The following is a 72,089-nucleotide window of genomic DNA, read 5'->3' on the forward strand; positions in this document are numbered from 1 at the left end:
AATGGAGTAAACGGCCTTGACTAAGCCCTCAACGTATTCAAAGCTGCTAACTGACCTTATAGCATTCAAACTTTACCCCTTATTAAATTTAATCCTCAAAATACTTAATCCTTAATCACCCATTCATAACATGTGCTTAAAATTCTATTGGTTCTTATCTAAACCTTATAGTATAATAAATATTATCCTTAATATCAGTCATATAATCAAACCTTAGGTTAAAATTAATATTCTTAAACTTTAGGTTAAACTTAGAAAATCTATAAGTACTACTATGAGTGTCCAAATAATTCCCGGTCTGAACCAAAAATCCACAGTTACAAAGATAATGCTATAAATACTATAATACTACTATCTAACTAGCTAAGTAAAGTTCTTGGACTCTACACTTTTCCTCATGGTGGTCAGACCCATTATTTCCACGTTTCTTTCCACCATCCTTAGGAGGGTCAGTTGATCCGCCCGGATTGTTTATGCCATTCTCCTCTTTCTCGATTGCATCATCCAATTTCATATACTTGTTTGCTTGGTCAAGAAATTGTTGAAGTGTTTAAATTGGATTTCTATGTGTGATATCCCACAAAGGGATCTGATAAGTTATCCCAGCAGATATTGCAACCATCTTCCCCTCGTCTCCTACAACAGTTGCTCTATTGAATTCTCTCATGAATCTCTGTATATAATTATTTAGAGACTCATCTTTTCCTTGTTTGATATCTGCCAAGTGGTTGGCATAAACTGGTGGAGTCTGGGCAGTGTTGAATTGTCTACAAAACTCCTTCCTGAATGCTTCCCAAGAGGTAATGGAGTTCGGCTTAAACTTCCAATACCATTCCTGGGCAGTATCCGACAATGTAGTCGGGAAAACTCTACACCGATAATCGTCACTTACTCTGAGCAATTCCATCTGGTCCTCAAATTTCCCAACAAGTCTGATGGGATCTGCCTTTTCTGTATATACTGGCAGAACTGACGCTTTATATTTTGTCGGTGGCTGGGCTGCTCTAATCCGAGCACAAAATGGGCTGCCACTCCGGTGGTCTATCGCATCTATCCAGGAAGGTCGTTTTGACAAACCTTGCACTGCAGCTGTTAGCACGTCAAGCTGGGCTTGGATGGCTGGTGTAACTGATGAGGTTCCAAGGTCTTGACCGCCTGGTCGGGCATTACCATCTGGTGCACTGTCGTCAAGTATTTCTACTTGACTAGCAGGGCGGTTCAGATTTTGCCCTTCGACCGGGACGGTCCTCCTCTTGTTGGTGATAACGTCCCTCAGATCCTTCCAGGAAGGATGCTCTCCTGCCCGATTGAACACCGTACTTTTCGATTTTTTAGAGGGCTTACTACGCGGGACTTACGCTCTCCCACTACGCTGCTGGCCGGGGTGCAGTGGAGGCCTTTCGGTACGCCCCGGGCAGTCTTTTCCTCCTTGTTGGTCGTTGCCCTCCTTTTCCTTTGACTGTTTGGTGTGATGACTATCAGCCTCATCACGACCATGCCCATCTTTGAATTGTGAAGTCCTCTTATCTCGAGGAGTCCTAGTCTGATCTTGCCTGGGTGGAGTCCTTTTACTGCCCGATCGGTGACTTCCTGATCTCGAAGTTTCTGATCGTTGGCTCCTAGAGGGAGTTCTAGAGTTCTCCCTCTGCGTTGATGCAGTTCTAGAGAGGACCCCATCATCTTCCCGACCAGGGGGGTTACTCCTGCTTCTGTCCGGTCCACGAGAATTGGCTCTGTCAGTGGTCCTCCGATCAACATTATTATTTCTTGCTCCCTGGGAGGCTGCTCGTGCCGCGGCTTGAGCATTGGCTTGGGCCAATTGGGTAGCCATTTCTAGAGAAAGTGCTGCTTCATGATGTCTCCGGTCGACTTCCTCCTGTCACTGTCTGAGCTCTTCGCTTCTGGCCTCCATATCGCGCCTTTGCTGCTCTAACGCAACACTCTGCCTGGCCATCTCTTCAACGAAAGACTCCTGCCGAGCATTGAATTGCACCATCTCCTCTTGGAAAGCACCTATTGCTTCCTGGAGTTGTTCAACTTCTGGAGTGGTCTCCTCAAGAAAGACCATGGGCTCAGTCTCTAGGTTCTGCGGTCCAGGACCTTCTGAACTAGCAAGCTCTTTTGTCGTGCCTGACTTTTTGGATGCCACACTGGTATTCTTGGGTGCCATCTTGATATGATAGTCGTGTGTTTCTTCTCTTCAAGCTCTCAATGAAAGCACCAAAATGTTGACCACGATTTTGGCCAACGACGAGTAGACGTCAAAACTATAATGAACCTTCAAGAGAAAAATACAACACAGATAGTTTTATAGTGGTTCAGCCCCAATGTGTTGGTAATAGCCTAATCCACTTGGAGTTGTGATATATTTAGCCTACACATAAGATCAGATGAACTTGAGCCAACTGAGTTTCTTAAGTGCAAGTAGAAAAATATAGAGTTTCTCTCTTTAGAGAATACAAGCTTTATCTCTCTAACCTCTCAGAAAATGTCCCAAGAATGCCCCAAGTAACAGTCCCCAAAATCTCAAAACGAGAGAGTTTTCTCAGTCTAAAAAGATCCAATCCCCCCTTAAATGATGCCATGAGCCCTTTATTTATAGGCTCATGGATCGTACATTAAATATCTCCCTTTGACCGGATCCTTAGTTCTTCCAACGGACTTTAATAAAATATAAATGAACTTAAATTACAATAATATAGCTATTATTCCGGGATATCTGAGAGATTCTCGCGGCAGTTGAGAATGATTCGGGTTGAAGTTGTTACTGAGGAAATAAGCAAGCACCTCTCGTAGGCAAAGCACTCCTCTAGCACACCTCTGGTCTAGCAAAACACTCTACTGGTCGGGAAAAACAAATGACTGGTCGACCATGCACTCCACCGGTCAGCCAAACACTCGGACAAGCACTTGACTGGTCGGACAAGCACCTAACTGGTTGGTCATGACACTTGACTGGTCAGACAAGCACCTGACTGGTTGGTCATGACACTTGACTGGTCAGTCAAAAATCTTCACCGATCTACTGAATCACTCCTAAGCCAGATCACCCAGCCATTCCTTGCCATTTGTCACTTCTATTGCCACGTCATTGTTTTCAAATTTTGGGGATAACACCAAGCAAAGGAGCAGGTTGGTGCATTGCTGGAGGCCACTTTTGACGAGGTCATTTACATGTCCTGGCTCCAGGACAAGAACACGAATCTCCTCGTCTATCTGGATCCGGCTACAAAAAGAGCTAAATTTGAGGCCAAGGAGAAAGCTAATGCGGGGCTCTTAGCTAGGGATGAAGAAGGCGAGAATATTCCAGATGTCCCAATTCAGGAGGAAGCCTAGGCCTGGGCCTTTGTATTTTAGTTAGGGCTTCCTTCCTGTTTTTTGTAATTGTATTATTTTATGGATGCGGATGCGCCCAAGAAATTTTTTATCATTTGTATTTATATATTGATTTTAATTTCTGTACTATGATTTCCATTTTACATTCGTCTATTTTTCCTCGAAATTCACTAAGTGTTTTATCACTCTGCATGAATCTGGGTCGAATGTTGGGTCCTGGTTCCAATGGCCGGGACCACTAAGGAAATGTTGTAGAATGTATTTAGCCTGTCCTAAGACCCATGTTCGGGTCTTGACGGCTTGGACCATTTTGGACTTGCCAATATATCTTAACTGATTTACCCTGACTTTATAGTTCAAACTCCAATGGCCTGGACCATTAGAGATTTCTTTTAGATGTGACTTAATTCATTAACTCGTTCTAAACCTGATGTTCAGGTTCCAACGCCCTGGACCGTTAAGGAGTTAATAATTGTGATCTGATTTATTTGTCCTGACTCTGGTGGTCAGGTTCCAACGATATGGACCATTGGAGATTAGTTGATTAGCTTATTTCGAACCTAAGGTTCATGTTCCAATGGTCGGGGTCATTTATAAGACTAATTTTATACAACTTAAACCTAAGACTCACATTCCAATGGTTCTGGCCCATTATAAATATGGATTTTCTTATTTGAGACCACGTTAGGGCAACCAATTTTTAGGAGTTGTGTTTTGAACCCCCATACCATATAGGTCCGGGTTAGGACTGGGCTTTGAGCCTTGTGTCCTATTGGGTTTTGAACCCCCCGAACCATGAACGTCTGGGTTAGGAATGGGCTTTGAGCCTTGCGTCCTATTGCGTTTTGAACCCCCCAAACCATGTACGTCTGGGTTAGGACTGGGCTTTGAGCCTTGCATCCTATTAGGTTTTGAACCCCTCAGACCATGTACATCCGGGTTAAGACTGGGATTTGAGATTTGCATCCTATTAAGTTTTGAACCCCCCTGGACCATGTACGTCTGGATTAGGACTGGGCTTTGAGCCTTGCGTCCTATTGGGTTTTGAACCCCCTGGACCATGTACGCCCGAGTTAGGACTGGGCTTTGAGCCTTGCGTCCTATTGGGTTTTGAACCCCCTAGACCATGTACGTCCGTGTTAGGACTGGGCTTTGAGCCTTGCGTCCTATTGGGTTTTGAACCCCCCGGACCATGTACGTCTGGGTTGGGACTGGGCTTTGAGCCTTGCACCCTATTTGGTTAGGAGTTGGGTTTTGCACCCCCAGTCTATACGAGTCCAGATTCAAGATTAAGCTCTGAGCTTTGCATCCTGTTTTGTCTTTATTAATGGACTTACTTGAATAGATGGCCGTACCCCCAAAGTGATCGAAGAATGTAGTCTTAGGTCACTTGTTTGTGTAAAAAGTTAAGATGGACGTGAACTTTTTCTTTCCTTGCAGCATTTCTTATGATGTTTTGTATACACCATTTTCATTAAACAAGAAATCACCATGGGGCGTACATTGTAAATAAAGAATAATTAGAAAGGGAAATAGAATCAGATCCTCCCGACTACTGATAGTACTGACAGAGTTGTTCTGCGTTCCAGGTCCTTGGGACCTCCATTTCATCTAGTCGCCTTAAGCGATACGTTCCCAGACAAATTTTGTTTTGGACTTCATAGGGTCCTTCTCAGTTTGGTCCCAGAACCCCCACTCCTAGACTTTGAGTCGCTGGGAAGACTCTTCTAAGGACTAGATCGCCGGTTTCGAATCTTCGGCTCTTAATTTTAGAGTTAAAATGTCTGGCGATCTTTCCCTTGTACTTCTTCAGCTGCTCCTGTGGTTCTTCCTGGATCTCTTCAATGAGATCTAAGGATTCTTGGAGTAAGGCGTGGTTCTGGATGGGATCATATGTGTCCTGTCTGTGAGACGGGACAACCAATGACCGCTTCACATCCATACACCATTGGATATGGAGTATGTCTGGTTGATGTTCTTTCTGTGGTCAAGGAGGAAGGTGAATTGGATCCCCGTTTTCCTCTTCATGAGGCTCCTCATAGACCATGAAGATTGGTCGGGCGGAGACGTGATAGTACTTTCGGGCGTTCTTCTGATCTCCCCGTACACTCCCCACTCCTCCATTATAGCATGGGAATTTCATGTAGAGGTGGCAGATGGAGGTGATGGTGCCGAAGTCGACTAAAACGGGACGCCCAAAAATCACGTTGTACGCAGTGGGACAGTTTATGATAACTCTACAAAATAGAGTTATTTGACCACTTTTTATGTGCTAATTGTTGCTTAATTCTTGAGTTTTTAATTGATTTATTAAGTTTTTTAAGTAATTTTGAATTTATGGGGTTTATTTTGATTTTATAGATTTTTGTGTACTTTTATAGTTATATTATTGTAAAATGTTATAGTTTAATTATTTAAAATTAACATTGTTAAGTTAGGAGTAAAAAGATGCAATTTTGAGCTTAAATGTTTAAGTAAATTAAGTTTTAATTAATATTTTCATGGAACTTTTGTTGTATATTTTATTATTGAAAATATTTAGTTTTAATTTCATTTATGTTTATTTTGTAGAGAATTTGTTGCATTTTTACTCTTGAAAAGAAAGAAAAATGAAGGAAAATGTGGTATTTTCAAGGAAAATAAGGGGGAAAATAGCATTTTTCCAAGGCCCAGCCGCCTGCCTTGCTGAAGCCCAACTCCAGCCGTGGCCCATCTCCTTCCAGCTGCTCCACTCGGCCCAGAAGCTCCCTCCAGCCAACCGTTTGCCTTCAACAAGCACCAACATCACTCAGACAGTTGTCAACCACCTGGCACCTCACAAGACCACCACCAGCTGCCCTCACGCCTGCCTCCAAGTCCAACCAAAGCCTTCCTTCAGCAGCTACCCAACACGCCCCAGGCCCAATCCGGCCCACTCCCCAAGCTAGCTGAAAACAGCCACCAACTAGCTGCTTTATTCCATTTTTTTTAGCCCAACAAAAGCAAAATGTACCCTTGTCCCCTTATGTCTAAAAATACCACTTTTTACCCAAATCTTTCTACACATTTTACTCAAAAAGCATCATTACACCCTACAATTTATCCATATTATAATTAATTAAATTAATTTAATTAATTTAAATTGATTATTTTAATACCCTTTTTTTTGCTATAAATAAGGGAGTTTATGGCATATTTTGGGGGAGGTTACCACTACACAAAGTTTCTACATTTCAAATCCTCTCTATTCTCTTCATCTTCTTCTTATTTTTGGTTAATTTTCTATGTGTTTTTAGAGGAAAAATTTGGGGGTTTCTCCTCCAAATTTTCCTATTTATGTTTGTAATTTCTATTCTAGTTATGAGTTTCTAATCCTTTTAAGATTATTAAGGTGATGATGAAACAATATGTAACTAGATAGTATTTCTTTTGTATGTTGATTTCCCATTTTGTGCAACATAGTTTATGGAATTTTCTTCTTCAAATATCTTCTTTCATCTTAAATATATTGTATTTTGGATTGTTAGCACATATTTATACTTTGTTCTTCATTAGTGCAAAACACATAATATTCTTTGTGTAAGATGTGTCATTAAATTGTACACATCCATGCTTAGAACAAAAATATTATGTTTTGCCTTATAAATAATGTTCATTGATTTATTTGTTATTTCATTAGATTGATTTACACTAAATGCTTTGAAATTATAATTTTGAAAAGTGAAGAAAAATCTTATCTTTTTAGAAGTAATTTGTGCTTAAAATTATAAATCTATTTGGAAAATGATAGTTTGATTTATTTTAACTATCACTAAAACTTGGGAATCAATGTACTTATAAATATTATTGAACTTATATTTTGTGGATTCTATTATCTTAATAATCTTTCATTTACTATCTTGATTTCTACTTTTAATTTATTTTTATTTATTATCTTTAATTTCTTTATTATTGTCTTTTATTTTATTTTTATTGTTGTAAATTTTTATCAATCTTTGGAGCTAGGTTAGAATTTATTAATTTTGGTTTAAAATAGTTTACTTTTCAATTTTAGACAACTCCTTTGGGTTCGACATCCTTGCTTACACGATCACTATTCTTTATGAACGATTCGTGCGCTTACGATTTATAAATATTTAAAACATACCCGTTTTGGGTCCATCAGTCCACCACTATGAAAGTACAATATTTGAACGAGCCCTGAGCCTTGTTCCCCAACGTCACGGGTAGTTGAATCTTACCCATTGGGAGCAATGAATCCCCATTGAAGCCATAGATCTGTGTCAGGCAGGAAGCCAGATCTGCCTCTGTCAGGCCAATCGCTGTGAAGGCCGATTTGGAAAGTACATGGACGGAGCTCCTGTTATCCACCAATACTCAGGATACCCTTTTGTTGGCTATTTGGGAATCAATGACCAAGGAGTCATGATGCGAGAAATGAACGTTTCGGGCATCCTTTTCCGTGAATGCGATGGGCAGGTTCATCAATTTCAGGCGTTGAGTTGGGGTTTGGACCAAGGCGCATACCTCGTGGTAATGATCAAGCTCGCTGAGGTATCTTTTCTGATCATTCCGGGATGGTCCTCCCAGATGCGGGCCTCTTGATATGGTGGTCACGCTGCCATTTACCCGTGAGAGCGCGGTTCCGAGTGGATACGACATTCCAGGCCCATGTGTTTGCACTATTGGAGCCCCCTAGGGGGGCTGTGCTCCCGAACCTGGAGCGTGTTAGAGAATATATTTTATTTCAATGGAAATTAAGCTAATACAACTCTATGCAATATATTACAAATAAATAATGATTGATTAAAAAGAGTGTTACAACTCTATAATTGCAAATACAAACAAACAAAGAAAGGAAGAGGAAGAAAGAGAAGAAGAGAATGGTGAAAGATACAACTCTAAACAAAAGATTACAAGTAAAGGAAAGGAGTTTGAAACAAAAGAAAGAAGATTACAACTCTAAACAAAAGTTACAAGTAAATAGAAAATGAAAATAAGAAGAAAAGCAATAGACAAAAAATGCAAGAACAAACAATAGTAAACTCTCACTTACACAACCTAAGTGAAGAGGGTTAAGGATCACCAACTTGAACAAGGTTTAAAACCTTTGTCTAAAATCTTATTTCCCCCTAACTCAACCACTAAGGGATCTCTCACAGATTTTTGGAAATGCTTTCTGGAATAATCAAGCCTCAAGGTGTACTTTCCAGCCAAGTGCTTTGTGGATGGAAAATGGTGTGTCTTACAAGTGAGCATTAGACTCCTATTTATAGAGTTTGAGATACCCTTTTGAATTTCAAATTCCACCAACCCCCATGGCAGTTACCAATGTTTAATTGGATGTTTATGGAATTAAAATGGAGATTTGGGAGTTATTTGGGATGTTAGAACCGTTCAATTTGGAAAAAACTGAAAACCCAAATAGGCTGTCAGCCTCACTGGCCGCGGCCAGGATCATCAGTGGTCGCGGCCACTAGCCTCTGTCCCCCAGGCCGCGGCCAGGGAAAGACAGTGGCCGTGGCCACAGCCTAGTTTCAGCACAAAAATTGCATTTTCCAAATCGTTCCAAAACGTCCCAAATCCTTTCCCACATGATTTTGTAACCTCCAAACACCTATTGGGAGTTAAAAACATGTCTCCAACAACCATATTTCATTATGGCTTTATGAAATCCAATCTCAAATGTGTAACATATAATATACACATTATTGGGTAATATTTGGGAGTTACAAATTTGTAACTGATTTTATAACTCCAAAATATGTCACATTTGGGCACACACATGTGTCCAATTTTGTGACTCTCAATAATATGTTACAAGGTGTGCAAATCACATTTGTGTGACAAATCATATTTTGTCACATTATTTAATCTAATATTATATTATATGAAATAATATAACATTCCCCCACTAGATTAAATAATCACTTTTTGTAATACTTATTTAATCAATTAAACATTTTATTAAAATATAATATTCCCCCACTTTATTAAATAATCATTCTCTATAGAAACCTTTGCATTGGTGCATAAAGTAAAATGTCTTTCGACTTGAATTTTACCTTAGTGTAATTATCACAAAGTTTGTTGGTGCTGTGTTCACTTGAGACCTCAATGTCTCACTTTTGCACCGTTAATGGCCATGTGCACATTCCATTCATAGACTTTTCTTGAGAATGACTCCCAATTCTCATGAGGGGCGGCACCACCCCTAGGTTTATACAGTTAGAACTCTTACAGTATTTTGTTACCCTAAAATACTTGTCTTTTCAAGACTGAGTTCTATTAAAAAACTTTTTAGTTTTAACCCTCATTTTGGTAACACACTAGTACTCATATCTCAGATGGGACAAAATTTGAGTACTACTACTATTTACTTGATTGACTTGTTCTTACCTATTGAACCTAATACTAGTTTGGTGACTAGTATTAAGATAGGTTACCATCAACCGTGAATCCCTTGAGATGTAGAAATGATTCAATTTGAATCATTTCTTTTCTCATGTATGCATACTTTAAACACTCTCTTTATTTTATTCAAACTTTGTTGCTAGCCATAGTTTGATTAAAATAGTTACCTCTTTAAAATAGTGATTTTGACCATAGCCAACACCCCCACTATTTTATAGTTTAATATCCAAGATAAACATTTTCCTTGAATATTAATTCTAGAAACCTCTTTATTTCTAAAATTCTTCTTTATGTTTTAAATTGATTCCTTCTTGAATCAAAATATTACAAACAATGACTTTAGATACCAAACATGTCTAGATTTGTCTGTTCTACACACATATAGCCAATGTGATTTAGAATGTGAAATTCCAAATCACCTATTTGATAGGATGATCAAATTAATCAATTATTATCAACAAAATAAATTGATTAACTTTTGGAGCATCACCCCCACATTTCTCACATAGTGATAATAAAATATCACTTTAAAATAGAAATCTCTTCATTTCTATTAAGTCCTTTATCCTCCAAGATAAATCTAGACCTATGATTCTCAAAGTTCATCATGAGTCCTCTAAGCCACATGATAAATTCTCAAGATAAAACCTCAATGTTTATCTTGATTTATTTACTTGCTAAAGCAAGGCACACTTCTTTCAAATCAACTTTTACTTAGTTTCTTTCTTTTATGTATTTCACAAAATAAAAATGTGAACACAAATGTAATGTGAGAATTTCTCAAACAAATAATCACATTGTGAAATAATAGGTCTACACTCTTACCTATTATTTTAACAAGTTCATTTTGAAACTTTGTTAATGTCTCACACAAATGTCTCATAGCAAAATAAAGAATTATCATAGAATAATACTTTAATTTTATTGATAGCTTTCAAGAGTACAAGCTTTATTACAAAATAACAATTTTCCCAACAAGGCACATAAACATGGTAATCATGCAAGGATCTCTTCTTCCTTTTCTATAGCATTTACCTCATTCTCATGTGGGTCCTTTCAGTACCTACATACTCTAGCATAGTGCCTGGGTTTTCCACAAACAAAACAATGACCTCTCACGTCTTTGAATTGTCCATGATCTTTCTTTGGACCTAAAGGGTTCCCACTACCCTTTTTGTTGTTGTTGTTGCCCTTTGGATGCTTGTGTGAAACCACATTGGCCTTGGAAGTCTCATCTTTAGACTCATTCACACCCTTGTCTCTTATTCTCGATTCCTCTTCAATTCTAATGTGTTTTTGGATCTCTTCCAAAGTGTAATCCTCATTCTTATGGAGGATTCTTTTCCTATAGCTCCTCCAAGTTGGTGGTAATTTTGCAACTATTGCACCAACTTGAAAGGCCTCGGGAAGCTCAATCTTGAGAACTTTCAACTTGTTCGCAATCACTTGTAACTCATGAATTTGAGGTAAAAGAGTTTTCCCATCAATGAAAGAAAATTCAAAATATTGAGAAATTAAGAACTTTCTTGTACCTTCTTCTTCAGCCTTGTACTTACTCTCCAAGGCATCCCAAATCTCCTTCGCAGATTTGGTATTGGTATAGAGGTCATATAGCCTATCAGATAGGGCATTAAGGATATGACCCCTACAAAGAAGGTTGTCCTCTTCTCTCTTCCTTCTTTTCTCCACCTCCTCGGGAGTATCTTTGTTGGATGGCTCGGCTAGAGGTGCTAAGGATGACTCAAGGATGTAGGCTATCTTGAGTGTTGTCAAAAGGAATTTCACCTTGTCTTGCCACCTAGTGAAATTGGATCCATCAAACCTATACAACCTCACTAGATCTTGGTTCATGATCTTGATGGTCTCCCCTTCCATTGAAACAAATAGGGATAAGCTTTTGATTGTTAGAGAATATATTTGATTTCAATGGAAATTAAGCTAATACAACTCTATGCAATATATTACAAATAAATAATGATTGATTAAAAAGAGTGTTACAACTCTATAACTGAAAATACAAACAAACAAAGAAAGGAAGAGGATGAAAGAGAAGAAGAGAATGGTGAAAGATACAACTCTAAACAAAAGATTACAAGTAAAGGAAATGTGTTTGAAACAAAAGAAAAGAAGATTACAACTCTAAACAAAAGTTACAAGTAAATAGAAAATGAAAATAAGAAGAAAAGAAATAGAGAAAAAATGCAAGAACAAAACAATAGTAAACTCTCACTTACACAACCTAAGTGAAGAGGGTTGGGGATCACCAACTTGAACAAGGTTTAAAACATTTGTCTAAAAGCTTATTTCCCCCTAACTCAACCACTAAGGGATCTCTCATAGATTTTTGGAAATGCTTTCTGGAATAATCAAGCCTCAAGGTGTATTTTCCAGCCAAGTGCTTTGTGGATGGAAAATGGTGTGTCTTACAAGTGAGCATTAGGCTCCTATTTATAGAGTTTGAGATACCCATTTGAATTTCAAATTCCACCAACCCCCATGGTTGTTACCAATGTTTAATTGGATGTTTATGGAATTAAAATGGAGATTTGGGAGTTATTTGGGATGTTAGAACCGTTCAATTTGGAAAAAACTGAAAACCCAAATAGGCTGTCAGCCTCACTGGCCGCGGCCAGGATCATCAGTGGTCGCGGCCACTAGCCTCTGTCCCCCAGGCCGCGGCCAGGGAAAGACAGTGGCCGCGGCCACAGCCTAGTTTCAGCACAAAAATTGCATTTTCCAAATCGTTCCAAAACGTCCCAAATCCTTTCCCACATGATTTTGTAACCTCCAAACACCTATTGGGAGTTAAAAACATGTCTCCAACAGCCATATTTCATTATGGCTTTATGAAATCCAATCTCAAATGTGTAACATATAATATACACATTACTGGGTAATATTTGGGAGTTACAAATTTGTAACTGATTTTATAACTCCAAAATATGTCACATTTGGGCACACACATGTGTCCAATTTTGTGACTCTCAATAATAAGTTACAAGGTGTGACAAATCACATTTGTGTGACAAATCATATTTTGTCACATTATTTAATCTAATATTATATTATATGAAATAATATAACAGAGCGTACCCTCCCTAAGGAGGGTTGTACAACCCAAGTGCGCTTGGGGCCATAGGTTGTCCGGGAGCTGCTGACAGTCCCGGAACTCCTGTCGCATCCTTATCCATTGGTAGAGATGCCACAATTCGATCAGGTTCTCGTTTTGTCCTTCAGCTGACGACATTCTTCAGTTGAATGACCCACATCCTTATGGTAAGCACACCTTTTGCTGGTGTCCCTTGAATTCTTTCCCCCTTTGAATATGGAGGCTGGCTTACGGTAAAGGACTACGTTGCCCGTTGCTAGGTAGATATTTTCCCGGGTGTCCACCAGATTGGTATACTCCATGTATTGGGGCTTGTACCCCCTTTTTTCCCTTTTTTGAGGGCTCAGATCGGTTATGACCTTTGCCTGGTCTTTTCCTAGGAGTGATTTATGCTTGCCTCAGCTCCTCCCGCTTAAGGTGGTTGGGCTCCACTGGGAGCAACACTGTACCCCGCGGGTGCCACTCCGTACCCAAAAAATGGGGCCGACGAAGCTGGAGCATACCCCAAGTGGGCCCATAGACCGTCGGGGTCATGAATGACATCCCATGGGTCCTAGCAGATCCGGACGCCACTGGGGGTGTCGAATAAAGATTTGCTAGATACTACGCTTCATATCTGGGGAAGGTTTGGGTGGTCGACTGGGTCGCTGGTTGCCACCCAAAGGCTTGGGTTCAGGCCTCCTCCCAGTTAATGAGACCTTGTGCCCTCTTGATGAATTCCTCAAGGGTGGTTGCCTTGCTGCGCTGCGAGTCGTCCCAAAGAGGGGATCCGGCTCTGATCCCAGACTGGAGAGCCACCAGGAGTTGTCCGTCATCCACTTTAGTTTTCGAGGCTTCCTCCGTGAAGTGCTGGATGTAAGCCCTGAGGGTCTCGTAGGATGTTGTTTGACATTGGCCAACGCACTGATTTGCACGTCCATCTTCATGGCAGCCACAAATTGCTTACGGAACGCTGACTGAAATCTGGACCAAGATTGGATTGATCCTGGCTTGAGTCTTTTCCACCACTCTTTTGTGGGCCCAGCCAGAGTGATTGAGAAATATAAGCACTTGTCGTCGTGAGCCACGGTCATCATGCGATTGTAACGGGACAAATGGTACCTGGGGCCTGCGTTCCCGGTGTAGGCAAATAGGTTCGGCATCTTGAACCCCTTTGGTAGTACCACATCCAGGATATGTTTGGCGCATGACTCCTTTTCCTCTTCTTCGGAATCGGAAACTCCGCCTTCTTGTTTTCGGACCAAGCGATCTGTGACCTTCTTAAGAGCCGCCAACTGTTCCATGAACTGTTTGGCCATTCCTTAATCCATGGGGACTTTCTCGTTCCTCCTGTCGTTGAGGTTATTCCTCAAGTCGCCTCCTTGGGGGCGAATCTTTTCTTTGCGGGCTCGTTCCTTTCGAGCATTAAGGCCATCACGCAAGTCCACCTGGGAAGTATCATCTCCTGAACTGATGGGTTCTGGTTCTTCTTCATGTTTCTGCCCTCCGTGATCTTTGTTCACGGAGGTGCTGGGATAGAAGTGGCATTCCCGTTCGTCCTATCTAGGGACATTTGGTGGCTTGACACCCTGTGAATGATTACCTTGCAGATCGTTTGGATGATCCTGTCCTGGGACAGGATTCATCCGTTCTTTCCTAGGGAATTGGCCTGGGTTAGCCCCGGTTTTTGGAATGGGATGAGCTTTCTTCTGGGGGTTTGTTTTTCCCACAGGATCAACCATTTTGCCTTTTCCTTTCTCCTGAGCCAAATTCGATGAGCTGGCTCTGGGATGTGGTCCCAGAGGAGGGATAGGGCTAGTGTTGTAAGGTATGCACGTCCTGATAGATGGGATAGGCGGCTGCGTTCCTGGAGGCGGAACGACAGAAGGATTGGCTGCCAATCCTTGGGTAGCAATGAAGGCCTGAAGAGCCAAGAGGGACTCCTGCATCTAGCGGGTAGCCTTTTTTCATTCAGCTATCCTAACTTCTTGATCCAGGACATGTTGCCTCAGGCAGGTCACCTATGTATCCTCCTGCTCGGGATCCATATCCTTCTCATTGGGATCAGCGGGGTTCCCGACCTCTTGATCCTCATATTCTCCTTCATCTTCCTTGTAGTAGCCTTCGCCGTAATCACCCTCGTCCCTGAAGTTTTGGGAATCATCAGGCAAAGGGCCTTGATAAGGTGTATCCTCAGGTTGGTCTTGAGGAAATGTTTGGTTGGGCAATAGTTCTCCATTGTCTTGTTGTTGCTGGTGAGCAGGATCAACACATGGTATGCCTAGTGTTCACCATTTTTTCAGATGGTCGAGATTGATTCAAGCTTCCTTCAGCTCTCAATGAAAGCACCAAAATATTTACCAAGTTTTTCGAAAACTAGAAATATAATGAGAAATAAGAGCTAGAAAGACAGGATTGAAGATAAACAAGTAGAATTTTTACGTGGTTGGAGTGTTAATGAGCCTTAGTCCACAAGTCTATTGTAGTAGGTTTTAGATAGCTTTTGACAATGGATTTTTCTGCAAGTTTGAGTAGAGTAATTGCTTACAAGAGAAAATTTGGGCTCCCTGCTACATTTCACAATTGGTCTTATTTATAGGCAGTCAGGTGCAATGGGCTTGGGTCGGACTAATCCGGGCCCAATAGGGATGTAATCATGGGTTGCTTGCTAATGGAGGCATAATACAAAGGATGTTGCTAAATAAAACATAATAATCAGGGCCCATTGGGCTGGTTTAGGCATGGCCAAGCCCTACAGCTTCCAGTAGTACGTACTCTCAGACTGGTCTGCGTGGGCTTCTAAGGGGATCCTGGGGACAGGATTTGTCAGAATTGTGGCAGTATTGTTTCCTAGGAGCAACGTACGTGCGCAACCTCTTCTCCAGGTTAGTTGAGGAGACCAACTTCCGTGTTTCTTGGGGACATGTCAGCATCAAGGACGATCAAACTCGCCCTATCCGGACGTCTGGTCTGGGTTCCTTCACTAATGTCCTGGTTTATCTACCGAAGTCTTGGTTCGTTCACCAAGACTTGGGTTCATTCTTCACAAGGTCTATTCCCAGACTAGTGAGCCTGCTACCTCTATTGGCATCCTGGAGGATATGGGTAGGTTGAGACCGGGATGATGAGTTTGGCCTGCATCTTGGTCCCGGTTACCTGGTTATGGTCGCGCCCATCGAAATGGGTTATCAGGACATTCTTCTTCCTTGTTCATCGAGCTCAAAATGGGTCTAGATCTATTTGAGGGAGTCCATAGACCCATTATGTCATGCCACGTGTCCCGGGAGAAAACTGAGATAACAACAACTAAAAAGAAAGAATGAGTAGTAATTATTATATTATATTTATATAGATGCTATCAAATTTATCATTTTTTATATATCAAATAACAAATTTATCATTGAACATGTTAATTTAACTTTTTTTTTTACTATTGTAATATATTTAACTAACAAACATGTTCTTATAAATTATTATTATTCTAAAAAGTGATAAAAATTCTAATAAATAAAATAATGATCTTCCAACTAACCATTTATTAATTTGAAGAGACAGTTTTGATTTTATTATTATACAAAAAAAAATTATATATATATAAGATATTTATATATAATATAATTGATTCCAAACACAATAAAAAATATTATTAATCAATTTATATTTTACATTGATATTTGTTATACATTCAAAAAAATATTTATTATTAATTTATGTTTCTAAATTACTTTAAAGAATTTGAAACACAATTAAAAATGAATAAAAAATAGAAAAAAAAAAACAATCTAACACCACATTATAAATTATGTTAAAAATATATATATTAAGATATTATGTTTCAATATATATGGAGCAACCCATCTCGGTACAAGATGATTCATCCAACTGTTGTTGTTTATCTTCCTATCAACACATAGATGTACTTATATAAGCATAAAAATGTTGTTTTTTTGCTTTATTATTGTTTTTTTTTCTCATTTATGATATTTTTTTTTATAAAATATATTAATTAAAATAAGTATTTGTACGTTGTAAATACAATAATGAATTGCATCATATTAGATAAATTATTAAACAATTTGATAGGCTTTATGAGAAGTATAAGGATAAAAGAAGATGTAATTATAGAAATTAATTATACAATAGTCAAAAAAGACAGAAGTTCTATAACAACATGAGTATCAGTATAAAGAAATACATAATGAGATGAAGTGAAATGTTTCAGTAGTTATATGCAATCCATCAAAGGATTTAAATACTTATATAAAAATGTGATACAATGAAATCCAAATAAAAGTCAATGATAACCTTCTTTGCTTGAGGATGGGTTATACAAGTTTTGATGAGAATGACAAAATTTAATATATATAAATAAAAATAAAATTTTGCAGGTGTTGATGAGATTGACAAAGTGAGAGAGGATTTTGGGTTATACGGTTATTGTATATAGATATTAAGCTAATAAATTTAATATATATTGATATTTTTAATTGTTAAGATATTTTAGTTTTGAATTTAAATTAAAATTTTTTTTAGTAATTTTTAATGAAAAAATACATGAGAAAACGTTATATACATATGAAGCTAATAAATTTAATATATATTGATTATTTTAATTGTTAAGATATTTTTGTTTTGAATTTGAATTAATTTGGAATTTGGGCTATTTGATATGAAGCTAATAAGTTTAATATATATTGATAATATATATTGATATTTTTAATTGTTAAGATATTTTAGCTTTTAATTTGAATTAATTTTATTTTTTAGTAATATATATAGATATGAAGCTAATAAATTTAATATATATTGATATTTTTAATTGTTAAGATATTTTAGTTTTGAATTTGAATTAATTTTATTTTTTTTAGTAATTTATAACGATTAAGTAGTTAAGAAGTAAATTTAGAATTAATTACTATTATTATAATCTATAAAATGAATAAAAAAAATAGATTAAATGATAAAATAGATAGAGTAGTTTGAAGAGATTTTAAGGTGCCACATCATCTCTTTGATTTTTTTTTTATATAAATATATAGACTAGGCAATAGAAGAGTGGTTATTTAAAAAATTATATATATTTTAAAATAATTTTTTAATATAATTAAAGGAAAAATAAAAATTTATTAATATAATAAATATAATAACTGAAAAATAATTTTAATATACAAATATACCAAAGTTATATTATATAATTGTTTCTAAATAAAACTAAATAAATGTACATATTGCACGTTGCTTTTACATAATATATATTTATATATATGCATTTTGTTACACTATATATTAAGTCATATATTTATATATATTCTTGTTATACTACATATTTATCATTTTCTTTCAATATATAATTTATAAATTTAAATGATATAAAAATATATATACTATAAAATTAAATATGTAAATAATATGTTAAATATTAATATAGATTTGATGAACTCAAAAGAATTTAACTATTGACCAAGATTGAGTTAAATAAAAAATAAATATCATTTTTGCCTCCCGAACTATGACTACTATATGATTGTGCCCCCTAAATGATTCACGATGTTAAAAATTCCCATCGAACTATGCAAGTTACTGAAATATGAGACTTCTGTTAGATTTTGTCCTATGTGACTAACAGATTGATGATGTGACACTGTCATGTGTAGAATAATTAGGAATTTTGCCCCCAAACTTTGATCACTACCAAATTGTGCCATTTTTATTAAAGCTAATTTTTTTTAAGAATACCTCATTTTTTTCTTAAAAATAATCATTATATCCTTAAAAATTAAAAAAAATCATTTTAAAAGATTAAGAAAATAAACAATGCTAAAAGTTTCAAACTAATTAAATAAATTTTTAAATACTCAAAAATTAAAAATCTAATTAATAACAAATAACTTTTTTTTTACTTTTTCTTTTATTTTACAATATAAAATAATTTTTTTAAATAAATCATAACTTTGTTTGTTCCCCTTTGTCCTTTTCCTCTAAAATTAATTTTTTTTTTATTTAAGCCCTTCATCATTCTTCATCCTCTTTAATTAAAGGTTTTTTTGTTTGTTTTAGTATTTATTTTAAATTTTCATTCTAAAATAGATGTATTTTATATTGTAAAAGAAAATAAAAAGTAAAACTAAAACTAAAAAAGAGTTATTTGTTATTAATTAAATTTTAAATTTGTAAATGATTTAATTATTATTTTTAGAAAAAAGGAATAATTTTTTTTAATAAAAAGAGTATTATTTGGTAGCGGTCAAAGTTCAGGGGGCAAAATTGCTAATTATTCTACACATGACAGTGCCACATCAACAAACAAAATGCCACATCAACAAACAAAATGTCACATCATCAATTCGTTAGCCATCTAGGACGAAATCTAACAGAAGTTTCATATTTTAGTAACATGCATAGTTCGGGGAAAATTTTTAACATCGCGAATCATTCGGGGGCACGATCATATAGTGGTCATAGTTCGAGGGGCAAAAATGCAATTTATTCTTAAATCAATCACCCATATAAGGAAAAAAAATACGGATAAATTACAAATCAAAGTGAATAAGTTTATTTTATTTACAGCTGAAAAGTATAACACTCACAATTGTTTGTAAACCATACATGTGGGAATAAAGAATTTTTTTTAAATTGCTAATTGATTCCTTTGTTAAATAAAAATTTGAAAAAACCACAAATTATAATAGAATAATAAATCATACATAGATGATTCTAGGAAGCCACGCCACTTTCCTATAACTCTCATTTATATAAGTACTAGGTAGAAGCAACGTGCAATGTACGTTTGCTTAGTTTTAATTGTAAACATTGTCTATAATTTTAATAAACACCGATTCACTATTTTATATATATATATATATGGAAGATTTCTCAATGGTTGCTACGGATAGATGGATACTAATAATTATGATGATGTGGCAACATAGTGACTTGTTATAGCAAGTCACCAATAGGTAAATATTTTTTTTCTACATTAATTTCGAATTTAGTTATTTTTTTCATAATTAATGTTATTTCCAACAAATAAGAGACACTAGCTATATTTTGAAACTGACATGCATTTGAAAAATGAAAAAGTTTACAATATTATATTTTCATAATAAATACACGTTTTTCATTATGTAACCCTTCCAAAAATTTGAAAAAATAAAAATTTATTTTTAGAAATATTAATTAACAACTATAAATATTGATCATTGATCTCAATCCAATAGTTAATATTACAGTAACCATCTATGGGTAGTAACCATTAAGAGTGCACCCATATATATATATATAATAGAATGAATTATAGTTTAATAGTATATATAAATATTTATATCTATGACATCTAAACACAACATTGACATATATAAATATATATATTTACATTGGTACATGACATATATATATAATACAATAATATTTAAAAAGAAATTAATAATAGAAAAAGTCATAGTGTAGACAGTAGAATATATGCATAAATTATTTTTAGTTTCTAATGTATCTCGCAATGTCCTTTGGTGAATTTGATGAAGAAAAAAAATCTCAAATCACTTGATAAACTATCACACAAATTTATAAGATAAAAAAATTATATGAATACATTTATTATTTTTAATTAAATATGATTTAATTATTTGAATTATCATAAAATATCTTTAAAATATCATATTTTAATAAATTAATTACTTTATTTTTATTTAAGTTTATGTTTGTTCTAGTTTTTGAATTTGGTCGTGACAACAAAGGATTATATATTATATGTTTAATATAATATTAAGTTTAATTAAATTTTATTTAAGTTATAAAATGTATGGTTTTATTATTTGTAAATAATTATCATTGTAAAATATCTAAATAATATCCTATTTTAATTTGTTTAATTATTTATTTAAGTTTAAGTCATGCTTATTGTTGACCCAGATTTTGGCCAACTGACACGGAGTCAAATTTGCCTGATGTGGATAAACACGTTAGAAAGAATGTGATGGCGAAATGATAAAGAACACAAAGGTTTATAGTGGTTCGGCCCCAGAATCTGGTAATAACCTACGTCCACTTGAATTGTTATTGATATAGGATTCAAGAAAGTGATCAAAGAACTAGGGTTCAATGAGTTTCACTCCCTTCTGAAGAACAAGACAATGTATCAAATAGAATCACTCTAGTCTCAAATAATTCGAAAGCCAAAAGTCCATTCCTTGAGCTATCTTTCTTTATTTATAGGCTCAAGGGGGATTACATTAATTTGTTACAGATATTCTTTCCCAAATAATCGGATACTCAGGAAATCATGGGAGTCAATTTCGGGATTGACTAAGATCTTTATAAAAGTATCATGAGGCACGCGGAACTTGCGACCACACTGGTCGCGGGTAAGCTTCGACTGTCTTTTGCTTGTAATATCTCTTATGGTCGATACCCTAGCAGAATTCCGCCAAGTATCAGCCACGTGTCAGCGAATCACTTGCCACGTCATCTGTGCCTGTTTTTTGGATAACATTTGCCCCTCAAGTTTATTTATCACGAGCAATAAATAAACTTTTGAGGAAGCGACCGTTCGGTTACCCCATCATACCTGTCAGAACCCTTCGTGTGTTTTTGGAAAAAGCAACCTACCCTTGTCTAATCACGGCTTTTCGCTTCCCAAGTAATGTTTCGACGGCTATCACTCTTCCCCATACTTCGAAAAAGGGGAAGCTGATGATTACTTCCTTTTAATGCTTCCGGACAAAAATATATATATAGCCTCTTCAAAGTTCCCTTTCCTTTTTACGCAAGCCATAAATGTTTTAAAGAAACCCTAACACCAGAGCTCCTGTTTCCCTCTGAATACTGTCCTTCGGAGTTCCAAGATTCAGTCCGTGAGTCCCTTTACACCCGAAAAGTCTTTCAAACCTCCACGATCTTCGTCCTAGTAAATTTCTGGACTTTTACGTTTTATATTTTTGCCGTGCATGCTTCTGTAGGTCGATTGTTGGGTTCATCCATTTCTGGGTTGAGATGCATGTCAGTAGGGGGGTTTAATAGGTGAAACTGAATGTTGCGTGATATTTTTCTGTTACTAAGGGGTTACGAGTTAGTTTGATAGTTAAGATCATGGTCTTAGGACGTAAAACCGAAGTGAAAATTCGATTTTTATGCCAGCTGAAAAACTAGGTTTTTCCCGCCCTAAGAGGAGTTGAAAAAGCTTTTTCAAAAAACTTTTCGCTTTCACTTTTGATCTGTTTCTCAAACTGTTCACGTGAAAAAGTTTAGTTTTTTGTTAGAATGCTGCTGTATAAAAGCTTAACTTTTATCCTCGACCAGCGTTATTCTAAAAAAAACTTTCAAAATTCTTCATCTTCACCTCCCCATTCTTCTGTTTGCAGATTTTAATGCCAGATTTGTGGGGAGGTGAACGGCCCATCGACGACGATCTTCTTGCCCAGCTGCTCGAAGGCGAAGAACAACCGATCGACCGAGTTCACGAGATTCCATTTTCACGATCTTCTCCTAGACCTCGTCCATCACCACCACAAATGGCCCGCTCTAAGTCCTTAGGCAAGAAAAGACCTGACTCCGAAAATAGCCTAAACTCTCCTGCCCAGCCTGATTCACAGGCTAGGGTTCCCTCGACCAGTGTTCGAGAAAATGCTGCCCCAGACCCTCGTATCCAAGTTAGGGCCTGCCCTCGGCATCAAAACCTTCCTGATGTCGAGTGGTATCTTTCCCCGACCATCCACGTGACTCCTCGGATGCTTGCCAACTATCGTAGGAAGTATCCTCTTACAAGGGTTAATCTCAAAATTCCAGTTGCGGACCAAAGGGCTAACCTTCTCGGGGGTGTATACAGTGCTTGGTCCAGGTATCACATAAAGGCGGGGGCTATCCTCCCTCTACATCCTTTTTATCAAGGGGTGGCCAACTATTTTGGTGTCGCCCCCTTTCAAATTACTCCAAATTGATACAGAATGCTGGGCGCACTCTATATCCTGTATAAACTTAAAAAATGGCCAGAACCTACCCCTCATGAGGTCAATTTTCTCTTTGACCTTAAGTCCAACCCTCAACAGTACAGGACGGGCTTCTTTCATCTTAGTCACCAAGAAACTAGCTGAACTTTCCTGAGTGACACTACCCATATCTCCAATGTGGGGCAGTACAGTAGGGAGTACTTCCTCACACCAGACATGACTGCCAACAACCTAGCCTTCGCTCGAGGAGGTAAATACTACTCTTACTGGTCGATACTTTTCCTTAGCAAACTCTTCTGCAATTTTCTTAAAGTACACTTTGCCTTTCAAGACCATGGTTACGTCCGACCCCAACACCAGACATGGTGTTGAGGTCCAACGCACTGGCCAGGATGGCAGACGCAGAAAAAAGCGTCAAGTCCCTGGTCACTGACAAAAATCTGAGGCTATCTGGCCTCCTGGCTCCTCGCCATGAAACAAGAGGGCCCGTGGTGGCAGATGCCACGGCCGAGGGGGATCCCGAGCAGCAACCCCCAGTGTCCCCTCCCCGAAAAAGGCCAACAAGGGTTACAATCAGGGAACCCACTGGCAACCCTTCCGCAGAGAGGCCTTCTGCGCCCCAAGGCAAGGGGAAACAAAAGGCAACAGAGTCTGTTATAGACCTGAATGAATCCTCTGATGAAAACGGTACTGTTATTTTGCTTTTAAATAGCTTGCCATTTCCCTGTCACTTGTTTGACGGGGACGACAATTTTACGTATACTCCAAATCTAGGGCCAAACTTCTTCGTGCTAGATAGTGAGTATATGACTAATAGAGTCAAAAGTATAGTGACCAGTAGTTGTAGCTCGGGTATTAAACTTTGTGACCTCTTTTCTGTTTTATCAAGAGTTTTCATCCGCCTTTATCTTATCATCTGCATATTTTTCTTTGTACACAGATATGGCTACTCCCAACGTCTTTGATTTGTACCAGACTGAAGAGGAGGCAGAAGTCCCCCTGGTTCGACGAAAGACGTCTAGGAGGCATAATGGCGAATCGAGCCAAGGACCTCCAGCCAAGAAGGGTCGAACAGACGATCCTTCCAAGGATGCGCCGACTGGGCAATCTTCTGCTCAGCCTTCGACTCCTGTTGAAAAGGAAACCCCGCTTGCTGCTACGAATCGCACACCTTCAGCCACGAAAGAACAGTCTCAGCCAGCTGAAGTTCCTGGGGCCAAACTTTCACACCGCGCCTTGCGAGCAGCAAATGATCGACTTGCACACATCGTGAGGTACGACCGCTGCAAGGAGGCAATGGCTGAGGCAGAGAATATGGGGGTCAATCAAATCCTGAACAAGGCTCTAAACGAAATTGCCAGTGTAAGCATTTTTTATCTCTTTGGCTTTCGTTTTTTCTTCCTTGTAATAGATTCTAACTTTATCCTTTGACCATAGGCCATGCTGACTGCAACGGCTGCTCGCGCCCGTGCCCAGGCATCCATCGACCAGGCTCGGGCAAAGGCCATTGAGGGGTACCAGGCGAAGGCCAACGAGGAGCTTCAGGCTGCAGAATCCAGGCATGCTGGGGAGTTGGAGGTGGTCACCCAACAGAAGGATGCTGCGGTGGCAAAGCTGGCAGAAGCTGAGTCTTCTAAGGCAGCCATGAAAAAGCAGAGGGAAGAATACCAGGAGTCCAGCTGAGTTCAATATCGTGAAGTCAAGAGGCTCAAGGAGGAACTCCCAGGTAAGGACAAGGCCATAGCTGTTCTTGAGAGCCAAGTAAAGCAGCTGAAGCTCACCAATGCCAAAGATCTGGAAAGGTATAAGAATGCGACACTTCAGTGTTTCTATGACTTTTGGAAACACAATCGAGGTGCCAACTTTAACTACCTTCCAGAGGATGCCAGGAACGCTGAGCTGGCCCGCTGCACTGCTCTATTGGCTGCAAAAGAAGAAAGAGCAAGGATCCCTGCTTCCCCAAGCATCCAGCCCGCCGCGGTCGAAGAGGAAGGAGGAGTTGCTGATGAAGCGGCCAATCAGACTGCTGAGCAAGACCCTCCTGCTCTTTGAACTTATTTCTTTTTTTATTTTTCTTCGATTACACGACCCACGGGTCGTGCTGTAAAGACAATTTTTACTTTATATTTAAATTTGCTGCACGGGTAGCAAACTTTCCGTTTACTTTGAACAATTACATCCAAGCAGTACTGCTTGCGGTGTAAAAGACTGCCATTTGATATTATAATATTTTCATCTTATTATAACATCTGTTCGCATGACCGAACTTAGCATAGTACTTTGGTTTGATTCAACAAAATATAAAATTTGAAAAATACTCTAAGTACCGTAGCATGCTTTCACTTATTTTGTTCATGTGTTTACATATCTCTTGGTATGCTTTGCTATCGATGTATCTTATATGCCCCCCAAGTGATCGAGGAGCTTTAGGTCCTTGGTCACTTGCCTTGACCACGACCTGTACGAACATTGCTGCTCGGTAGGAAACATAAAACTTATAATACAGCAAAACAACACACGTAATGAACAAATACTTGTAAAATAAATTTACAAAGGTTGGCAAGAATGACTGGCTGCGCACAGTCCCTTATAATCTCGTATTAAATATGGACTAATCATGTCTTTACGAGTGATCTTAGAAAAGATCTTACACTTATAAGCGATTAGCCATACAACGTGGCTAACCCTTTTTCGAAACTTGTAAAAAGTAAAAATTAATACAAGCCAGTCCTTTAAAAAGGACTGTTTATTGGTAGTACTTGCATAGGTATTCGCCGTTCCAATAGCGTGGAACGAGATCTCCATTTAAGCGTGCAAGTTTGTAGGTGCCCGGATGAAGGACTTCTTCAATCTGGTAAGGTCCTTCCCAGTTTGGTCCGAGTACTCCAGCAGTGGGGTCGCGAGTGTTCAAGAAAACTCGTCGTAGCACTAGGTCACCGACGTTGAATTTCCTTTCTTTTACTTTTGAGTTAAAATACCGGGCGACCTTTTGCTGGTACGCAGCAACTCGGAGTTGGGTTCTTTCTCGTATCTCTTCAATTGAGTCTAGGGACTCCATCATTAGTTGGCTATTCTGGCCCTGGTCGTATGTGATGCGTCGATGTGAGGGGGGGATCTAATTCGACGGGCAGCATAGCTGCATACCCGTATGCTAAGGAAAATGGAGTGTGACCTATAGCTGTTCGATGAGAAGTTCTATATGACCAGAGGACTTCAGGCAACTGTTCTGGCCATGCTCCTTTAGCATCTTCAAGTCTTTTCTTCAGGATGTCCTTAAGCGTTTTATTCACTGCTTCGACCTGTTCGTTCGCTTGTGGATGCGCGACTGAAGAAAAGCTTTTGATAATCCCGTGTCTTTGGCAGAAGTCGGTGAATAGGTCACTGTCAAATTGGGTTCCGTTGTCTGAGATGATTTTTCGAGGCGAACCATATCGGCAAACAATGTTCTTGATGACAAAGTCAAGAACTTTCTTGGTCGTTATGGTAGTGAGCGGTTCAGCTTTGGCCCATTTGGTGAAGTAGTTGACTGCTACAACTGCGTACTTCACTCCGCCTTTTCCCGTTGGCAGGGATCCAATCAAGTCTATACCCCATACTGCAAAAGGCCAAGGACTTTGCATCTGTTTTAACTCGTTTGGAGCTGCGCGTGGGATTTTGGAAAATCTTTGACACTTATCGCACTTTCGTACAAACTCCATTGAATCTTCGTTCATAGTTGGCCAGAAATAACCCTGCCTTAGAATCTTCTTCGCCAAACTTTGCCCCCCAGCGTGTTCCCTGCAGAAGCCTTCATGTACTTCCTTCATTGGCTCCTTAGCTTTCTCTGGTGTAATACATCTGAGCAATGGCATGGAATATCCTCTTCGGTATAGAACACCATCGACCAGTATATACCTAGCAGCCTGCCTTTGAAGAGTTCTGGCCTTGTTTCTATCTGCTGGTAGTACACCATTTGTCAAATACTCCAAGTAAGGCGCCGTCCATGTATCTTCCATTCGGATTTCCATACTGGCTTCAATTGCTCGTATGCTTGGCTCACTCAATCTTTCTACTGGCACAATGTTCAAAGTATCAGCATCTTTCGCGCTCGCAAGTTTGGCTAAGGCATCTGCATTCGAATTCTGATCCCGGGGTATTTGCTGGCGGATAAACTTCTTGAACTGGGCTAATAGATCTTTAGTCTTGTTCAAGTAGGCCACCATTTTTAGGACTCGCGCTTGATATTCCCCTAGAACTTGATTCACTACCAGCTGTGAATCACTGTAAATATCCAGCACCTTTATACTCATGTCTTTCACCAATCTTAATCCAGCGAGGAGTGCTTCATATTCGGCTTCATTATTCGACGCAGTGAAGTCGAATCTAATGGCACAGTGAAATCGATGCCCCTCTGGTGTTATCAAAATCACTCCTGCTCCTGCGTGAGATTCGTTTGACGACCCGTCGGTGAATAACTTCCACGAAGGAGCTTCGTCTTGAAGCTCAGGTGCACTAGGTTTTTCGCACTGCTCATTGTCTGGGAGTTCGGTGAACTCTCTCGATGGGAGGATACCTCAGTTCTGCTCCAATTAGTCTCTTGCTTACATAGTAAATTTCCTTTTGTACGCCTTCTTCCTCTCGTACTAGTACCGCACTAGCAGCAACTTCAGTGATCGCCAGGTAGATGAACAAAGTTTCTCCTTCGATAGGCTTTGATCAAATAGGAGGTTGTGGCATATGTGCTTTCAAGGCCTGAAAAGCTTGCTCGCAGTCTCTTGTCCATTCAAATTTCTTATTGCCCCTAAGTAGATTGAAGAAAGGGACACACTTATCCGTTGATTTTGAAATAAATCTTCTTAGGGCTGCAATCCTCCCAGTTAAAATTTGTACATCTTTGATCTTCTCTGGTGATTTCATGTCGATCAGGGCTCTTATCTTGTCAGGGTTGGTCTCGATTCCTCTTGAATTAACAATGAATCCCAAAAACTTCCCTGATCCGACTCCGAAGGAACATTTGAGATGATTTATTTTCATCTGATACTTGTTCAATACATCGAAACACTCTTGCAAATCCTTCACATGTCCTTCCGCTTTTTTTGACTTTACCAGCATGTCATCCACGTACACCTCCATGTTTATGCCGATCAATTCTTTAAACATGTGATTAACCAATCGCTGGTAAGTCGCACCTGCATTTTTCAGTCCGAAGGGCATTACTTTATAACAGTATAATCCCGTATCGGTCCGAAAGCTGGTGTGATCCTTGTCAGGGGGATGCATGCTGATTTGATTGTAGCCTGAGTATGCATCCATTAAGGAGAGGATCTCGTGTCTTGCAGTAGCATCGACCAACTGGTCGATCCTTGGGAGTGGGAAGCAATCCTTCGGGCAGGCTTTATTGAGATCTGTAAAATCCACACAGGTTCGCCATTTTCCGTTAGGCTTGGGAACCAGTACTGGATTGGAGACCCATGATGGATAAAACGCCACCCTGATGAACCCATTCTCCTTTAATCTCTCAACTTCTTCTTTTAAGGCTTTCGACCGTTCCTTATCGAGCAGCCTTCTTTTTTGTTGCACGGGTGGAAAATTCTTGTTTATGTTCAGGACATGGCTGATGACTGCAGGATCTATCCCAGCCATGTATTTGTGCGACCAAGCAAAGACTTCCTGGTTCTTCCGCAAAAACTCCACCAGTGTATGTTTCGTGGTTGGTTCTAAGTTTTTCCCGACCTTCACAACTCTGGTCGGGTCTTTCTCGTCAAGTTGGACCTCTTCTGGGTCCTCGACGGATCCAACGTTTTCTTCACAATCCCCAAAGCGAGGATCTAAATCTCTATCCTCACTTTAGGCAACACCTTATTTGGTGACTTCTTCACCGGATTGGGCTTGTGTATCAATTGCCATCTACAATCTATCTGGGGGAGTGTTCTTTGACGTTCCCTTCTTCACCTTCGTGACTGAGGCGTTGTAGCACTCCCTAGCCTCCCTCTGGTTCCCCAAAACGCGTCCTACCCCTGTGTCTATTGGGAATTTCATGGCTAAGTGCCACATAGAGGTGACGGCCCGTAGATCAACCAGTATAGGCCTTCCAATGACCGCATTGTACGCCGAAGGACAATCGACTACTATGAAAGTAGCGAGTAATGTCCTGGTAGCAGGCGATGTACCTGCTGTCACTGGCAGTTTGATTGACCCTGCGGGGGCGAGTCCCTCACCAGAGAAGCCGTATATTGTTTGGTTGCAAGGCTCCAAGTCCTTAACGGACAACTTCATGCATTCCAGCGAAGACTTATACAGGATATTCACTGAACTTCCTAGCACTCTCTTTACCATCATGTTGGCCATTTGGATATCCACGACCAGCGGATCAGAATGTGGGAACCTGACATGTTGGGCATCGCTATCAAAGAAGGTTATTTCGCCCTCTTCTGACCGAGCCTTTTTCGGCGCGCGGTCATCCACAGTCATCATCTCGATGTCCTGGTCGTGGCGCGTAGTCTGAGCATATCGTTCTCTGGCCTTTCTGCTATTTCCCGCGAGGTGCGGGCCTCCACAGATGGTTAACAATGTGCCAGTCACGGGGTCAGGCTGCAAAGGTGGCGAGCGTTGGCGCGTGGGCGTTTGCTCGTTGCCACCTGGAGCTTCTCGTTGGGAATTTCCCGAGGCCCGTATATATCTTCTCAAGTGTCCTTGTCTAATAAGGAACTCGATCTCATCCTTCAGCTGGTTGCATTCGTTGGTATCATGTCCGTCGTCGTTATGATAACGACAGAACTTGGTGGTGTCTCTTCTCGAAATATCCTTTCGAATGGGGGCAGGCTTCTTATAAGGCACACTGGAACTCGTGGCCTGATAAACTTCTCCCCAAGACTCAACTAGGGCAGTATAGTTAGTGAACCGAGGTTCATAACGGTTACCCTTGGATCGTTTATTATCAGAGGTGGAAGGCTCCTTGTGTGGCCGTTTCCCCCCATTCTTGCCATTGCCGTTGTCATTGCCGTTCTCGTTGCCTTTGTCGTTGCCGTTGGGCTTGGACCCATTGGCTTCTTTGGCGGGCTCGGCGGTCCCCTTGTCCTTGCCTGGGGGCTTTCCTTTGTTGGCGATGGCATCTTCGAGCTTGATGTAGCAATTAGCCCGATCCAAGAATTCCTGGGTAGTTCTAACCCCATGTTTTCAGAGGCTTTCCCAGAGAGGCGTGCAACGCTTAACCCCTGCGGTTATGGCCATCATTTTGCCTTCATCTCCCACTATTTTTGCTCCAACGGCTACTCGCATGAAGCGCTGGACGTAGTCTTTTAGTAGTTCTCCATCTTGCTGGCGTATTTCAACTAGCTGGTTCGCCTCAGTCGGGTGCACACGACCCGCGTAGAACTGTCCGTAAAAATCCTTTACGAACATTTCCCAGGAAACTATACTTGCAGGAGGGAATTTAAAAAACCACTCCTGTGCGGCATCAGAAAGTGTTGCAGGGAAGATCCTGCACCGAGCGTCTTTGGACACTTTCTGAATGTCCATTTGTATCTCAAATTTGTTGACGTGAGATACCGGGTCACCATACCCGTCAAAGTTCGGAAGCGTAGGCATCTTAAACTTGCTAGGAGTTTCTGCCATAGCTATCCTTTGGACGAAAGGAGTGCCTTTCCTCCTATCGTGGTCGATGTACGATGTTCTTCCTCCGACCAGCTGCTGCACTGCCTGGTTGAGGGCATCTATCTGGGCCTGCACAACGCTAGGAATCGTCGTGGCCTCTGGTGCTGGGGGGACGTACTCGCCGTGCCGCTCGCGGCGATCATTGAGTACATCTCTTAAGTCCTCGTCTCTCCTCTGCTGCTCGCTAGCTCCGAGCCGGTTGAAGACATTATTTTGTCTGGGCTGCCCCCCAGCATCCCGTCTGTCGGGCTGGTCATCCTGTGGTAGCTGGCTCCTGCCTCCACCTCTTTCTTCATTTCTCCGACCGGCATTCCCTCTGCCTGAGTCGGCCTCATTATAACCATGGTCATCTCTGAATCTTGATTGGCTATGGTGGGATTGACTATTCCCTCGATTGCCTTCTCGAGCTGGAACCTCCCGAGCGTTAGAGGGTGGTCTGCGTTGGTCGTTAGGTCCCCGTGCATTATCATGTCGTGGGGGGCCTCGGACCGTAGATCCTAACTCTAAGTTCCTCCTGTTACCAGGAGGATGCTGTCCTCTGTTCGGAAGGTTTGGCTCATCGCCCCTATGGCGCCTAGGACTACGAGGCTGCTGCCCGGTCCTATTCTGCCTTTGCTGCGGGGGATTGCCGCGACCATTTTGGGATGGAGGCTGTGCTTCAGCGTCCCCTAGCGGGACATTGTCCTGAGGCGCCGGTTGCTGCTCGGGTCTTTGTGGGCTCGAGGGTTGGATAGGCGGGCTAGGATTGGGACCCCTCTGGGGTGGCCCATCCGCGAGTTGATCAGGCTGCGAGACAGGTGCAGCCTGATTCCTAACCAATTGTAAGGCTGCCTCGAGGGCTGCCATGGCCTCCCTCTGGCGATGGTCCATCTCCGCTTGCCTTTCACTCAGCTCCAGGCGCTGCCGCTCAATTTCCTACTGCTGCCGCGCCATAATTTCGGCAGCATTTTCTTGGCTGGCCTTCAGATTGGCCAGCTCCTCATGCAATGCCCCTAGGGTACTCTTCAGTGTCGCGTCGTCCATTTCTTCCTCATCAAATTCCAAATGTGGCTCATCTTCAGCCACGTTTGGAGGAGGAGGAGGAGGAGGCGGGTTAGATGGTGCAGCGCTGGCCGCCTGTCCAGTTTTCCTGGTGGTTTTCGCCATTGATCTCCTCAACGATGCTGTATCAAGCTCTCAATGAAAGCACCAGAACGTTGACCCAGATTTTGGCCAACTGACACGGAGTCAAATTTGCCTGATGTGGATAAACACGTTAGAAAGAATGTGATGGCGAAATGATAAAGAACACAAAGGTTTATAGTGGTTCGGCCCCAGAATCTGGTAATAACCTACGTCCACTTGAATTGTTATTGATATAGGATTCAAGAAAGTGTTCAAAGAACTAGGGTTCAATGAGTTTCACTCCCTTTTGAAGAACAAGATAATGTATCAAATAGAATCACTCTAGTCTCAAATAATTCGAAAGCCAAAAGTCTCTTCCTTGAGCTATCTTTCTCTATTTATAGGCTCAAGGGGGATTGCATTAATTTGTTACAGATATTTTTTCCCAAATAATCGGATACTCAGGAAATCATGGGAGTCAATTTCGGGATTGACTAAGATCTTTATAAAAGTATCATGAGGCACGCGGAACCTGCGACCACACTGGTCGCGGGTAAGCTTCGACTGTCTTTTGCTTGTAATATCTCTTCTGGTCGATACCCTAGCAGAATTCTGCCAAGTATCAGCCATGTCTCCGCGAATCACTTGCCACGTCATCCGTGCCTGTTTTTTGGATAACACTTATATTCTACCGTTAAATATAAAAATATTTCGTTAAAGTTAATAGAAAAAAAATATAAAACTGTTAAAACAAAAAAAATTCGTTATTTACACATTTTTTATATAGAAGAGATATAGATAGTTTATCATTGTTCTTTCCCAATCTCAAGCAAATTTATTCATCAATTTTGGGACTCACAAATTATAGGATTCACACGCTTTAAGAATATAATTTTTAACTATCTACTATTATTTTTGTTAAACGATTATCATTGTGGGTGATGATATACAACATTTTTCTTTTATTTTCTTACTAATATGTTTTCTATGCTAAATTATTTGATCAAGTGAATTGCAACGGTTAATTCAATAGTTTTGCTTCTTTAATTTATAATTATATATTTTTTATTTTCTTTAATATATATGTAAAAGATCATTGCTTAATTTTAACATTTCATTTGCAGTGATCATTAATAATATATAATCACGAATACTTTTTAAGCAAAAAAAAAGTTAAATTAGTTATTAGCAATTACATGTGGTATTGCATGGTAGCTACGTGCCACTGTAGCTAAACTAGTAAAGAACTCTTCCTAATATATTTTTTTTAACTAATTAATATATATTTTTGCATCATACTACAACCAAAAGGCCAAACATAGTACTTTCTACATTCTAAAAACAAAACATTTGAAAAAAAAAAAAGAGTTTTTCTTTCTTCTCTCCGCTCTTCTCTAAAGGGTGCTTGCTGCTAGTCTCCTATGGTGGTATCTCTTGGCTGGAGCCTACTGGCCCGATATTGGGTTTTGTGTGGCTCTGGTCGAGATGAATGTGAATCTTTTTTGGCAAGGTCGGTGTTTTTCCTTCCTCTTATTGTTTTTCAGTGTTCTTAGGCCTCTTCTGGTGGTTGGCGAGGATAACATGGTAATGAGCAACTACGAGTGGTGGGGGAACAAATCGAGGGAGGTTCGGCAAGGTTTTGTCTTTTGGGTGTCAGATTTCTTTGCAATGGAGGGGTGGCTCAGGCGTGGGTCTGTCTTAGGGACACGGGATAAAGCTTGGGTCTGAGTCATTTGCAGGAAGATCAATGCTAGGTAGTGGGACAGGTTCAGCCGGTTGGGGTTTTGGGTTGGGTCAATAAAGATGAAGCATTGTTGGGAAGCAGGGCCTTTCCCAATTGTTTGTTATGGTTACTGGTTTTAGTTTTATGTTCTCCGTATTTGTCTTCAGTGTGTTTTGTTATTTTGTTATTTTTATTTGTGTGGTTTATTTGTTTAATTCTACCATCAAGAATCCTACTAATGGGGTTCATGACCTTCGTGACAGAATTTCCCTGTTCGGACTATAGTCAGATCTGGCTATGGACAAACAAGATATTAATTCCTTGGTTTGTGATCGTTCGTTGTTTCATGTCAATCTTCACAGATTTGGTGGATCGTTGCTTATTATCTAATAATGAAACCTTTAATTTTATGATTGATTTTAAGTGTTATTTCATTATTATAGTTGATATGAAAAGAAACTTTATTTACTTCACGCTTGTTGGATGCTCAATTGTTGGTGCCTATTGGACTTAATTAAAGTTTCTATAAATGTTTTCTTTCCTTTGAAAATTGTAAATGATTGTTACTAATATTGAACCATTAATAAGAACATGAGTAACTCCACTAATCACCAATTGAGTTTTAGATGGAGCCTTATGATTCTTGTCATGAGCCATATTCCTAGCAAGCATTCGATCCACACTGATCCAAATAGTGACCAAAATTTAAAAAAAAAAAGTAAGCCGCATGAGATTCGCATAGTACAAAAAGACACTTGAGATAAAAAAGTAAGCGAGTTGAGAAATATCACTTGTGATCTGGTGATTCAAGATTGGTGAGCAAAAAATAATTACCATCTTGAGGGATATTAAAGTATGATGTCTCACATAAAAACATATAAACATGAATAACTTTACTAATCACCAATTAGTTTTTAGATTTAACCCATTATTCTTGTCGGGGCGGTTATGTCATTTTTACTTTTATTAATGAAGATTGCCTATTTTCCATCCAAAAAAAATAAAACATGTCTTAACAAGTAATTTGAGTCTCTCTCTACAAAAATTGGCCTTTTTTTCTTCTAGTCCCAACCGACCAACCGCTAGCTCTAATAGTGTGTTGAGAAGTCCATGTCCTCAAGTTACTTTAGTTTGGTTTGATGAGTCTGACTCAAGCCTTCTTTCAATAATCACAGACAGGCTTCTCTTACCTCTCACAAACTCCAAATTACCTTTCCTTGTGTTTGCATCATTCTATTTTTCATGATATTTTCTGAGGTTACTTGGTCTAGAATGAAAAGATCCATTTCCAAAAATACCAATGTGACAAATGGTTTTAATAAGGTCATAGATTGGGAGCTTAGACCAGGTGGTATGCTTGTTCAGAAGAGAGACATTGGGGATGCCTCTTCTGGGCCTATGATCAAGATCAAGGTTTCCCATGGTTCTTATCACCATGATATTACTGTCCCTGCTCAATATACTTTTGGTAATTTTTTCATTGATCATGATTACATCTGGGTTTATGTTATTTTACACAATGATTTTAGTGGGTATTTTGCTTTTATTTTCTTTCATACTTAAAATGGTATCATTGTTTTGTCTGATATGGTGTAATTTGATTATTTGATCTTTTGGGTATTTTTCCTTGATGGAAATTCGAAGTGGGTCAATTCTCATTCAAACCATTATGGTGGTTTGGGTCTTTAAAATTACCAAACGTTTTAAGAATTTAATGAAGAGTAGTGAAAGTAATATTTGATGGTAATATGCATTTCAGCATTGTAATGTCAAACACAATACCGATTTTGGAACCAGCTCTTTTAAGTTTTGCTTGTCATAAGTATTTTGTTTCTTTCTTTGATTAATATAATATAAAAATAATGCAAATAATGAAGTTTTTGTTACTAGCATTACATGGTTTTCAGCTGCTTCATCTGGTGTGTTTGGCATATAAATTTAGTTATGATTCCACACTCTGAAATCGATGCTTAAATTGGGTTTGAAAAATGAAAGGTGATCTAAAAAGGGTTCTTGCCCCTGAAACTGGGCTGCAGCCCAAGGAGCAGAGATTGTTGTTTAGAGGGAAAGAAAAAGAGGACAGTGAGTGTTTGGACATGGTTGGAGTAAAAGACATGTCCAAGATTATATTACTGGAAGACCCAGCTAGCAAAGAGAAGAAGCTTGAAGAGTTAAAGAAAAATGAAGGCCTTTTGAAAGCGTACGAAGCTGTTGCCCAAGTTAGAGCAGAGGTTGACAAGCTCTCTCAGAAGGTTTGGTCACCACCATTAACAATATATATATATATATATACATATGCCTTTGTATGTGACATCCAGGAGATTAGTCTTGGTTTTGTTGTTAATGTTAATGTGATATATTAGGTTGTCACTCTGGAGACAATGATGCGCAGTGGTACCAAACTTGCAGATAAGGAGTTTGTTGTTTTGACAGAGTTGCTGATGATGCAGCTCCTTAAATTGGATACAATACAGGCTGATGGAGAAGCCAAAGCCCAGAGGCGAATTGAGGTCAGTTGCTGATAACTTCATCTTTTCTACACGCATTAAGTTTTGTTAAGTTGTCATAATAAATTCAAAATGCTTAATTTTGTCCCCCTTTGATTGAAGTCTCTTGTGTAAGACTCTGAAAATTAGAGTGCATATTTCCAAGGAGAGGAAAAAAATCTATTATGGGTATGTTATGGAGCCCAAAGTGGGAGAAGTACAGAGATTAGTTTACCATAAACAATGTAATGCAAGACTGCAAGTACATTAGTACAATTTATATTAGATCCTCCTCACTAAGACTTCGATTGTCGTTTGTATTCTACTTTGAGGAAACAAAGAAAGCAGAAATAGATTAATATTCCTCTTTCTGAATAAACAGTGTTGAGTTGAGCGTAGTGGGACCAATAATCATTTCACATGTTCATACTGTGTGGATATAGATGGGAATCCAATGACTCTAACCAGTACCAGACAATTTATCTGACATAGTACAAAAACAAGTTAGGAAAGTTTCAAACCTCAATAAACAAAAGTTTATTGTATGTTTTCATTGGAGCCCAACTTTTTCTTCTAATTTCTTCATGTAATGCATAAACTGAATTGACAGAAACGACATATTTATTTTCATTACAGGTTCGACGTGTCCAGAGCTTTGTGGATACACTTGACAACCTTAAGGCAAGAAACTCAAATTTCTTAGGCAACAACACTAAGAATGCAGTTTCAGTGAGTACAAAATGGGAGACTTTTGAGTCAGGGCTTGGAAGCCTAAGTGCTCCATCATCAATGCAATCTTCTACCAAAATAACTCAGCAGTGGGAACTATTTGACTAAGTAAGAAAATAAAATAAAAAAGTTTGTATAAAGTTGGTAAATGTTGTATCTCTTAAATATAATTTTGTAAAACTCGATGAGAAGCTGGTTTTTTTTGTAGAGGCAGGCATAGAGAAATATGAATCAACAGCTTTGAAGTATACTGTATATATGATTTATTTGATGTATGTGTTGTGTTTATATATTTCATGGTTGAAAATAAAATAAAATTGATTAAACTTACAAACTATGTAATATAATATAAAACCCGTTCGTCTCGAAGCAAAATCCGTTGTAGTCTAGATGGTTAGGATATTCGGCTCTCACCCGAAAGACCCGGGTTTGAATCCCGGCAACAGATTTTTTTTTTTAAACGGACTTATCTACCAAAATTAATCGATCTGTTTTAGCATTATTCATTTTCCATCAAAAACAAAACAACCCAGCGAACAATTTTTTTTTAATCTTTCCTTTTCTTTTCCTAGTCCAAGTCAGATGCCCCTCTTTTGGCTCATAAGCATTAAACGCACGCCAAAATTCATTTTAATCATATACAGAGCCATAAGCCACATAATCTAAACAGTTGTATTATAGGACAGTTGTTTCAATGATCTTCAAAAATTCCATTTGAGTAATCTTCTCCTGCAAGACTAGACGTTCCATTAGATAACCGGGATGTGCCTGCCGTTGAATTCGAATAGGAAGAGTACCCAGAAGCAGGGCTGCCTCGTGAATGCCGGTTCTGTGCAGCCGTGCTGCTTCTTGTCACCTTCTGACGAGCATTTCTACCCTGTTAGGGTAAAAAGAAAAGCATGTGTTGTTGATGAGAAACTAATACTGATGGAGCTTTTAAGAGAACTCAAGCAAGTGAAGTAACTAATGTCGTGAAGTACCACAATTAAACCTTCTTGAAAATGTTGGACTTGGACCACAATCAAATATTGGCAATGTAGAACTGTCTAACCATACATAAAAAAAAGATTACCTTTCCCATGCATTTCTCCAAATGAGGAGCAAATCTCCCAGCCATGATAGATCGACCGCAGTTCATGCAGTCAAATATCTCACTGGCTACAGGAGGATGGGTTTGTCCAAAAATGTCGACAATGTACTTTCCATTTGCTTCACTGCTATTACTAGGATCTGCAACCCTTACACGTGCTTGAGCTGATAGCTTCATTTCTTCTTCTTCTTCTTCTAAATTTCGATCAAGTGACAATTTTGCTATTCGATGACACTCGGATGCAACATCAACAATAATAGAATCGAGGAAATCCTCGAAAAAATGAGATGAAAGCTGCAATCACAACTCAACAAAAGAAATTAGCAAAATGAAAAAATAAGGGAAGAACATTTTTACGCATACTCAAAAGACCAAAAAGATTTGAACCAGGTTCATGTACAATAGAACCATCCCTGGAGAACAAGAAAAATCAGGGTGCTCTAACATAGTAGATTACCCCCAAAAGGCAGGATAACAAAACCCCATGATTTCTTTTACATCACAGTCAACAAAATCAAAATGTTGTTCCAAAACTCAAAATTATTGATTTCCATTATCAAAACACAATATTTAATGCTAATGAACTTGAGAAGAATAATAACAGAGGCACTATGATCCGACGAGCTGCCAAACTATATAATGTAATGAAATTCAATAAATTGATTGAATAAAATACGACATTCCTTCATTATTGAAATGTCACACAACCAAAACGGCAAAGACAAGAAAGAAGTAGAACTACAAATTTGTAATACAAACAAGCAACCCCCATTCCCCACACCTACCCACCAAAACTCCATTCTTTTCCTTTGGTTTCATAAATCTTTGACCTTCAAAATCTCCACTCCCCATTACTTTCTGTTTCTACACAAAAAGGGTATATAAGTTTTTCCTCTCATGGTGACTCGATTACCCAAACCCATAATGACAATTTGAGGCTTGAATTTTTGCCCCCTTTCTTTTTGTATCATTTTTTATTTCTTCAGCTGAATTTTTTGATCAATATCACTCACTGCATTGCTCCTAGCTCAAATTGAAAATACATAAATAAAGAATACCTGGGCATGGAGAGTCTGATTATCTTCATTGGCCATTATACAAGAATTTATCGTCGAACAAAAATTTGTACGCGCCAAGAAGGTGCGTTGCCCTGAAACAGAAAACTAAATAGAGAAAAATGAAAATTGTAACTTCACATACTAAACTTATTGGGACAAAAAATGAAATCAAATTTATGAAAAGTACAACTTTTAACAGCCATGAAAATCGAAGAAAACTAGTGTAAAGCATCTACTCTCATCAAAATTTGAGTTTGGCAAATCCACCATAGTTATGATTTTTCATTTTCGTGGGTCTGAAAGAGAGAAAGGATTGAGAACCTACCGATTTAAACGACCGAGAATAACGTGATCTGAATCTTTAATTTTCCTAAAACGACTGAGAGTAACAGAGAGGTTTTACCTCTGGGTCTATGCTCTACGGCAACCTTGAGAAGGAGATGAATGGAAGTAGGTAAAACAGATCCAGTGCTTTTGCATCTATTTTTGTTTTGCAAGCGACCACTTATGTTTTGAAATGTGTCAGTAAAATATTAAAAATTAGAAATATTCCGTTGCCGGGAATCGAACCCGGGTCTCCTGGGTGAAAGCCAGATATCCTAACCGCTGGACGACAACGGATTCGTGCTAAGATTCCTCAAAGTAAAATATTAAAACAAAACAATTTAACGTTAAACTTAAATAATAAATTTATATATATTTTTTTATTTTTTTACGAGTTAACCCCTAGTAGACGTGTGAATCAACATAAAATTTTCAAATCGTGTATAGAATAAAAATAAGGGTTTTTTATAAAAAAATTATAAAATACCACATTTAATTATAAATATTGAAGCAAAAAGTGTAGGAATAGCAAGCTAAGCTCAATCATTACAATACTACAAACACAATCCAAGATAGAAGATCCAAGATTGCGAGGTGTTTGACTCAAAAACAGTTTGGTTGAATAATGTGCTGCCATATTACATGATCATGGAGTAAAATGACAATAAACATTATTCGACTTCAAAAATGTCCCTAACAAGAAGTTCATTAAGAATGGAGAAGTTCCTATTTTTTAATTGTAGTGACTGTCAAGAGCATATTAGATTTAGTTATAGAACAAATTATATCGTGATTTGAAGCACGCCACAATCCTTCCCTTATTGCAATACACTCTAGTTACATCGAAAAAGACCCTACTAAACAAATGGAGAGCTCACCCACTCGTTTGCCCTAACAATTCGCCATAAGTGGAAACTCATAGGAAACTTATACACACTAAAATATTAATTTTATTGGGGATCTTAAGACCTCACAAGAAATTCCACAATTGCCCATCTATTCCAAAACTAGCAACCCCCCTCCCCTCTCCCCCAATAAGAGGAAGTGAATCCATCAACCTAAACACTCCCCAAATGATTGCCATGTACCATACTTGTAGTCGCTGAACTAGTCTCATGCTCTTCGTCCAAGGGCCCTCCATCGACATTTGGCTTATCCAATATATTCTCATGTTCCTTGTAAAGGTGATAAGTAGAGCGAACACTATAAGTACCATTGTTATTGTTGGGTTTATGGGTCACAAATTTTAAATCAACAATGAATAAATGGAATAAACTCAATAATACAAACCTTGTAGATTAACCAATAACCACATTCATAGTATGAAGACAAATCTTGAATATTAAAAGATTAAATCGTAGTCTATAAATTGACATAAAATGGAGAGTGAAATTACACCACCTAGATAATTAGAATCTAAACGTAAAATACAATAGAACTATTACAAAAGAAATGACAAAAAACAATGGGAAACACAAAACTGAAAGCTTAATGCACCTATAACGCAAAACCACAAAATGTAGAACCAAGGTTTATACACAAGAAGTATCATTGTCCAAAATCTCTATTCCAAGCCTTCTTAAAGTTGCTTGAAGCTTCTACAAAGATGGAATGAAAAGTGAGATTAAATAAGCAGGAAACTCATGCAAGTTAAGCAATTCTTAATGAGTTTCTTTGAGAAGATGAATGTTCTTAGAGAGAGAGAGTTTAAAAGTGTGATTAAGAATTTTGGAACCCGTAAACCCATATATATAGTGTTATCATCGTTCGAGGCAAGTCTCACAAGTTACACTTTAAAAAACGTAACTTTGGATCCAAAACAAGTTGTCCTACATCAGTAGGAGGCGATGCCAGTATTGCCACCCATAGGCGATATGTCACAACCTAGAGGCGACACATTGCCACTTTAGTTTTAACATATGCCAAAAATGGCATGTGAAAAATAATGCAAGTCCTAATTTTTTACCATCTCGACTTGCCCAAATCACTTCAAAATTTTCCAAATTGTTCCCAACATGTTTAGACGTGTTTAGATACTTCATTGTATTAATCCAAACCCAATTTTGTCAATTATTGACACTTAACCCAAAATCTCAAATTTCACTTCAACTTAATTGAAATCGTTAAGTGTTTTGCACCTAATTTTGTAAAACAATTTAAGCATTATATTTGACCAATCTCAATAGTTATTCAAATGCTACACAATAGAATGAGGACAACTTCCAAACAAAAGAGAAATTCTCAAAATAAAGTGCTAACTCATTGCCCATAGCATAGACCAAATATAGTTCATATCCCAATTACCTTGCGATCCAATTAACTCTAAAACTCTAACATTCACAAGCTCACTTAGTATGTCATGATAGGTTAAAACTTAGGCATACCTGGGACCTAAGGGTCACCAAAGACTTGAATGCTAGAGCCATCTCCTACTTTTCATTTAAGCCTTAACTCCAAGAAATAGTTACTCCAACAAACACTTTGCCATATATTGCTGATCGAATCTGATAGGCAACAAGACCAAGGGAAGTATTTAGACTTCTAAACTCAGCTTACAAGTTATGAAGGATTGGTAATTATTATACATGTTTGTCTCCCCACCATAGCTTATTAAACATATTGAGAGTACAAAACCCTATTGTAACGCCCTACTAATTCAGGACCGTTACAATATGTGTTTTAAATAATGCTTAACTCGCTAAACGAGTCGTTTAGACTTAAAAAGTGTAATTAAGACTAACTCAAGAATTGGGTATTAAAATTTTTTGCTAAAAAGTAATCATTTCATTAAAAAGGTTTAAGTATGTACATGAGATCTCAAAAAGAGTTTATAAACTCATACAGATACAAAATAAATACACAGAGCCAACCTAGGCGGCAAAATCAGGGTTCAACCCTAGTTCCAACAAATAATCTCAACCGTGGCGGTCAAGCAAGCCGCATATGTACACACTGCCCCTAAAGCTCTCCAACCCATGGTCGGTCCAACTTCTTTTTACCCTTACGTGCACCACGTGTAGCGTCCCAAATTTGATAATAAGGCTTGGGGCCTTGATTAGCGTGCCTGGAGGGCAATAATTGATTTAATTACGTTAATATGTGAATTTGATGATTATGTGATTAGAAATGCATGTTTAGGTGAATTAAATATGCATGTGAGCCCCATTTGGCTATTAGGGGCATATTTGTAATTTTAGCCCATTGAGGGCATAAATGCAATATTTGTGTATATTGTGATCGATACCACTCATGACTGGTGATATATTTGTGATGCACGATCCGAGACGGTCCTAGGAGCAGTTTAGCTAGAAAGTCACAACGGGGTCAAATACTCAGCTCATGAGGAGCCTAGGGGTATTTTGGGAACGTAATATGTGTTTGGGATTTATCGAGTAACGGGTAGTAATTTAGTAATTATTTGGACATATTGGGATTAAACGGGGATTTATAGGAACACTCGACGAATTAGCAGGGTTTGGCAAATGACAAAATTTCCCTTGATGATACTTGAGGACTTAGATGACTTAAGGGGAAATTTGGTCTTTTGGTAAGGATATGCATGGTTTAGAGCAGGCTGGGTATTCTTGAGAAGTCACTGGAATTTAGGATAAGGAAAGGAAACATAAACTCTCAGTTTTTTTTCCCTCTCGGCTCTCTCTCAGTCATCCTCTTGGGGACTCAGCTGATTTTGGAATTTTGGAGGAGAAACTTAGAAACTAAAGCTTGGAACTTGGGAAAGATAAGCTTAGGGTGGTGGAGAACTAGTCTAAGCTCGAAATCTTCCTTGAGGTAAGGAACCTAGCACTGAATTATTTAAGTTTCTGCTGAATTTTTGTTAGAGTTATAGGTTTGCATGTGAATTGGATTTTAAGTTTAGTTTTGGATATTGGCTGAGTTTATGGGGTTGTTTATGGACTTATTGTGTTAACTAGGATATGTAAACGAGGAATCCAGGTTCAATTATGAGTTTAATTGATATTTGAATTATGATAATTGAGGTTTAGGTTCGAAGAAAACGCTGGAAGAATGATGATTTTCTGGGTTTGGAGGCTCGAGCCGCGACCCTGTTCTTCAGGCGGTGCAGCCCATGTGTGTCGAAGAGGCTAGAAGCCTTTGTCTGCCCAGGCATGCCGCAGCCTATGTCCCTCAATAGAGAGGCATTTTTCCTCTGACTTGAGTGCGCTGTGGCCCTTAAGGGGCTGGGCCACGACTCAAATTCAAAGTATTGACTGTTTGAAGGTTTTTAGCTCTGAAACCCAAATGTTAAGGCTCGGGAAGGATTTTACCACCCAGATTGGTAGAATCCAAGGTCCCGGAGGCTAGAATTATGTTCCGAAGTTATTTAATGGATTAGAAATTGATGGATGTCTATTATGAATGCGTTGTGACTAGGTTTTCAGCGAGGCTCGGGTTAGAGGACTGTGCTCGGGGTTGCGGTGCTCAGGAAGCTTGGGACACAGGTAAGAAAATTGTTGTACCCGTAGAGCAGAATGTGGCCCTATTGTTTGTATTGCAGGGCCTGAACCTATTGATTGGATTACAGGGTGTAGCCCTATTTTTTATGTTTAGTATATGTTTAAATATTTGTTGATATTATGCTATGTAGTGCATATTTTTGAATGAACGACAAAGGCCGAAAACGACGAAGGCTGAGAACGGCAGGAAGCTGAGTACGACAAAGGACCAGGAACGATGTTGAGCACGCGAAGTGCAAGCCGTTAGGGCGAGACCCTCCTAGGATGCTGGAGTGAAGACCGCAAACCCAGGGCTTGGTAAAGCGCCTAGGACGACATGTCTACTATATGTTTAGCCTGTTGACTGTTTGTTATATGCTTTTGATAGATATGCATATGTTATTTGTTTAATGTTGAGTTTCCTTGCTGGGCTTCAGCTCACGGGTGCTCTATGGTGTAGGTAAAGGCAAAGGTAAGGTCGACCAACCATGAGTACGGAGAGCGTGGAGCAATAGGTACATGTTTGGCCTACTTGACCGCCACGACTAGGGTTATTTTTTGGAAAATGTACTGTAATAGTTGTTTTGTCGCCTAAGTTGACCACATGTACATTTTGATATGTAATATATTTTCTAAACAGAATTTTGAAATCCCAACTGTAAAACTTTCTGAAATTTCAATGAATAACCAAATATTTTATATTTAATGACTTTTAACGGGGTTTATCTCAGTTTAGTCACACTTTTAACCTAAAACCTCGATTAGCGAGTTAATGACACATTTTAAACTCACTTAGTAATAGCTCTAAGGAAGTAGGGCGTTACACCACGTATCACCCGTGAGCCAAAGCTTAGTAAGAAAACTTAAATGAATAGATACAGATAATCAAAAGGTCATAAATAACATGCTTAGCAACCATACCCATACTCAAGCAGACATTTAACTCATTTATGCGACCATAGAGTCACACGAGTGCGTAGTGCACTCCATTCATTCGAGTGGCTTCAGAGCCGGACAAGTGCATAACACACTTCCAGAGTGGCCCAACCATAACGACCTGCATTCCGTATTCTTATGCCGACCACGACTTATAAGTCGAGCTTTTCAATCAGATACAACCAAGTATGCAATTCAAACATAACACAGTCATTCATGTTTAAAAAAATATTTAGAGGCATGATTATAGTCATGTTCAGTAACCGGGCTCAAGCCCTAATCACAAACTAGGTGTAGTTTACTTACCTTGAGTCCTGAACGCGTGAATATAACGACCCTGAATGCGATCCTTTCCTCCCGAGCCTAGTGCTACACCCTAGTCACAATCATATACAGAGTATCCGTCAACAACTGAACTAGTGAAGGGTTTCATGACCAAACCCTAGCCCCCCGGGACCTTAAATCCTACTAAATCGGGTAGTAGAATCATTCTCGAGCCCTTAGGTTTGGGTTCCCATAACCCAAAACTTCATTTCAGACTTTTCCCCAATTAGCATCGCAACGACCACCACTAAGGGTTGCGATGCCGGACTAGGAAAAGAGCCCACCTTAAATTTTCCCTCAATTTGCACCGTGACACCAAGAAAATTTGAGGCATCCCCAACCTCAAGAACACTCAAGCGGGTCACGGCTTTCTCGCCAAGTGCCGCGGCGCCGCCTCGAAACCTATAAAAACCAGCAATTCTAAAATCGCAATTGTCCCAAATCCAACCCATAACTCAGTTTTAATCAGAATTGACCATCAAAATGGTCCCAGCAATACAAATACACAATAAACAACCTTCAAAACCCACTAAACCAACACCAAAACCCAAAATCACCAATTTTAGCTTTAAAACTCCATTTCATTTTTTTTTTCAAAATTCAAAAATCATTCAATCAAACATAATTAATCCAACCTTCCAAACCGTTGTAAATCAGTTTATGACATCAAAACACCTAAAAAAATCCCTTAGAACTCAAAAATTAACCCATAACCCAAATCCTCCTTAAGAACAATGAAGAACACACAAAAAAACTCACCTTAGAAATGAACCCAATTCTCTTGAGGTTGATGATGACCCTAGCTGCTGCTAACACCTCCCTAGAGCTTAAGTTATCTTCCAAAAATCTTAAGAACAAGGTTTAAATCAAGAAGAAGCTTAGTGTGACCTAAATGCTTCAAGAAAGTTCCTAAAGAAGAGAAAGAAGAGGTAAGTTACGTGAAATGTAGAGGCTTCCAAAGACTTAGCCACTTTGTCTACTCAAATGGTCAAAAGACCATTTTGTCCTCACTCCCTTACATCCCCAAAGTTAAGTCCAAGGGCATTTAGCCTTTTCCCAAAATTCCCGCTAATCCTCAAATTTTCACCACCATTTCCCAATTAAATCCACAACCCAAAATACTCACCAATTAACTCCCATTACTAAATAAATCTTGATAATTTACCAAATTACCAAAATACCTCTAAGCTCACCCTAAGTCGAGTATTTAAACCCGTTGTGACTTTTCCGCTAAATTGCTCACTAGGATCGCCTCGTGCTGGATATCTCAAATATATCCACATAATAATGTGGTCTCATTCATTAAGCATATATAATTACAGATATACCCTCAGCAGGTCAAAATAATGAAAATGCCCTTTTAAACAAAAATGGGCCCACAAGCATATTTAATACACTTAAACATGCATACGCATTCATATCATAATCTAACTCATATAATTCACATAATAACATATATAATCACAATTAAATCATATTAAGACATAAAAATCAAATTATGCCCTCCTAGCACACTAATTAAGGCTTAGCCTTATTATCAAATTTGGGACGATACACTTATCCCTCTCATTCTTTCTCACACAAAGCTTGTCCCACTTTCCCCGTCTAAATTGGGTCAATAAAGCTTGTAATTATCGACAAAGAGTAGTAGGAATTTGAAACACACTCATCATTTACAATGGGATATATTGGGTTATCACTTTTGTGAAAATCTCCTCTCCTAATATAGATAAATGTTTTGCTTTCCAGGTTTACAACTTTTTTATGAATCCATCTTTTAAAATACTGAAATGTCTCCCTCTTGTTCTTCCATGTGATCAACGAAATGACAAGATATATCTTATGGGAACTTAACACCTTCAAATGTTGCAATCCTTTTATATCGTCACAGATCCTCTTGTGTAACGTCCCAAATTTGCTAATAAGGCTTAGTGCCTTGATTACCGCGTCGGGAGGGAAATAACTGATTAAATTATGTTATTACATGGATTAAAGGATTATGTGATTATAGATGCATGTTTAGATGAATTTAATATGCATGTGGGCCCATTTCAGTTAATAGGGGCATCTGTGTAATTTTGGCCCGTTGAGGGCATAAATGCAAATTATATGTGTGTTGTGCTTGAGACCACAAGATTGTGGTGATATATTTGTGATGCGTGATTCGAGATGGTCCTAGGGAGAGAAATAGTCACAACGGGGTCGAATACCCGGCTCGGGGTGAGCCTAGAGGTATTTTGGGAACATAGTTGGTGTTCGGGATTTATCGGGTAACAGATAGTGATTTAGTGATTATTTAAGTATGTCGATATTAAATGGGGATTTATAGGAACACTCGAGGAATTAGCGGGATGTGGCAAATGATGGGATTGTCCTCTGATTGGCCAAGTTTACACTTAAGGGAATTTTAGACATTTTGGAGGCTGGGGGATAAACTTGAGCTTAGACTTTGGCAACTGAGGACCCTAGAACTAAGGGGAAACACTTAGAAGAAAACAGAACTCCTCTTAGCTCTCACTCTCCCTCTCTCAAGTTTTTTTCTCTCTCTCTCTCTCTCACTCATTTTGGTGAGGTTTTGGAAAATTCTAAGGGAAGTCACTGAGGTTTTGAAATCAAGGCTAGGATTTGCTGAGGAATTAAAGCTTGAAGTGCTGGTGAATTGGCTTAGGGTTGAATCAACACAAAGGTAAGGTTTAGAACAAGCTTTTTGTTGAATTTCTCTTTCCATTTTAGTGTTTTGGGAGTTTTTGTACTCAAGAGACTAAGTTTATGATGAGGTTTTGGTTCAGTTTTTAGGGTGTATAGTGCTCTTGGTATAGTGAAAGTACTTTTAGGACTTAATCCGGGAATTAGAATATGTTTGGATATATTTTTATAAGAGTTTTAGAAGTCTGAAAATGGTGGAGTTTCTGGGTTTTGGGGCTCGAGCCGCGACTCGCTTGAACACATAGGCTCAGGGGCCTTGGAATTTTGCCCAGGCATCACGGTGCAGGCAGAGGCACATCACGGCCCGTGGCCCTTTGATGAGAGCCCCTAAGCTCTCTGACTTGAGCGCGTCACGACCCTTAAGGGGATAGGGCCGTGGCTCAAATAGGCAATGTCCTGAAGGCTAGAATTATATTCCGAAGTTTTTAATTGGTTAGGAATTGATGGATGTCTATTGATTAATGCGTTGTGACTAGGTTTTACCGCTTAGGCTAGGGATTAGGAATCATGCTCGGGATCGCTTTGGGTTGTCGGCTTGGGACACAAGGTAAGAGAACTGTTTGTGCCCATCGAGCTATGTGGTGTGTAGTGTTGTGTGTATTTGTAACGACCCAAAATCACTAATAAGGCATAAGGACCATTATTAGCATGCCAGGAGGGCATAATTGGTATATGTGTGATTAAATGGTTAAAATTCATGATTAAGTGGCGTGCATGATTAATATGATTATGTGATATGCATGTTTACAAGTATTAGATATGCATGTGGGCCCTTTATAGCTTATAAGGTCATATTGGTAATTTTTGCCCGTTGAGGGCATAAATGTGATTATTTGTGATAAATTGTTGAGACCACATTATTATGTGGAGATATTTGCAGTGTATGGCTCGAGACAGTCCTAGTGAGCGGATTAGCAAAATAGTCACAGCGGGGTTTAATACCCGGGAAGCCAAAGGGTAGTTTTGGGAATTCAGAGAATATTTAAGAAATTATTAGATATTGAATAATTGATTGGTATATAGTTAGACATGACGGGGTTAATTGGTGAATGTTAGGAACACTTGAAGAATTAGCGGGAACTGGGAGTGGAATGACCAATTTATCCTTAGGAACAATTTGAAGACTAATAGGCTTGAGGGGCAAAATAGTCTTTTGTTACGCAAGGATATACTTAGACAAAGCACTTAGGATAAGCTCAGTAACTCTAAGAAATAACTAGAAACTGAAGGAAAGCTCTCTCTCTCATCTCTCTCCCGATTTCTCCCCTCTCTTTCTCTTGGTGATTGAGTTTGAGCAGCTGAAGGAATTGAAGGGCTGAGGAGCTTAGGCTTGAAGTTGGAAGTGGATGAAATGAGGCTTTGGAAACTAGGAGGTTTAGCTGGGACTTAAGCTTAAGACTTGGAGGTTGTAGCCTGTGAAGATTCAGTCATAAATGAGGTAAAATTTTAGCGCTTCATCTTTGAGTTTCTGGTTGGATTTAGATAGGACTGTAGGTGCTTGGTTGATTCTGAATTGGGGAATTGATTCTAGTATGTTTGTTAAGGTTGTGGTGTCCAAATATGTGATTAAAGGTTCTAACCCATAGCTAGGCTTGTTTGTGGTTGGGAGGTTTCTTTGAGTTTGAATTCTGGGTAAACTGGCTGGGAGAAGTGTGAAGAAAACCCAAAATGGTTCGAAGGGAAACGCTGCGACCCAGCTCTGGGGCGCCGCGGCGCGTGTGGCCTTTTGGCCCTGGGTTTGCTCTCTAACTTGGGGGCGTGTTGCAACCTTAGGGGGCAAGTCACGACTCGCCTCCCCTGTGGCTTGGGTTCTTGGTCTCTGACTTGAGGGCAAGTCGCGACCCTTGAAGCCAAGTCGCGACCCACCTAGGGATATTTGCCTTAGGATGAGTTTTGACTGATAAGTCTATCTCGGTTAGAAGGCTGATAAGTCCATCTCTGTGTAGATGACTGATAAATCTATCTCTGAGGTCCCATACCCTCCTAGCCATGTGACGTATAGGATACCTTAGCCTTTTGGCTCTGGCTCTAAATAACTAGCCTTTAGACTAGATAAGTGCTTTTAGTTTTCATCGAACTTAAGGTCGGTCAAGCATCTCATGCTTATGATGATAATGCTTATGTCGATTAGATCTAATCTTTCCGGCTTGCGTTAAACACGCTAATATCGTTCTTGACTCATAAGTCAATACCATACGACCAGTGCTCAGTACTACTGCCAAACTTGACTAATAAGTCACAACTTCACGATTAATACTGACACCATTACCGATTCTGACTAATAAGTTAGTACCATTCACAGATAAGAAAATTTCCAAGCATTTTGATATGCATTCCAGATATACAAATAGAGCATTCAACATGCTACATCAAAAACCATGCATATCACATTTTGGGTGCACTTTTCTTACCTCTAGTTCGAGCGAGAAATAATAAATTGTTGACACCGTTTTTCGTCAACAGTGAAATAAGAGCACGAAAACAATGATTGGTTATGGCCAAGAAAAATATGATAACACAAATGAGATTTTTTACGTGGTTCAGCAGTTAACTCTGCCTAGTCCACGAGTCTTTGTTATTAAAACTTAAGATGATCTCTGGATATTCTTCAAGAATAAATTCTCCAGAGTTTTCTCTTAGGATCACAAAATTTCGGTCCTTTACAATGGTGCACGACCTCTCTATTTATAGAGAAGATTTCAGAATACTATCCCACATATTTCGGGAAGTTATTCTATATATGCAAATAAATTTAATGGCATTAAAATCCTGTAATCCTATATACAAGGAAACGTCCCCTGAAGATCAGGGGGCGTATAACTGAATAATAAATATCCCTTGATTATAGGGGATTTACAGCAATCAATGTAGACCGCGTCTCTCCAAAATGACTCACTAGGTTATTCAAAGTTATCAATCTACATTGTCAATGATGTTATCACCCAAGTCTCTTACTGGCCTTCGAGCTATGACATTTCCCGGAGGTCATGCGACTTCGAGCTCATACGTATATCAGGTTTAGAGACCCTGATCCGAGGCCGTCCGAGAACAGACGTGTTTTGGGGTCTGTCTTTCGAGCTTGTAACGGTTTCGAGGCTACCATTTTCGAAGTTGTTTCTGCTTCGCAAGCTCGGTGCCTAGGTTGCGGACACGTGTTCCAGACATTACGAGCCCATTCCTAATGAATCCAGCTTTCGAGATCACAATTCTTATGGCTCAAAATCTGGGTGTAACATTTTGCCCCCTCAAAAGTTTTTGTTCGAATCCTATGAGAAGGAAACTTTGAACTACTTTCTTTGGGAACCGCACTGTCACACACTTGAGAATGGACACGTGTCAGTTGGGTATTGCCCATTCAAGGTACTCGAGTACCTTGGAAATCCGCCCACGATCGTTCTCTTGCCACCTTTTTGGTGCCATCATGTCATTAGTCCCTGACCGTTGGATTTTATAAGGATTCTGGCCAACGACTCAGATTAATCCTTTTTACCACTTTTTCCCTCTATATATACATGGTCTTCTTCTTCCTCTTACTTTACACGCATTAGAAACAAAAGAAAAGGGATGAAACCAGAAGCCATCTCAGAGAGCTTCTTGCTTGTGCATGTTCTCTCAGCCGAAGAAACAAAGGACCACCAGTTTGCTCGAGACCGTAAGGTCATACCTGCCTCTCCTTCAATCAACGATTTCTTTGCAATCGCCATCATTGTATAAGTATCTGATTATCTTTTCGTTTTCTTTTATGCTGGTTTCTGTCTGCGTTGTTCTTTTATTTTTGGGAATGCACTAGTTTAATTTCTTAGTTTCTCTCGCTAGGAAACTTTTGACCGATAGGCTTTCACGTTTAAGTCTCCATGCTAGGTTTAAATCACTGGTTCTAAATCCAGTTTTGGTGTAGAACAAGGTCTCTTTTTTCTGGGTTTCAAAATTTAAAAGACATATCTTGCACACCAAGATATCAGGTACAAAATCTTGGTTTTAAAGAACGCACGATACCCAAGATTACCATTTCTGAATAACCGTCACCCTTTTTCCCTGATATTTCGGGATTTTCAAAAATTTTATCCACTCTCCTCCTTTTACTCGTAGAATACACGTTCCGACTCTTTAAATGGGTTTTTAGTATCGATCTCGTTTCGGACCCAAGCATTCTCCGAGCTTGTCCTGTCAAGCTCGCTATTCTTGAACCCTTGCATGCATGGCCCTCACCATTTTTTCTTTCTCGCTAGATGTCACAGAATCTGGAAAGACGGTGGGGGTTGTTGATGGCAATTCCTTACTAACCAAAAACCCCAAGCCCAGAGTCATTGTTTTCTCGGAATCAATGTCTGGTTCGTGAATACGATCTCGCGCGCAAATAGGAGGAGACCCGAGCTCACTATTGCCGCCAAATCGTTGAGGTCATAGAAAGGAAGAGGAGAACCCTTCGTGAGGCCCTTTATCTGGAATCTTATTCAGGACCCAGGCCGATCCCCCTTGACCCTAGGTTAAAAGTGACCGTTGCGTATAGTCCGGGAGAGCTCCAATTCTCGCTGATGGGGGAGCCTTCTTCCTCGTAATCGAGGAGGGAATTTTTTGAGGCTGAGCACTACTGGAGCTTGGTTACCTCGATAAACCAGGTAACTGATATCCTGGCCTTTCATGGTATTAGGCTGTCAAGCACCCTAAGGTGTCGAGCTCCTACCTCCAGTGAGCGAAGCTGTCGTGCCCCAGGAGATGGAAATCCTGATAACAAGCTGAGGTACGCGGCTTGGAGCCAAGAGCATATGAGGGCAGAAACGCTACTGCCTTTGGAGTCATTCTTCAAGGACATCACAGACTTTGTTGGGCTGGCTCCATTCCAGCTCAACACCAATTCTTACAGGGTTCTGTCTGCCCTGAGATCGTTATACCACGAGTTGAAGTGGAAAGGACCTTCACCACAGGAGATTTTGTATCTCTTCTGTTTGAAAAGAAATCCCTCCCGAGCTCGGGGAGGAGATGACTTCTACTATCTTTCGAGCTACCCCAAAGAGAAAAAGGTGTTTGAGGACCTTCCTAACCATCCACCTGACTTTAAGAAGGCCTTCTTCTGGACAGATGGCTTGTCCCCGTCTCGATATTACTCATTCAGACGGATCCGTAAGTATCCCAACCTTCTTTATCTCTATGCTCGAACTTTTGTTTGTAGGTTCGTACTTAGTTGAAATGTGTCTTATTTTCTAGCCAACTTTCACCGTCCTACTCCCGACGAAGCGATGAAGGAGCATAGAGAGACTCTGCTCCAACTCCCTTATGGCAAGAGGTCTCTCTCATATCTTTTGCATGAGAGTAAGCTCTGAGCTTGCGGGCTTTTGGGAGATGGCCAGTCCACCTCGGATTGGTCCAATAAAAGTACCACCTTTGGGAGCTCGTGCCACTGCCAACTGGCATCCTCCCTTCGAGGAGAGAGGTGAGGCCCCCACCTCCGGTTTGTCGACGGAGCCCGTAGTCGGGGAACGAGGCTAACGACGAAGCCTCGAGCTCGGACTCGGATGATCAAGGTACAGTCATCCTTAGCTCTAAAATGTGGTCCCCCACCCTATTACAACATAAACCCGATAGGTTAGTATTATGCCCGGATGATAGGGACCACTTCTATATATGGACTTGGGTAGATGACCAGGTTCACAGGTTTGATAGTTGGCTCGGGAAGTACGTCACTATGTACAGTCTGAACGAGGTGTGGGACGGGATAGCCGTCCAATATGGGACCAATGACTATAGGGACCTCTTGAGGTTGACGTCCACATATAGGGAAGGTACTCCCCCCGCCTCTTCTGAAGATGGGGGAATTTCGTGGTCCCCGAGCTCAAGCTCGGGGGAAAGTTCCTGTTAGGTCCTTCTCTACTTGGGTTTTTTTTTTTTTTTTTATCTTCCAAGTTTTGTTAACATCATGTTTAACTTCGATTGGAACTGTGCAGGCGCTATGGATCCTGACCTTGATGCTGTGCTTTTCAATGATGAGGTAGCTTAAAAGAGTAAACGCCCAAGAGGCTCAGGGAGATCCGACCGGCCATCCAAAATCCCCAGGCGCACCGAGAATACCCCAATGGCTCAAACTGCTGTGAGCACAGCTGAGGAGCCGAATGAACAAGTTGATGCATCAATTTTGACCGCACCTGCCACACTTTCTCCAGCCGCAACTCAGCTAGTAATCGGCCGACCTCCGAAGAAACCCTCAGTTTCCAAGGTCACCCTGCCGTCGGCCCGACCACATGTTGAAGAGTTCAAGCTTGATGGCACTGCTGGGACCCAAGGAGTTGTACTTAGCTCGGACGTCCTTTCTCGAGTGGGTCAGAGTTTTTCAGGGTTCGGCACTGACCACTGGGATCTTGTGCACAAGGCCCCAGACTGCAATACTCTTTATGATAAGAGTATTGAACTTACTGCCGCGGTAATTTTCGCAACTCTCCTTTAATTGCTTATGTCTTGGTTTGTGCTCTAATTCATCCTTTGTGTTTCAGGCCCTTGTCGTTTCAGCACAGCTTAATTATAAGCTGACCAACAAGGTGCATACGAGCATGTCTCTGGCCCAAGAATCGAGGGATCTCCAGCTTAAAATGGCTGATGAACTCAAAGACTTGAAGACCGAGCTTGAGAAGGTGAAGGCCGAGCTCGAACAGGGGAAGACTCATCTTGCGGAGCTGGAGAAGATAAAGGCCGAGCTTGAACAGGTGAAGACTCGTCTTGTGGAGCTGGAGAAGATAAAGGCCGAGCTTGAACAGGCGAAGACTCATCTTGCGAAGCTGGAGAAGATAAAGGCCGAGCTTGAACAGGCGAAGACTCGTCTTGCGGAGCTGGAGAAGGCTAATGCTAAACTCGAGGAGGAGAAAGCTGCCACTTTCGAGATCATGGAAAGCAAGAAGGCCCGCCTCCTTGATGAGTTCAAAGAGAAGAAGGAAAAGGCGGTCGACCGGGCCATGTACAAAATCTGGGTTGATAATGCCGACCTCGACACCAGCTTCCTAGGTCCCCTTGAGGCAAAGTATGTAGAGCGGTGGAATGCCCACCTTGAGGCAAGTGAAGCTGCTTGGGAGGCTGCTCAGAAGGATAGTCATGCTATTCGTCTTGAGGGGTCTAGTGCTGCTGATGCTGAGAAGGCCAAGGGAACTGCTCTCTCCTGAACCTCACCTTGGGGCTGCGTCCCTTTATTTTTGTAATTGCCTTGATTTATGCCCATGGGGCCCATACAATTTCTTTTTATTTTAATACATATGCTTTACATTTCTTGGCTCAAAATATTTTGCACATTTTATATTAAAGAATCGTATATGTTTATTTATTCGTACAAACATAGTTTGGATTTAGGCTCGAGACTCAATGCATTCATGCATCATTTGCTCGAATTATCCGCTTCCGATCTCGTTGTTTATCAAGGTCGGATATTACTTTCACCATGAACCTGAAAGTACTTGTATGGTGTGTAATGCAAACGGTTTAGTTATATCTTATTGCTTAGTTACTTTTTCTCGTCCTCGGTTATTATTCCGAGGTTATGAGTTCGAAACTATTTTTTCATAAGATATTCCAGCCTCGATCTCAACTTATCTCGAAGTAGGTTTAGGTTCCAACTTATCGTCGATTAGTTCTAGCTGGTTTGTTCCAAACCCCTTAAGGTTGTGATTGGTTTGTATTCCATTCACTTGTATGTTTTTAATAATTCGATTATATCCAAATTATCCTAGCTTGCGCATTTGGTTACATCCAAACACTTGTACGTTTTTAACAGCTTGGTTTTTAACAGCTTGGTTATATCCAAACCGTCCCAACTGGTGCATTTGGTTATCTCCAAACGCTTGCATGCATTTCATGTATGTTATTTTATTTTTCAAGCTAATGGTATATATACCAATGATGCCCCCTTAATATCCTATGAGTGTGACCATAGGTTATTAAATTAAGAGAGATTGCAAAAATAAAGAGAAATATAACATATGGAAGGAAATAGATCTTTATTTGATGGGATTCAAAATTAAACAAAATAGTACTAATAAATAATCATGGTTACATGCGACATCCTTCCTATACTATTGGTAGTAGGGTCTTAGGTGTTCGCCATTCCATGCTCGTGGTACCAAGCTCCCATCCAATTTCGCTAGTTTGTAAACACTGGGCAGGATGACTGACTCTATCTAGTATGGTCCTTCCTAATTTGGCCCGAGCACACCAGCTGCTGGATCTCGTGTTGCCAAAAATACGCGTCTTGACACCAGGTCTCCCACACCGAACTTTCGATCTCGAACCCTCTTGTTGAAGTACCTGGTAGCTCATTGCTGGTAGGCAGCGTTCCTTAACTGAGCTTCGTTTCTTTTTTCTTCAATCAAGTCTAAGGTTTCTTCGAGCTGAGTGTGGTTCGAGCTTTGGTCATAAATGTGAGTTCGTATTGTTGGGATTTCGACCTCGATAGGCAGCATAGCCTCGCAACCGTATGCTAGCGAGAACGGGGTATGTCCCGTTGATGTTCGAGCTGTAGTCCTATATCCCCATAGGACTTGGGGAAATTCTTCAGGCCACCGCCCCTTTGCTTCCTCCAACTTTTTCTTTAGCGAACTCTTGAGAGTTTTGTTTACAGCTTCGACCTGGCCATTCGCCTGAGGATGAGCCACTGACGAGAAACTCTTTATTATTCCATTCTTCTCACAAAAGTTGGTAAACAAGTCGCTATCGAACTGGGTTCCGTTGTCAGATACAATCTTCCTCGGCATCCCATATCGGCATACGATGTTTTTTACCACGAAGTCAAGGACCTTTTTGGAAGTTATCGTTGCCAACGGTTCAGCCTCCGTCCACTTTGTGAAGTAATCCACGACGACTACAACATATTTCACATCGCCCTTGCCAGTTGGGAGAGAGCCTATGAGGTCGATTCCCCATACCGCGAATGGCCATGGGGAAGTCAACATGGTCAGCTCAGATGGTGGAGCTCGGGGAATCGTGGCGAATCTCTGACATTTGTCGCATTTCTTTATGTACTGAAAAGAATCCGATTTAATGGTTGGCCAGAAATATCCTTGGGGTATGATTTTTTTGGACAGGCTATGCCCCCCGGTATGGTCTCCACAGAACCCTTCATGAATTTCTTCGATGATTTTCTTGGCTTTGGGTGGAGTTACGCACCGTAGTAATGGCATGGAATACCCCCTTCTATATAGCTTTCCGTCCAAAATGGTGTAACGGGGAAGTTGATACATTAAATTTCGAGCCTGGTTCCGATCTTTTGGAAGGACGTCGGTCTCGAGATATTCAACTATCGAGGTCATCCAGGTAGGCTCGGACTCAATCATACACACGTCTTCCTCCTCCGGCTCGTTAATGCCAGGTGCCGGGAGGTGTTCTATGGGCACAACATTTACCTTATCATTCTCGGTGGAAGTAGCGAGCCGAGCTAAGGCATCTGCATTTGAGTTCTTCTTTCGGGGAACCTGTTCGATTGCATAAAACTCAAAATGTTCCAATGCGGATTTTGCCTTCTCTAAATAAGCTGCCATTTTCGTGCCACGAGCCTGGTATTCTCCCAATATTTGATTAACCACAAGCTGGGAGTCGCTGTAGCAATGTATTGCTTTAGCTTTGAGCTCTTTGGCTATACGAAGTCCCGCCAGTAAAGCCTCATATTCAGCCTCGTTATTCGATGCTTTGAAGCTGAATCTTAAGGCGGAATGAAATCTGCTCCCTGCGGGGGTAATCAAAATGACCCCTGCCCACGATCCATTTTCATTAGATGAGCCGTCGACGTAAAGTTTCCACAGCTCGTGGGCCGGGGTTATAACCTCATCGTTGGCCATGCCAGTACATTCCACTATAAAGTCTGCCAATGCCTGTGCCCTAATGGTCGTCCTCGGGTGGTATGTGATCTCGAACTGTCCGAGCTCAACCACCCATTTAAGAAGTCGACCTGAAGCCTCCGGTTTAGATAGGATTTGCCTAAGTGGTTGATCAGTCAACACATGGATGGGGTGCACCTGAAAGTAGGGTCAAAGTTTACGAGATGAATGAATTAAGCTGAGAGCTAGCTTCACCATCAAGGGGTATCTCGACTCTGCCCCCAGTAACCTTTTGCTGATGTAATAGACAGGTCTCTGTACCTTTTCTTCTTCTCGCACGAGCACTGCACTTATTGCATGTTCAGTGGTGGAAAGGTATAGGTACAATACTTCTCCCGTAACGGGTTTCGATAAGATGGGGGGTTTTGCGAGGTGCTTTTTAAGATCCTGGAAGGCCAGCTCGCACTCCTCCATCCATTCAAATTTCTTGCCTCCCCTCAAAAGTTTGAAAAATGGAAGGCAATGGTCTGTAGATTTTGATATGAATCTACTTAGGGCTGCCATCCTGCCGATCAAACTTTGGACATCCTTGTGTCTTCGAGGTGAGGGCATGTCAATCAAAGCCTGGATCTTGTCAGGGTTGGCTTCTATTCCACGAGCGTTCACGATAAAGCCCAGGAATTTTCCTGAAGATACTCCGAAGGTGCACTTATGAGGATTTAGTTTCATGTTATATTTCCGGAGCACGCCAAAGCACTCTTCGAGGTCATCAACATGGTTATTGTTAAGTTGATACTTGACTAGCATGTTGTCAACATAAACTTCCATGTTGTTCCCTATTTGTTCTAAAAACATCATATTCACAAGCTGCTGGTATGTGGCCCCAGCATTTTGGAGCCCGAATGGCATGACATTATAGCAGTATAGCCCCTTATCCGTTATGAAGCTCGTATGTTCCTGGTCGGGGGCATGCATGGGAATCTGGTTATATCCAGAATAGGCATCCATGAACAACATCAGTCCATGCCCCGCCGTTGCATCCACGAGCTGGTCAATCCTCGGTAATGGAAAACAATCCTTCGGGCAAGCTTTGTTGAGGTCTGAATAGTCAATACAGGTTCGCCATGTCCCATTAGGTTTTGGGACGAACACCGGATTGGCTACCCAGTCAGGGTAAAAAGCATCCCTAATGAATCGGTTTGCTTTTAATCTGTCAACCTCCTCCTTCAGTGCCTTCTTTCTATCGTCATCCAGCTGTCTTCGCTTTTGTTGCTTCGGAGGGAAGCTTTTGTCTATATTTAGTGCCTGGCTTGCTATATTCGGACTTATCCCTACCATGTCCGAATGTGACCATGCGAAGACATCTTGGTTTTTCTTTAAAAAGCAAATTAGTTGCTATTTTGTCTCTTCCTTGAGGTGTTTTCCAACATTTACCTTTTTCGAGGGATCTAACTCTTCGAGCTGAATCTCTTCGAGCTCTTCTAAGGGTTCGAGGTCAGCTTTCTCCTCAACCCGTGGATCGATTTCTTCATCAATCTCTAAGATCTTCCCATCTTTATTCTGAATAATGACGAGTGTTTGTGCGCTCGTCTGTTTCTTTCCTCTTAAGGAAATGTTGTAGCATTCCCTCCCAGCTAACTGATGCCACTAGGGGTCGGGAACTTAACGGCCAGATGCCTCACGGATGAGACTTCCCCCAGCCCAACCAAGGCGGGTCTTCCGAGCAGCACGTTGTAGGCCGAAGGCAGATCTACTACCATGAACTCCATCATCTTTGTTATTGAGACTGGGTAGTCTCCCAAGGTCACAGGGAGTTCGATGGACCCCATGCAGGCGGTTCCTTCTCCTGAAAAGCCGTATAGATTAGTCGCACATGCTTTCAGGTCGCGAAGGGAGAGTCCCATCTTTTCAAGGGTTGCTTTATAGAGAATGTTAACTGAGCTCCCATTATCTATGAGAACTTGGTGGACCCTTTTATTTGCCAGCTGGAGAGTGATGACCAGCGGATCATGGTGAGGAAACTGAACATGGGACGCATCTTCCCAGTGAAGGTTATTGGTTGAGATTCAACCCTTTGATTTTTTGGAGCTCTAGGTTCGGGTTCATAGGGAGACCCGTCCCCAGTCTTCAGCTCGTTAACGTATCTTTTTTGGGCAACTCTGCCCATGCCCGCGGGATGAGGCCCTCCCGAGATGGTTATCACATCTTCTCCATCTATCGGCGGGGGCCTATCCTCTTCCCTAGCTCGGGAATTATTGTTTTGTGTGGGCTGCGGCGCAACTGCTCTCTGGCTCGTGGTCGCTTGACTAGTACTTTGGTTCTTGACATATTGTCTGAAGTAACCCCTCGAGATCAATCCTTCGATCTTGTCTTTCAGCTGTCGACATTCATCGGTAGTATGCTCGGTGTCTCTGTGAAATCGGCAATATTTGCTGGAGTCCCTCTTGGACTTCTGATTTCTCATTGGGTCCGGACGCCTGAAGGGGATCTGGTTTTCATTAGCCAGATATATGTTCTCCTGAGACTCGTTGAGCTCGGTGTACACTCTGTACATGGAGAAATATCTTTCCCCCTTCTTTTTCTTTCCTCCTTCGGCCTCGGGATTACTCCCTTCGTTCTTTTTTCTCTTAGAAGGGTTTTCCGCAGCAGGCTTTGAAGCTGGTGGGTCTGCCGAGGTTGAGGCAAAGTTCACGTTTATCATTGTAGTTACGGGCTGGGAAGCCACATTAAGTGTCGAACTCGCTTCCTCTACATTGACAAACCTCTGTGCTCGTTTGTTAAACTCGGTTTGGGACCTCACCGGTTTCCTTTGCATGTCGTCCTAGAGAGCACTTCTTGGCATAACTCCAGCTTGGCCAGCCATTAGGTGACCGCTGTCATCCACATTCCGAGCTCGAGAAACTTCCAAGTTAAACCTTGTAAGGTAACTTTTCAATGTCTCTCCTAGCTGCTGCCGAACGTTAGTCAGGGTTGACGCCTCAGGTCTAACCCCCATCATGGCTCTGAACTGCTTCTTGAAGTCTTTAGATAGCTGCTCCCAAGAAGTTATTGAGTGTCTCTTATATTTTTCGAACCAGCTTTTGGCTGGTCTTGTCAATGATGCTGGAAATAACATGCATCTGAGCTCGTAACCAACGTTACTGGCTCTCATTATGGTGTTGAACGTACTCAAATGGTTGTATGGGTCGGACTTTCCCTCAAACGTTGGGACGTGAGGGATCCGAAATCCTTGGGGAAATGTAGTGTTGGAAATATGGGGAGCAAACGGTTCAAGCTCCTCATCTGAATCTTCATATCGATCCTGACCTTGCTCGTTTTTCAAAAGTCTAAAGGCCTTTTCTAACTGATCAATTCTTTCCTGGACTAGGTCCGCGAGGGGTCTTTTCTGGAATTGACTGTCGTCGATCACAATTCTAGGTTCGCACCTCTGCATGGGGTCTTTACGCCTATTCAGGCGATTCCTCAGGTCCGGGTTTATTGGGTTAACATTACCCCGGCTTTGATTCAAGTGTTCTCGTAGGTCGGAGCAATTCCTGCGGCTCCCAGCATTCTTTCGACCTCGATCATGCATGATGACTGATCTGGTATCTCCAGAGTCATCACTAGTAAAACTTGTAGCATGATTATTTCGAGATTGGTCTTTTTTGCGCCGCCTCGTTTCTGCCGTGCGAGACCGAGACGTTTGACTTTTTTCAGATAGGGCGCCTCTTTGCTCTTGGAAAGCTTCCCTGTTTCCTTGTCTCCTCCCCGCACGCCTTTCATCCTGATCTCGAACTGGTTGAACATTCCTGCGAGGAGGTGAAGGATATCTTATAGGCGATGGAGGGAACTGTATGGGTGACGATGGCTGCCACCCATTTCGCGGCCTAGATGGTCCAGAGTTTGCCCGAGATGGGTTGGTTGCATTTGGTGTGCTCCCAGGGACTTGAGTCCGAGCCTCTGCAGGGGCTCGGTTGTTCTCAGTTCCCACAGGTACTTCCACAGGTGGATTAAACGGGGCCCTAGCCCGGGTACTTCTCTGGGGCCGACTGATTTGATGATGCAGGAGGTTGCTCCGGCCTTCTTGTGGCAGCATTCTTCCGTGGATGCCCACGGGGTCTACGGGGAGGAACATGCACGTCCCTCGGAGGAAGGGCTTGGTTTTCGTGCGGAGGCGGGGGCTGAGCCGCCTGCACCTCGGCGGCTATCCTTGCCAACTCCTCATTCTGCTTGTTGGCTTCTGCCAACTGCTGTTTCAACTGCCGGTTCTCAAGTTCCACAATGGGAACATATCGCTCAGGATTGTAACACATATCCTCATATCTTGGTGGAGCGGGTGGTCCACGAGAATCGGAGGATCCACTTCTCTCTTCAACATCTGGGTTTTCCATCGGCTATTTCCCAGGATGTCTCGGATAATTTTCTTCAGGAACGTTCTGATTATTAGTGGCCATAACTTGTTCAGGGACTGAATGCTTAAGGCTCTCAATGAAAGCACCAAACTGTTGACGCCGTTTTTCGTCAACAGTGAAATAAGAGCACGAAAACAATGATTGGTTATGGCCAAGAAAAATATGATAACACAAATGAGATTTTTTACGTGGTTCATCAGTTAACTCTGCCTAGTCCACGAGTCTTTGTTATTAAAACTTAAGATGATCTCTGGAAATTCTTCAAGAATAAATTCTCCAGAGTTTTCTCTTAGGATCACAAAATTTCAATCCTTTACAATGGTGCATGACCTTTCTATTTATAGAGAAGATTTCATAATACTATCCCACATATTTCGAGAAGTTATTCTATATATGCAAATAAATTTAATGGCATTAAAAGCCTGTAATCCTATATACAAGGAAACGTCCCCTGAAGATTAGGGGGCGTATAACTGAATAATAAATATCCCTTGATTATAGGGGATTTACAGCAATCAATGTAGACCGCGTCTCTCCAAAATGACTCACTAGGTTATTCAAAGTTATCAATCTACATTGTCAATGCTGTTATCACCCAGGTATCTTACTGGCCTTCGAGCTATGACATTTCCCGGAGGTCATGCAACTTCGAGCTCATACTTATATCAGGTTCGGAGACCCTGATCCGAGGCCGTCCGAGAACAGACGTGTTTTGGGGTCTGTCTTTCGAGATTGTAACGGTTTCGAGGCTACCATTTTCGAAGTTGTTTCTGCTTCACAGGCTCGATGCCTAGGTTGCGGACATGTGTTCCAGACATTACGAGCCCATTCCTAACGAATCCAGCTTTCGAGATCACAATTCTTATGGCTCGAAATCTGGGTGTAACATAAATAAACGACCCTTGAGAACGATCGATCCTTTGATACCTTAGCGGTCACCTAGTCATAACCGAATATGGAATCAAATTAATGAAATCAATAATAAAAGGTTCTTGACCTAAACATCACTCCTGAGACCTCGAATCGTACTCAAACAGTTAGTAGATTCAATCCCGAGCCTTAGAAATTGAAACCCCGAGCCAAAAACCCTCAGAAGTGCCCAAAATAAGACCCTGGAAAAATAGGGTAGCACTACAGCGCTGCCCCTCTTGGCGCCCCAGCGCTACCAGCAGGGATGAATGGCCCTGGATAGCACTGTAGCGCCCTCCCTTGGGTGCTACAGTGCTAGAGCTAGGCTGAATCAGCCCTGGTTTTTCCTCCTTCGAGTTATCCAATTCCAATCTTCAAAACCTATTTCCAAACTTCATTGAAACTCACAAATGAACCCAATTGCCCAACATACAAGTCCTAGGCATCAAAACCCAATCAACCTATGCCAAAAGCTTCCATCAATTCTCAACTATCAACTTCAAAATCCCAATTGAAACTCAACTAAAAACAGAGTAAGAAACCAGAGATTTCATGGCTAAAACCTTACCTCAATCTCATAATTACACCCTCTTCAATGGTAGAACATAACCCTAGACCCTCAAGGCTTGGTTCCCTAGCTTGAATCTTCAAATTGGGCTTCAAAAATTCAAAGAAAGAAGTAGGAGAAGTGATGATTGTGGGAGAGGAAACCAGTCTCTATTTTTTCTCCTAAGGTTTCTACAACCTTCCTATTTTAAACATATCCTAAGGTCAAATGATCTAAATGCCCCCAATTGTATTTATTTTTAAGCCACCAAGGGCAAACCATCCTTTCTCCTCTAATCCCGTTAATCATAATTAACGTCCTCCAATTCCTGTTATTCTCAATATTCTCAAATGATAATAAATTATATCGCATTACCATTTAATTCCTGGTAATGTACTAATCCTCAAATTACCCCGAGACTCACTCCGAGCCCCGAAATTAACCTCGTTATGACCAAACCGATAACTTGCATTCAAAGATCGTCTCATGTTGAATAGCTCGAACAAATCCACATTATAATGTGGTCTTATTCATAATTCACCAACATGCATGAAAATATACAAATCTGCCGCCAACAGGCCAAATTACCAAAATGCCCTTATAATGAAAAGTGGACCCATATGCATGCATTTATCATCATATAATAATATAATTCACATAATAATGCATATAATAATTTAATGGCACAATAAATCAATTATGGCCCTCCCAGCCTTCTAATCAATGTTCTAAACCTTATTAGGAAATTTGGGTCATTACAACTATCCCCTCCTTACAAAAATTTCGTTCTCGAAATTTATCTGAACCGCCCGGAATATAGATTCCGCACAACTGACTCCAGTTTTTCTTAGGCCGTTCCCTCGACCTCACTGTTTCTGTATAATATCTTAACAAAAGGTATAGCTTTGCTTCTCAGAACCTTATTCTTTTTGTTAAAATCTTAATTGGCTACTCCTCATAGGATAACTTAGCCTCAATCTCTAGGTTCTCATAACTCAACACATGAGTCTCTTCTAACCCATGTCCTCAACATGGAAATATAAAATACACTGTATACAGCCAACCGTGCCAAAGATAAGGTCAATCCCAAGGAAACCTAACTGGTCCTATCCAGGATTCAAACGGTCATATTAATCTAGAGCTCAACTTGCCCTTATTTCCTCACCCCTTTTCCATGGTGATCCTTTAAGGAAGATACAATCTTCTACTTGGAACTCCATGTTCCTGTTTTTCAAATCATCATAACTTTCCATTTACTCTGAGAAGTGAGCATCCAAGCTCTAACATTTTCAATAACCTCAATGATCCTTTGAACTACCTCAAGATCCAGATATAATATCTCATTCATCTCATAAGATGCCCTTCCAATAACTGGATAACTCTCTCTCTCTCTCTCTCTCTGATTTACCATCAGTATGAGAGTAATAAATTATGTTAAATTCCACCTGTATATTCATTGCCTTCTGCAGCCTTCCCCCAAACTTGGAAGTAATAATAGAATCTTCATCTGATAAGATGGACCTCGAATCTATGAAGGCGTACTACCTCTCTCACATAGAGATCTGTATGCTGATCAGCTGTGTTACTTGTCCTTACTGATAGAAGTGAACTCACTTTAAATACTGGTCCATAATGACCTAAACCAACTCATGCTGACCCACTATCCTAGGCAGCCTCATCGTGAAACCTATTGCAATGTTTCCTTATTTCCACTATGGAATACTCAAAGGCTACAATAGCCTTACTGGTTTCTGAAACTTTATCTTGACCTGCTAACAGGTTAAGAACTTTGTCATGTATTCCATTATGTCCCTCTCCATCCCAGGTCACCACTATAAAGCTTTTAAACTATGGTACATTTTTTCATGATGCCTGGATGAAGAGAATAAAAGAGTAGTATGAGATTCATCCAGAATCCCTCATTTAATCCCAGTGTCCATCGGATTCCAAATCCGATCCTTATACCATAATAAACCCATGCCTGACACTGTATAATCCTTAGCTAATCCAGCTAAGACATTCCCCTCCATTCTTCCCATTTATGGGTTCATTTAACTATTTTCCTTTAATCCTCTCTGAAAGAGTAATTCAAACATGACGTTGGCCACCTGACCCATCAGTAACTCTACCTACTTCTGGTCATATCCTTCAAATAACATGATGCATTGGCAATCACCTTTCCTATCACTGAGGTGTCATAACAACCTACATCTGGTTCTGATCTATAAAAAGACTCAGAACTCTTTCCCAAAACTCATGTACTATTCTGCCCGTCCAAGGGAACTCCTGCCCTCTAAGGCGTTCCTTGACCTTGGCAATTCTCCAATCGAGAATATACCACAACTAGGGCTGATCATTGGGTGGGTTGGTCGGGTTACAAGACATTTTTACCCGTCCAATGTCATAATCGGGTTAGCAAAAGTGAACCCGTAACTTGCCCAATTAAGAAAAAAATAAATTTAACCCGTCCAATAGTTTGGGCGGGTTGGTCAGGTCAACCCGCCCAAACCGAAGTGGTATTTTTTTTTGGCGGGTTGGGCAGGTTGGTCGGGTCAACCCGCCCAAACCGAAGTGGTATTTATTTTTTTTACATTTTTGTAGTTTTTTTCTTTTAAATACTAGTACTAATAGTGTGAAGTTTATCTTTTTAAGCTTAAAAAAATATTTTAAATTTATTGTAAAAAAATAAAACAAAACTTAATTAATTTATATATTTATTTGAAAAAATTTCTTATATATTAATTGGCAATATATTAATAATTGCATCAACATTAAAAGTATTAAACAAAGTAACAAACATATATCATTAAAATGAAAAAGAAAATTAATATAGTCCAAAGTCCAATTACAAATATAAATTTAATTAAGTATATATATAAATTTAATATATTTATTTAAATGTATTAAAAATAATAAATTAATAATAAGTTCTTAATTGGGCAGGTCGGGTTATATTGGGCGGGTTGATAATTATTTTCAACCCGCCCAATGTAACAATTGGGCGGTTTAAATTTTGGTCGGTTTATTCGGGTTGCGTTTTTTAGCGGTTTTTTCAGGTTGGTTTGGGCGGTTTATTCGGGTTGGGCGGGTTGTAAAAATTTATGCACAGTCCTAAACACAACACCGTCGATCAAGACGATCACAAATCCAATTAAGATAATTCTTGAATACTTTGTTCATCTAATCCCTCAAAACATAACTTAGCACTCCCCGTGCCCATATCAAATATAAAACAGTCTTCTGCCTATCTTTCTCCCTAATCTCTAACTGGTAATAACCAGATCAAAGATCCACCTTGACGAATACCATCTTACTCAATAACTGAGCCTTTAGGTCTTACAACTTTCCTAAGGCCATTCAATACAGTGCCCTAGACCTGATTCCATCCCTGGCACCAATCCAATCACCATTTATCTTTGTGTAAATGTAATCCTGACAAATCCCTTGAAAATCCATCCAGAAACTCATAGACGAATCTAGTCTGTCCTGATCCCACTGGCACAACCTAAGTGGTATCCACCACACTAGCTAAGGGTTCTATGCATCCCCCTGTAATAGATCTCTAGCTCTAAATACAGATGTCATAAGTATACAAAATCCATGCATAGTGCAAACTATCACAAGGGTCTCCCACTCTCAAACCCAAGAGTTACTATCATTTCCTTGCAATCTATCATTGCCCCACACTTGGTTAATCAATCCATATCCAGGATCATACTGAAGTCAGTCATAACAAACTTTATCAAAACCACTGATGAGTCCTTTCCATTATAATCTACCTCATCTCTTAAAATCACCAATAAAGTATCACATTCTCATCATAACCTAACCATGCAATCTGCATATCAAATTTATGCCTCTCTATATGCAACAAAGAAATGAACAACATGGCACCAAAACCAGTCAGCACAATACAAGAATCAGAACTAGAAAGTTGACCTGCCACATCTGAGGAACCAACCTCAGTCTCAGTCTCCGACTCTGACTGCTTTGGAATGAACACTCGAGTTGTCCATCCCCTTTTTCTCATTTGTCTCTTGACTTGGGCAACCCTTCCTGAAATGCCCAACTATTCCACATAAGAAACATGCCTTTGCTCGACATCCATTCAAATGACGCCTCTTGCACCGAGCGCATATTGGATGAGTCCTCCAGTTCTTATTCTTGCTCGCTCCAATAAATGGAGGTGCCACTATTTGAGCTCCGTGCTCTCTAGCACCCTCCTTCTCAATCTGATCTCCTGTGCTCTCAACAGCAAGAGCCTTCCCTACCACTTGAGTGTAGGTAGAAATTTCATGCGCTAGGGCGACTCTAACACCCTGAGCTATTCTGGAATTCAATCCCTGGATAAACCTTTCCTTCTGAGATACATCTGTGGGTACCATATCAAAAGCAAACTTTGCCAATCCATCAAATCTGTTCACATACTCGGTTACTGTTGCATTTCCCTGAACCAGGTTTATAAACTCATTCATCTTAGAAGTCTGGGCTGCATCACAGTAATATCTTTCATTGAACATCTACCTAAATTCTTTCCAGTCCATCACAACTGTGTCTTGTGTTTGGGATACTACTTCCCACCATGTCCGGGCATCATCCCGCAACACATAAGTAGCACAGATCACCCTATCATGACCTACCAGCCCTATACTTTCAAGAATGGAACTGATCATGCCCATCCATTGCTCAGCTCTGAATGGATCTAGGCCTCCCTCGAAGACTGAAGGCTAATACTCCTGGAATCTTCCACAAAGAAATTCCCACATGTTCTCAACCCTAGGCTGAGCCAAAACTGGTGCCACTCCTGGCATAACAAAGGAAGATGTGTTCCCTAACAGATTCTGTTGTTGCTTCAAACACCTAATCTCTTCCTCTTGCCTCCACAATCTTAATTACATATTTGTAAACACTTGCTGGAAATTCGGAGGGGCAGGTGAAGAACTCAAACCCTGGCTGTAATCCCCAACCTCGGTATAACCACCACCATGTCTCATTATCTGCCTTGGATACATACCTGCTGATTGAATATGCAGTCAATAACTTGACCCATTAAACATGATGAGCATATCAAGAGCTTTCCCCATGGGAACAATCATGCTACACTACAATCACAAACCACTGTAGTGCTAAAAACCTGGCCACGACATTCATACATCAATCATAACCCCTACTCTTCTAACATTCACACAATGCCTCCAACTCCACCATGTAAATATCACATTTATATATATATATATATTCACAGAGCATGTAATCATATAATCACATTAATAGTCAAGAGCCAGGCTCTATCTGAATCTTATGCTCCCTAGTACAATGTGTAGGGTAAAGCATTTACATCCTATTTAAGTAATTAAGCACATAACCACATAAATAATTACCATACCCTGAGTGAAGCTATCTTTAGTGATGAGTGTAGATACCCAGCTTGTCTTCAGGAACCCTTAACCTTGGCTCGCTCTAATACCAAGTTGTAACACCCTACTACCTAGGGACCGTTACGATGTGCATTTTAAACAGTGCTAAACTCGCTAATCGAGTCATTTGGCCATAATCATGTAACTAAGTATGCTTAGAAATTTAAGGTTAAATTTTTTGGTTAAGATACAACGTTTCACTAAAATGTTTACTGTATACATTGGGATCCCAAAATATAATTTAAAGGTTAATTACAACAAAATATTTACAACCAGCCGACCTAAGCGGCAAAATAGGGTTTAACCCTAGTTCCTCTTTAAACCCTCAGCCATGGCAGTCGAGCATCCTCATATGTACACATTGTCACCTAAGCTCTCCAATTCAAGGATGGTCCAACTTTCTTTTGCCTTTACCTACACCACATAGCACCCGTGAGCCGAAGCTCAGCAAGAAAACTCAATATGCTCATGAACAAGTAATAACATGTTACTAAGTCATAATAGGAATGCCTAGTAGTAATAACCCCACTCATGCATGCAAGAAGGTACAAATAAATGTTTGGGAAATCCCGCACTCCGAGTAGATGACTAATAAGTCTCTCGCTCTGAGGTAGATGACTAATAAGGCTCTCTAAGGTAGACGGCTAATAAGTCTCTTTGAATAGTTAACTAATAAGTCCCTCTCTAAATAGATGAATGATAAGTCTATCTCTATTTAGATGACTAATAAGTCTATCTTTGTATAGATGACTAATACGTCTATCTCTGCATGGATGACTGATAAGTCTATCTCAATTAGTTGACTAATAAGTTTATCTCGGTTAGATGACTCATAAGTCGATCTCTTAGGTAGATGACTAATAAGTCTCTCTCTCTCTATATAGATAAATAATAAGTCTCTCTATATAGATGACTAATAAGTCTCTCTGTACGGAGAACTAATAAGCCTATCCTTATGTAGATGATTGATAAGTCTATCTCTGTGTAGATGACTGATAAGTATATCTCTGTGTAGATGACTGATAAGTCTATCTCGGTTAGAAGGCTGATAAGTCCATCTCTATGTAGATGACTGATAAGTCTATCTATGAGGTCCCATACCCTCCTAGCCATGTGACGTGTAGGTCACCTTAGCCTTTTGGCTCTGGCTCTAAATAACTAGCCTTTAGACTAGACAAGCACTTTTAGTTTTCATCGAACTTAAGGTCAGTCAAGCATCTCATGCTTATGATGATATTGCTTATGTCGATTAGATCTAATCTTTCCGGCTTGTGTTAACACGCTAATACCGTTCTTGACTCATAAGTCAATACCATATGGCCAGTGCTCAGTACTACTGCCAAACTTGACTAATAAGTCACAACTTCACAGTTAATACTGACACCATTGCCGATTTTGACTAATAAGTTAGTACCATTCACAGATAAGAAAATTTCCAAGCATTTGATATGCATTCCAGATATACAAATAGAGCATTCAACATGCTACATCAAAAACCATGCATGTCACATTCTGGGTGCAGTTTTCTTACCTCTAGTTCGAGCGAGAAATAATAAATGAACGACCCTTGAGAATGATCGATCCTTTGATCCCTTAGCGATCACCTAGTCATAACCAAATATGGAATCCGATTAATGAAATCAACAATAAAAGGTTCTTGACCTAAACCTCACTCCCGAGACCTCGAATCGTACTCAAACGGTTAGTAGATTCAATCTCGAGCCTTAGAAATTGAAACCCCGAGCCAAAAACCCTCAAAAGTGCCCAAAATAGGAGCTTGTAAAAACAGGGTAGCGCTACAGCGCTGCCCCACTGGAACCCCAGCGGTACCACCAGGGATGAATGGTCCTGGACAGCGCTGTAGCGCTAGAGCCAGGCTGAATCGGCCCTGGTTTTTCCTCCTTCGAGTTCTCCAATTCAAACTTCAAAAACTGATTCCAAACTTCATTCAAACTCACAAATGAACCCAAATATTCAACATACATGTCCCAGGCATCAAAACCCAATAAACCTATGCCAAAAGCTTTCATCAATTCTCAACTACCAACTTTAGAATCCCAACTGAAACTCAACAGAAAACAGAGTAAGAAACCAGAGATTTCATGGCCAAAACCTTACCTCAATCTCATAATTACACCCTCTTCAATGGTAGAACATAACCCTAGACCCTCAAGGCTTGGTTCCCTAGCTTGAATCTTCAATTGGGGCTTCAAAAATTCAAAGAAAGAAGAAGAAGAAGTGATGATCGTGGGAGAGGAAACTAGTCTCTGTTTTTGCCCCTAAGGTTTCTACAGCCTTCCTATTTTAAACATATCCTAAGGTCAAATGAACTAAATGCCCCCAATCCTATTTATTTCCTTTTTAAGCCACCAAGGGCAAAACCGTCCTTTCTCCTCTAATCTCGTTAGTCATAATTAACGCCCTATTCCCGTTATTCTCAATATTCTCAAATTCTAATAAATCATATCCTATTACCCTTTAATTCCTGGTAATGTACTAATCCTCAAATTACCCCGAGAGACTCACCCCGAGCCCCGAAATTAACCCCGTTATGACCAAACCGATAACTTGTATAAAAAAAAATTCTCATGCAGAATAGCTTAGGGTTGTCACTGAGGGATGTCAGTGAGGTTTTGAGATCAAGGCTAGGATTTGTTGAGGAATTGAAGCTTGAAGTGCTGGTGAATTGGCTTAGGGTTGAATCAACACAAAGGTAAGGGTTAGAACAAGCTTTTTGTTGAATTTCTCTTTCCTTTTTAGTGTTTTGGGAGTTTTTGAACTCAAGAGACTAAGTTGAATTATGATGAGGTTTTGGTTAAGTTTTTAGGGTGTATGTAGCGCTCTTGGTATAGTGAAAGTATTTTTAGGACTCAATCTGGGCATTAGAATATGTTTCAATCGATTTGTAAGAGTTTTAGAAGTTTGAAAATGGTGGAGTTTCTGGGTTTTGGGGCTCGAGCTGTGACCCGCTTGAACACATAGGCTTAGGGGCCTCGAAATTTTGCCCAGGCATCGCGGCGCAGGTAGAGGCGCATCACGGCTCGTGGCCCTTTAATGAGAGCCCCAGGGCTCTCTGACTTGAGCGCGTCGCGACCCTTAAGGGGCAAGGGTGGCGGCTTAAATAGAAAATGTCCTAAAGGCTAGAATTATATTCCGAAGTTTTTAATTGGTTAGGAATTGACGGATGTCTATTGATTAATGCGTTGTGACTAGGTTTTACCGCTCAGTGTCGAGATTAGGAATCATGCTCGAGATCACTTTGGGTTGTCAGCTTGGGATACAAGGCAAGGGCACTGTTTGTGCCCATAGAGCTATATGGTGTGTAGTGCTGTGTGTATTTGTAACGACCCAAAATCACCAATAAGGCTTAAGGACCTTGATTAGTGTGCCAGGAGGACATAATTGGTATATGTGTGATTAAATGGTTAAAATGCATGATTAAGTGGCGGCATGATTAATATGATTATGTGATATGCATGTTTACGAGTATTAGATATGCATGTGGGCCCTTTATAGCTTATAAGGTCATATTGGTAATATTTGCCCGTTGAGGGCATAAATGTGATTATTTGTGATAAATTGTTGAGACCACATTATTATATCGATATATCTGCAGTGTATGGCTCGAGACGGTCCTAGTGAGCGGATTAGCGAAATAGTCACAACGGAGTTTAATACCCGGCTCGGGGGAGCCTAGGGGTATTTTTGGGAATTCA

The 72,089-nt window shown here is 40.2% G+C and overlaps 2 protein-coding genes and 2 non-coding genes across 7 annotated transcripts; 2 read left to right on the plus strand and 2 right to left on the minus strand.

Annotated features, from left to right (window-relative positions):
• The first annotated feature begins 34,256 nt into the window (after positions 1-34,256).
• Positions 34,257-36,766, plus strand: LOC133792405 (BAG family molecular chaperone regulator 4-like). Its single transcript, XM_062230307.1, has 4 exons — positions 34,257-34,685; positions 35,213-35,469; positions 35,581-35,727; positions 36,340-36,766. Exons 1-4 carry the CDS (start codon positions 34,460-34,462, stop codon positions 36,538-36,540), a joined length of 831 nt encoding a protein of 276 aa, XP_062086291.1. The 5' UTR covers positions 34,257-34,459; the 3' UTR covers positions 36,541-36,766.
• A 41-nt stretch (positions 36,767-36,807) lies between these two features.
• On the plus strand, positions 36,808-36,880 carry TRNAE-CUC (transfer RNA glutamic acid (anticodon CUC)). The gene has a single exon. It is a non-coding gene; the product is annotated as a tRNA-Glu (tRNA).
• A 67-nt stretch (positions 36,881-36,947) lies between these two features.
• Positions 36,948-39,127, minus strand: LOC133792406 (SAGA-associated factor 11). Of its 4 annotated transcripts, none has more exons than XM_062230308.1 (4): positions 38,906-39,127; positions 38,581-38,685; positions 37,505-37,816; positions 36,948-37,309 (listed from the first exon to the last, which is right to left on the minus strand). In XM_062230308.1, the coding sequence occupies exons 2-4, from the start codon at positions 38,614-38,616 to the stop codon at positions 37,124-37,126; spliced, it is 534 nt and encodes a 177-aa protein (XP_062086292.1). In that variant the 5' UTR covers positions 38,617-38,685; positions 38,906-39,127; the 3' UTR covers positions 36,948-37,123. The 4 variants fall into 4 exon arrangements, with proteins under 4 accessions (XP_062086292.1, XP_062086295.1, XP_062086294.1 ...); XM_062230311.1 differs by having other exon boundaries at positions 38,581-38,672; positions 38,984-39,090; XM_062230310.1 differs by having other exon boundaries at positions 38,984-39,078.
• A 2-nt stretch (positions 39,128-39,129) lies between these two features.
• Positions 39,130-39,201, minus strand: TRNAE-UUC (transfer RNA glutamic acid (anticodon UUC)). The gene has a single exon. It is a non-coding gene; the product is annotated as a tRNA-Glu (tRNA).
• Positions 39,202-72,089: the final 32,888 nt, after the last annotated feature.

This window comes from Humulus lupulus, chromosome 7, assembly GCF_963169125.1.
Source record: "Humulus lupulus chromosome 7, drHumLupu1.1, whole genome shotgun sequence".
In the NCBI taxonomy this organism is placed as follows: Eukaryota; Viridiplantae; Streptophyta; class Magnoliopsida; order Rosales; family Cannabaceae; genus Humulus; species Humulus lupulus.

Excerpts from the sequence above, each read along its gene's own strand:
- LOC133792406 (XM_062230308.1), bottom strand. The coding sequence starts at position 38,616 with ATGGCCAATGAAGATAATCAGACTCTCCATGCCCAG. Across the intron at positions 37,817-38,580 it reads ATCAGACTCTCCATGCCCAG|CTTTCATCTCATTTTTTCGA; the intron begins GTATTCTTTATT and ends TTGTGATTGCAG. Across the intron at positions 37,310-37,504 it reads TGGAGAAATGCATGGGAAAG|GGTAGAAATGCTCGTCAGAA; the intron begins GTAATCTTTTTT and ends TTACCCTAACAG.
- LOC133792405 (XM_062230307.1), top strand. The coding sequence starts at position 34,460 with ATGATATTTTCTGAGGTTACTTGGTCTAGAATGAAAAGATCCATTTCC. Across the intron at positions 34,686-35,212 it reads CCCTGCTCAATATACTTTTG|GTGATCTAAAAAGGGTTCTT; the intron begins GTAATTTTTTCA and ends GAAAAATGAAAG. Across the intron at positions 35,470-35,580 it reads TTGACAAGCTCTCTCAGAAG|GTTGTCACTCTGGAGACAAT; the intron begins GTTTGGTCACCA and ends GTGATATATTAG.